Here is a 72,089-nt window from a genome sequence, read left to right on the forward strand (position 1 = left end):
ATGCAAGAGCTCTGGGAGAGCTGACCTTGTTTACTACCTCAGGTCACAGAGGCTTTGATTCTCATCGTTCCTCCAGCAGAACAAACCAGTAATTCTGACGAAACAGGAACTGTTTGCGTGTTTCTATAATCTCTGCTAAACACAACGAACATGCGCAGTTTCGCATTGAATGTCTTCAATTATGTTACCTAACTTGCCACGAAAATAATATCTGTCTATGAGCTCACATTATTACTAATCACCAAAGTTTCCCTGGACTTCCGAAAATCATGGATGCAGTGAATGTTCTCTTGCAGTAACAAAAATAAAACCGATTTACTCTGCTTTGATTTATAAGAGCTGAGAAGCAGTATAAATGAATTCTAAAACAAATTTTGACTGTTGCACAGAAAAGGCAAGCATTTAATATTGGTAACGTGAATAATCTGACTGCAAGAATTTTGGGCAGTATAAACTGACTGAATAATGAACTTTGACATAAAACCTACGATAATTAGTTTTGCCAAACTGATTACAAATCCCAGAACTGAAACTGATACACAACACAGAAAAATCTAACTGTCTCCGAATGACATAAGTTTGCCCTGGTTGAGTTAAAAAAGAAAAGAAAAAAAACCAAATTATTTAGTCCTTACCTCTGTCTTGCGCGCCGCTATGCTGAAGCTGCCAATTACTATATCTACTCATGAGGTGCTATGAGTTCTCTGTTAATTGAAAATCGACGTATTTTCAGAACACACCTGGTTCCTTTACCACTTTTAGAAAAACCATTATCAATTAAAAATTGTAAGAGAAGGGTAGGTGAAAAATGGCGCTGCAATAATAAAAGAATGACTTCATAAAAATTACCCTTATAGTTCCTCTTCACCTAAATACAAGATTCCATTACACTTCCTCCTTCTCAGATAAATTACCGTTACATAATAATCTTAATTAAACTCACCCATCAATTGAAACTTTACATTTGAAAAATAACATTACGACTGCTTCCTCACTTTAACACAGCTAACCACTGTCTGCGACTGCGCGTAGCGCAACCTAAAGATGATAACCTAACCCTGCGATGCAACTTACAACATCGTTGCTCGCTCACATGTAACAGCTCGAGAGCAAAGATATGACATTATTGTACAATCGAATAAACCGTAGTAAATATGACAGCTAGTTATCAGTTTTCTGCAGATGGTATCGTCATTCCTGTGTAGTCTACATGACTTGCCGTACTTCACTATACCTTATATGCGTCGTTTCTACTCCTCGAACGTGATACTAGACGTTGGTGTCATTCTAAATTTCGAAAAGTCTGTGTTCATCTCGGATAAAGGAAACCAATTATAAACTGCGGTGTGACGCACCATGAAAGACGGACAAGTCATTACACACCAGATAGTGTAATGAAAATTGTTCGCAAGAGAAATGCCGAGATGATATGTTGGCATCGTCCCATAAGCTATATCAAAATATACAGCGTCTACACTCCGTAAGCCACCTTATGGTGTGTGCTGGAGGCGGCTTTGTGGATCACTACCACCTCCCCCTTTCCTATTCCAGTCACTAATGGTCCGTGGGATACTGATAAAACTCCTTGGTAAACCGAATCTCTCTGATTTTATCTTTATGGTCCTTTCGCCAGATATATGTAGAAAGGAGCAGTCTACTGGTTCACTCTTCTAATAACGTTCGCTCTCGGAGTTTTGCCAGTAAGCCAAATCGTAATGCAGAACGCCGTCTCTCTTGTAGCTTCTTCCACTTCAACTGGCTGAGCATTCCGACGCTTATGTCGTATCCTTTCGGGGGAAAAAAGACCTTATTGTTCAAGAAATACCGTGGGCGAAAAACCCTCTAACCACTGTGAAATGCACGGCAACAGATACTTGGCGTCGCAACACGTAATAACTTTTCGTGTCGTTATATCCACGTATGGACCGCTGGAGAAATAACAGCGTAAATGCTTCGCCAAGCGCGATAATCAGTATAATCTTGTATTCGCAGTTCCTAATGGAACGTTACGTAGAAGGATATTGTACTTTCCTATAGGACTCACTGAAAGCTGATCCTTCAAACTCTGTAAGTAGGCTTTCGTGTAATAACTAGCGTCTATCATAAAGTCTCTTCCAGTCCAGGTACTTCAACAAATCCGCATTTCACGAAAACCTGTAACCATTCGTTCCATCTTTTTTGTCCATGTTGAATATCCCCCGTTAGTCCTGTCTGATATCGGTCCAACACACTTAAGCAATATTATGGGACGGATCGCATAAATGTCTTGAAAGCAATCTAAATTGGAGACTCATTGCATAAAATTTCGCGCCCTGTTATCAGCATGAGTCGACTGTTCTTGGTGTGTCACTGATATTGTAATGATACATTACTGCGTTTATTCCGTTTTCTGAAGTACAAAATTTTGCTTTTCTGGACATTTAAAGTAAGTTTAAATCTTTTCACTACTTTTAAATCTTATCAACGTCTAACTGAATAAATCTACAACTTTTAATTAAAGGCAGTACTTCATTATGGACAACTGTGTCACCTGCAAAAGTCAGAGGTTACTATTAATAACGGTTTACAAGTTTGAGGTTGAAGTCGAGTTTTCATTTTATCTTTACAAGATACTTTGACGACTTCGCTAGTTGACTTTTGTCAGAAGTCGAGAGCGGATTTCATTCCTCGCTGTTTGACTCCTGTCAAACGGTAACCACTACACACTGCACGCAGCCATAGCGATTGTTTTCGAGCACCTTCAACCGCTGGAACACTCAGCGATGTGTTCCGTTAGAAGTTTGACAGGATTCCAAACAGACAATATCCACGCTCGACGAAGGCTTACTACGAAAGTTGCCGAAATACCGTGTAAAGATAAAATGACAGTTCGACAGCAAACCTAAAAACTTGTAACCGTCAATATCGCCGAGAGAGAATAAAGGGTCAGACTGATAACAGTGTCTCTCATGTTATTAACATACGTAAACGACAAGGGTCCTAACACAGTTCCCTGGCGTACGCCTGAAATTATTTTTACGAGGGGCATTTAAAAAGTCCGTGCAAAGTTCACGCTTGACCAAAATCGGCATCGTGTGAAGTGTTGCAAGGATGGTTTGCAGCTGTTGAGAAAAAATCTGCAGGACTTTAAGCATCATTTCGTCATTGTGGATGAAACATGGATACCTTACTACACTCCTGAGACCAAACAACAATCTAAACACTGGGTTACCAAGGGAGAATATGCACCAAAAAGGCGAAGACCATTCCTTCCGCCGGAAAGGTTATGACGACTGTCTTTTGGAATTCGCAAGAGGTAATCCTCATCGACTATCTGGAACAGGGTAAAACTATTTCAGGTGCATATTATTCATCGTTATTGGACCGTCTGCAAACCTAGCTGCAAGAAAAAGTCCTTTTACATCACGACAATGTACCAGCACACACCTCAGCAGTTGTGGTCGCAAAAATTAACGGAAATAGGATTCCAACTCATTTCACATACCCCTATTCTCCAACCCTGGCTCCCTCGGACTACTAATTGTTACTTAATTTGAAGAAATGGCTGACAGGAAAAATATTTATTCAAACAAGGACGTAATTGCAGCAACTAATAGCTATTTTGTAGACTTGGACAATTCCTATTATTCGGAAGGGATCAACAAATTAGAACAGCGTTGAACGAAGTGTATAAGTCTAAAAGGAGGCTAACTCGAAAAATAAAAAAAAGGTTTACCCCAAATACGTAAGTAGTTTTTATTTTTGCATGGACTTTTCAAATGCCCCTCGTATATCAGTCAACTACTCTCCAAGCAAGATGATATGTTTCATCCTTCCTACATTTATGTGATACCTTATATGACCGCTCTTTCGTTAATAGGCGCTGATGTAGCATCGAGACAAATTCTTTTCTTAAGAACAAGAAATACTGTACTTTTATTTTGCTAGGAGGTTATATGACACACGCGACTTTCTACATGCTCCCTCAAGCAGAAAAGCGGAAAACAAATAGAGTCAGATCTCAGCTGCCACGGAACGACGGACGTACTTGTTCACGAACAAGATTTGCAAAGAGATCAGGGGCTCATGCTGGAACCACGGATATCGACGAAGATCATGTCATCTGAAGTTCTTTAGGTTTCCTGCCTCGCCACTTAAGAAAGTAAGCTTTGTGGTATAATTGGACTGATCTGCCAGTTAATTTCAGTCTCGCTTTTGGTATTGGCCAGAGGAAGTCCATATGACGATGTGTAATTATATACAATACTGAACATTATAAATAATCAGAATATTTGGCTATGCGATAATACTCTCGTTTAAATTAATTTCAAAGCCACCCATTGTAGTTATATATTTTAAAATTATGTTGCTCAACCTAACAATACACAAATTGTGTATTTTGCACCTCAAAAAAGAAACGTGTGGCAGCGTGGCTAACGTAAAATGTAGATGTAATTATTATGATGATGTGCTAGTAAATTTTGTAGACTAATATCTGGGTTATCAAGTTATCTGTATATTAAAATTGGACGTTTGCCGTTACAACATCGGTTACAATATCGGATTTTATTTGATTTAAATGACTATTTAGGAAAACATAGTTGATTTGTCAGGTTACCTTCCATTCAGAAGGTTGTTGCACACAGCGACTGTTATATTGACTTGTAAATAACAGATTTCTGCTATCAGCCGTCCTTTTTAAATTTTATTGGCAGATCTAGATTTCAGCTACAAACAAGCCATTGTCAACGCACTATCATTTTTGATCAATGCATGTAATGCCTGTTGGTCGGGCTTCAGCTACAGTTCAATGAACTATGGATGAAGCCTGACCAACAGGCATTACATGCATTGATCTAAAATGATTGTGCATCGAGAATGGCTAGTTTCTAGCTGAAATCTAGATCTGCCAATAAAATTTAAAAAGGACGGCTGATAGCAGAAATCTGTTATTTGCGTTGCTGATTTGTGTATTTGTGAATAAATAGTAATAATTGGTGTAATTTATACTATTAAATTTTCTGTATATTAAAATTGGACATTATTAGCGGGCCAGATATCTTCGTTATCATATCGGCTTTTATTTTATGTAAATGACTGTTTTCGACAAAACATACTCTTATACTTTCTAACAGAACTGTAATAATTTACACTACTAAATTTTCCTACTTTATGTTTTACTATTCAATCTAATTTGTCACATTCTCAAGCGAGAACACTAGACAAATCGCCTATTGCAAATTTTTTCTGGTATTATAGACTTTACTTTTAATACCTGTTACTAAACACTGAGCAAGTATTTTAACCATCTCTTATGGCATTATGTAGACTTTTTGTAACACAAACAATGTAACAGAAGCTAAATTTCTTAACGTATTACGTTGTGCTACCCCTGTATTTTAGATCAAGTAGTTGCCAGTGTGCAGCCATTTGCGAGTCAATTACAGTCAAGACAGTCGTAATATAATTGGTATGAACATTCCATGACTAAATTGGTGACGGTAACTCTGTAGACATTACTGCTTGTCGTAAACATAAGTAAATAAAAAAGCACTGTATCACGCAGACAATTTTCTTTTTTGCGGTCACATCTTTATTTAAATTTCTGTTTCAGACTATTTGCTTTTTCAGCAATGGAAATGACGACCTCCAGATATGAACCTCAACATACACTTAAGAAAGTCAACAGTAAAGAAAATACCATTTTTTTAACGGAAAAAAATGTGCAATACAGTAAAAGAATTACATTTTTTAGTTTATCTGGTAATAAAACGCGTATGTCTAGAGGATATATTTAGTACAATTAGTTCGCGGTTGAAGCAAGCTTATGCACTCAGGTACCAGTTGTTGTATTGTACTGTATTCAGCTGGCGACGTAGAAACGACGGAGAGGCTTCGTCCTCGCCGTAGCCTCAGTGGTACACAACCCCACAACAGGCCACAGCAGTCCACTCACCCCACCGCCGCCCCACATCAAACCCAGGATTACCTTGCGGTTCGGCCCCCATTGGATCCCCCTAGGAACGTCTCTCACCAGACGAGTGTAACCCCAATGTTTGCGTGGTAGAGTAATGGTGCCGAATGCGTTCATGGAGACAGTGTTTGCACATACTGTAAATGAGGCTGAATAAGGGGAACCAGCCCGCATTCGCAGAGGCAGATGGAAAACCGCCTTAAAAACCATCCACAGGCTGGCCGACACACCGGGCCTCGACACTAATCCGCCGGGTGGATCGGAAAGCATGCGTTAGACCGCGCGGTTAAGAGGACGGGATAGGTACCAACCACTATAGAACAACTCTGTATCAGTTTTATGAGTTGTGCAGAGGATAGGAAGCTACAGGCTTCGTGTCGCCTACCTTACAATGTTAGTAACTACGTAAATAATAAACAGATATATCACGTTGTATAAATAAACGTTCGAAAGATCTCGTATTAAACTGATAAAGTTGTACCAGAATACGTCTTACTTCCTCCCTTCGACTCAGTTGTTTACAGACCAGGGTCCTCAGCTGGAACATCTGCTCGTCTCCAACGCTTTGTAAAGTTTCTATCACCATTAAGAAAAGAGCCAGCATGAGTGCTAACACAACGTGACGGAATACAATAACACATGTTTTATGTTACAGTGAAATTGCTTCCCATTTGTTTCCCTACAGCTAGATTTAAGGAGTCATTCTGTGCTACACTGTTCCTACAATATTTTCATATTTACTCTATAGGTCTAATGTATCGTAATAACTAATCAAATTGCACTGGGTCTTTTCCTGTACCCGCATGTACTACATTTTCTTAAGTTAAGGGTCAAATGCCTGATTTCGCACAAGCGTTAAATATTAAATACCCAACAATTTTCTAGCGACTTCAGTTTTATGTACCCAAGACCATCATCTGCAAAAAGTTTTACCGTCTAGGTGATTTGCAATACCTTGACTAAGAACGACCGTAGCACCTATATTTGAGGTAAATACCGCTTCTTGCTACGTTGTCCCCAATAAGAACGAGTTTCAGTGTTCTGTTTGATAGGATGTCTTCGTTTCTTGTCCATAACTGCAGACTACTTTCGTACAGTTATACATTGATACGAGTGATAAATCAGCTAGGTATTATAGCAGTCAGTCTGATGTATAGCCGCTCGGGATTAGCCAAGGGGTCTGAGGCGCGGCAGTCATGGACTGTGCGGCTGGTCCCGGCGGAGGATCGAGTCCTCCCTCGGGCATGGGTGTGTGTGTTTGTCCTTAGGATAATTTAGGTTAAGTAGTGTGCAAGCCTAGGGACTGATGACCTTAGTAGTTGGGTCCCATAAGATTTCACACGCATTTGAACATGTTTTTAGACTGATGTATATGTATTAGATAGGTGATTGGTACGTAGTATCTACTTGAGCGTGTTGTGGCGTTTTGAGGTGTATTGGTGGTAATGTTACGATCTGGAACTCCAATCCCGGTTCGAGATGAGAAAAATATTACAGCCGCTTTCGAAGCGCAGGTAAGTGATTTATCATTTGTACATCCTCAGACAACAGCAAGCTACCTTTACTGTTCCAATGGATTCGTACTGAATATTTTCTTTATTACTGTGATGACGTTAGTTAACAAAGTGAGAACCATTACATAAAAAAATTAAAACTCCTATTTATATAGTGGTAAGTGATTATAACACTTACACTGTTTTTCAAGAAGTAACGACTCAACAGAACGTTCGGCTCTGCTTCTTCTTTCTCTCTCTCTCTGTGTGTGTGTGTGTGTGTGTGTGTGTGTGTGTGTGTCTGTGTATGTTTGGTTCAGTGTCCACCACTGCAAGCGACAAGTTCATTCAGCACTTCGCTTTTTTTTTCATTGCTACCATAGTCGAAGACCTATATTTATCCCTGTAATTTGTGGTAATTTGTGGTATTCTGAAGAGGTCTTCCAACAGTGATAATCACCGACCTTTCTCTAAAATAATAATAGTTTCATAAAAATCTATTTATTGTGTGCCGTCTTTTCTAGATTCAGGAAATTGTGCTTTCCTTGGAATCACACTACCTGAGAATATTCCTTTAGTCACAGAAGCTGGTCTCGGAACCCTAATATTCACTTGCCAATTTTCCAAATCAGAGAAATAGATGCTATTGAAATTTGTCACTGATGGCTAGTGATAAGTGTTACCACTGGATGGACAGCAAAAGAAGTAAACAGGAGTACAAATCACAATTCATTGCTAGTGGCAAACTAAATAATTTTCAAAATCAAGTTTTCATTGTTCTTGAAACTAAATGCCCACAAAAGTTCGTATTAGAGTTTTTACTCAGGACAGTGAGACATGGCCTTTTAACACGAAGACATTTCATAATCTGAGTGTGACTCTCAGCGACCAGCGGAAAGATGTACGTAGTAAATTACTGGAAGACACAGCAATGCAAATAAATGGTTTAGAGAATAGGTTAGAATGGGAGCTGTGAGTATGCAAGGGTTGAGAAAAAGTGCAGGTGGGCTGGACAGTAGTCGAGCAGACGTATGTAGATTGCCAAGGGAAGTTACAGAAGTAACATAATACTGGTTAGCAAACTAATGGAAAGTAGTCAGATCACAGTAATTAGGAGCAACAGAAATTCGTATCGCTGAAGGTCACAGAGTCTGAAGACATGCAGAGGAGGTTTTTATCCAGTGGCATGTGTTAAAAAATTAACCATGACTATCTATTGTATAGTGAGTCTTCCGTAATAGCTATAATAGAGATTATTTTAAAACGTAATTTAGGAGGTCACTAAATCATCACTGAATCAATTTTGTTTCTACCCTTCCGAAATGTTCTTTTTATCCACAAGTTGGGAAACACTGAGTAAGAATGTGAGATATGTACGAAGCAATTTGCTCGATCATCTGACTGCGCTTGTCACCACGTTCCAGGGAGAATGGGACGAAGTACACCTCTCTGCATCAGAAACTCACTGCATCATCTTTTTTCAACGACTAAGCAGTGGAATAAGAGCCTTTATCTGCATTACTAAGAGATTAACACGGAACCCATTACCTGTTGCAGATTTCTTATCTAACAGCTTGCTGGGGCAACAAAAATTCGATTTTCAATATTTCGCGTGTATATTGACCGAATTTAAAAGTTTAAGATGTTGCCATAATATGCACATTAAGAGCTACAACACTATAAGTATTACAGTTAGAAACCGTGTTTTTGTCTTGAGACAATGTGACTGACAGCTCACAAATACCCAGACTTCATTCAACTGGTAACCGAGAATGAGAGCACTTTGCAAATTTCAAGAAATTTTATACATACTTTCAAGCCCTTGGGAAACTTTTTCTTGCTGATACCTCACCCCTTTCACCAAACAAAAGTTTGAAAGAAAGCAGGTTATCGCTTTCTGCATTTTCTCTGTTCACGCAGTAGAACTTCAGCATCAGAACTGACGTTTAAACTTACTGCTTCCGTCCCACAGACTATTTGCAACCACAGTTCCCATACAGTATCCATATTTGCCACTAAATGTACCTGCAAAATTACGCTATGTATCCGGACACCCCTCAAAACATACGTTTTTCATATTAGGTGCATTTTGTTGCCACCTACGGCCATGTGTTTCATATCAGCGACCTCAGTAGTTATTAGACATCGTAAGAGAGCTGAATAGGGACTTCCAACGTGGTCTGGTGATTGGGTGTCACTTTCGTCATCCGTCTACCTGTCTATGGCGTCCCTCTTTCCAGATAATAAGTTGAGAAGACGCCGATTTCACTTACCTCCAGCGAGGGCACTGCTTACTATTACACAAGTTCTTACTATACCGAGAGAACTCACCTACTCCAAAGTGAACACTCTGCCTTTTCTGTTTCACCTGAAAGACAGGATAAAACGACACGGTAGAGGGTAGCACACGGTGAGTGTCACAAATCATATTGTAAGATGATACATCAGCTCCATATCCCTGAAAGTGGTGATTATAAATTCTGTGTCAAAACTGTTACAAAGAAGATTTTGCTGGAAGCTCATTACAACTAGATCTAATGGATAAAGAACGTAAGTATTCTGATGAAGAATTATACTGATTTCTAAAGAGAAATGACTAGTTGTACACTTAATTTCAATTTTTGAATGTAACTGTAGCTACTTTGTGCTTTAATTTAATTACAGATATGTGATAGTGCACAAGAAGCCTAAAACAAATGCAAAAAACATTTTACGTTACAAATATAAACTATTTACATACTTCAAACATTTTAGTGACCGCTAATCGCCGTGGCATCTGTCACCAATAACTGAAATTCACGACAATGATTAAGTAATAATATAACTCTCATTAAACTTCCAACAAAGCAACATAATATCAAGTTAAATGATTGTCATAGACGTAAATATAACTATCGAGTTACTGAAATAAAAGGATCTTTAATCTAAATGTAGTTTTTTGGCTTCATCCTTCAAAAGAAAAAAAAAATCCTTAAGCAGCCAATCACTATACCCGTTTAGCCTGAATGAAATAAAGACTGACACAATTTCCAAATTTGAGGACAAATCATGGAAACAGCTGTAATCTTGCACTTTCTTGTCATCTGAGTCTGATGTCAAAAAATGTTTTGTCATGGACATTTCAGCAAAACGTTCGTCAGATTTGGGTCCGACAGATTACATTTAACAACAAAGTTTATCAACAAGAAGGTAGTCTCGCAATTGGTAGTTGGTTGGAATTCTTGCAGATATTTATTTCAATTCAGACTGTTTATCAAATAGATAAAGCAATTAATTATCTCGATCTCACCTTTTCTAATCCAAATAAATATTTATTTTAGAATTATCACAAACAGCAACAAGTACTGTTGTTATAAATAACATGTCTTGTCTCCCAAGCCACTTACTTTACAGTATGCATGAAATCTACACAGTCCTCTTGATAATAGAATAAAATTAATATTATCAAAGAAACAGCACAGGAATATGAGTAAACCCACATATAACTGATAAACTTCACAACAGTCTTAAAAAGAAACCATTCAGTCCTGCTAATATAGGCTGACACCAACAAACAAACACATTTACTTGCATTTTTCTTACAGTAAAAATTTCATAACATGTTGCTAATCTTTTTCATAACACTGGTATCTAAATCCACTTCAGCATTAACAATTAGTAAAAATCACAGCATAAGTAGTCAATGTCACCAGAAATCAGGTATTTTCAAGCTCTTAAGTGCCATAGTTCTACACAGGCAATACAGGAAAGAGGTTCACTACTCGACAGCAGCAACACTCGTGTGCCTTTCAGCTAAAAATTTTTTGTAAATTAATTTTTGTAACACATTTGTAGGAAAATGGACACTCAGCAAGAGACACTAAAGACAACCTTCAAACATATGCTACGAACTGATAACAAACGAAAAAAATTAATCTCCTTGAAGGACTTGCAAATTGACATAGTAGACAGTTAATTTCTATAAATATTCCATGAAGTTTTTAGAAACAAACTGTAACTTATTATCATCTCACAAGCACAGATCATAACATTCTTCTATAATTAAAGTTATTAGCATCTTATCTAATTGACTTCTACTTATAAATCCTCTGGAAGTTCACTTAGTAAATAATGACTACTTTGCACTCATTGTCCCATTTATGTACAAATTTCTAATTTGCTATATGTAACAGTCCCCTTTGAAACATAAATTGTAATCGCGTCTCTTCACAACCACCAAAAATTAGAGGAAATGTGATGATACAAGAAAATCACATGTTACATTTTGGAAGTGACTATGTTATGCATTATAATTTTACAGTGGTGCATATTATAATCTGACTATGTTGCATATCATAATTCGGTTTGTTGATTGGTTTAATGGAGGAGGGGACAAAACAGCGAGGTCATCGGTTCCATCAGATTAGGGAAGTCGGTCATGCCCTTTCGACGGAACCAACCCGGCATTTTCCTGAAGTGATTTAGGGAAATCACGGAAAACCTAAATCAGAATGGCACGACGCGGATTTGAAGCGTCGTCCTCCTGAATGAGAGTGCAGTGTGCTAAAACTGCGCTACCTCGCTCGGTTTGTCATAATTTGATGGTGACTGTGTTCTATAATTTGACTGCGTATTTCTACAGTCATCTTCTATGGCTCCATGTGTGTACATGTCTGTGCCTTTTAGATGATCTGTTTTATCTACAAGCATTACTATTTGTGTGTGTGTGTGTGTTTTTCAGTAATTTATTTATCAGATAAAATTCTGAGACCTATTCTATTGGCTATTCTTTCCAGCTTCTTTCAGACTTTCTGAGACTATTGATAAGTCTGCAAAAGGCAGGCAGTTTAATTTCATTCGATTTCTTTCCTAGAACTCTTAGTTCCTTTTTGCGGTTTTAAGCTCCAAATTCCACATCCTTACAACTTTTCACAAGACACAAGTATGCAATAAAAATAATAAGTCGTCCATTTTCGTTTCAAGTGACTGAGAGATTTCTCAAATAAATTTCACTTTAGATATGGTAGGTGTTTGGATTACGCGAATTTTGTTACTTCTGCCTTTACACCAGATTCTGTAACGATAAGCTACATAAGGCGACTGCTGCTCGCGTGGTGCGCTACGCTGGGGCTCCAGGAGCATCCTAAGCAGCGTCACCCCAGCCATTACTGTGGTGAAGGCCGCTGCCCGGATCACGCGCTGCACTCTGCATGCGGCAGGGCGCTCCGCCGAGGCCTTGACTCTGGTGCCAGCGGTGTTTCCAGAGACGCTGATGCCGGGGCGACACGTGGCCGGCCGTTACGCTCTGCTGGAACTCCCCCACAGAGAAGCCACCCTGCCTCTACCTATAAAGCCACGCACTGAACGCGGGTACAGCGTACAGTTTCTCAGCTCTCATCAACACGCTGCGTCACTCTCATCTGGACATCATGAAGGCTATCGTGAGTATAGGAGCTGTTTTTTGGAGACAAAAAATTGGCTCTGAGCACTATGGGGCTTAACATCTGAGGCCATCAGTCCCCTAGAACTTTGAACTACTTAAACCTAGCTAACCTAAGGACATCACACACATCCATGCCCGAGGCAGGAATCGAACCTGGGACCGTAGCGGTCGCGCGGTTCCACACTGAAGCACCTAGAACGGCTCGGCCACACCGGCCGGCTTTTGGAGACACAAGAGACTGTGTTGGCAGTAACGATCACAAACGTAAAACCGTCGTCACACAGACCGTGCATTCGAGCGTCATCGTTGAGTGTGGCGTGATTCTGGAGTCATAGCGTGGAAAAGGCGTGCCAGCGGGTTTTCTAGATGGTGTAGAGCAGTATAAAGCTTGACAGATGTCCTAAACGTGCCTTTCAACGTAGACCAAAGAACTGTAAGAACGTCACCCACATCACATGCTTACCATCTCTGGTCAGTACAGAGACGGAGACGCCATATTCGCTTTTAATTGAAGCCTGTGGTGGGTTATGTATTATGTCGTAACTCCGTCATTTGTACCTGCACAGCGAGTACATTAATGTGTGCAGACTTAGCTTACCACTTAGCGCGTAAATGGACAAAACATCTGAACCATCTTCTCAAGCACAGGGTGTCAAGCAGACATTCTAAATAAATATGACCCTGGCCCTGTAAGGCAGCTAATATCAGGTGCGGATCGTAACAAAAATCATTTGAAATGCCGCTGTCACCTAGAATACATAAATTAATAAAAGTGAAAGTTTGGGGTCTATTCGAGAAAGACAACAGAGCTATTCCCTTTTTTTCCACATATAATTTATCAACTGGAACTTTCAGGGGTCAAGTGATAAATAACAATCTTTATCAACTACTTTTGACACTCAGTAACAAGATATTTAATCCTTGGACATATTGAAATGACGATTATTAAAATCGTTATCTCTGCACAAGAAAATTTTTTATCACAGGAAAGAATCATTATTAAAAATTCTCGTCAGCACATTTAAATCTACCTTGTCGAAGCTGTTCAATACACTGAGTTGGTAGAGAATAACTTTACTTTTTGAAACAATCAAAAATTTCTCATGTACTCAATGTGAGGGCAGGTTAGTATCCTTGCTTTTCACATTCAATGGTAAAAGCATACGCAATTAGGAGTGAGCAAAATCTAAAAATTTTATGACTACCGCTCGTGTTCACTTACTCATCTGCATTTCTTTGTGAGACCAAACTGACTGTCACCAATATCGCTTCACTATAGACGTTTCTTCAGAACTCTGGTGGCGGCAATCGATAGAAGAAATAACAGTGCTGATGACTCAGACTTCTGGCTTTCACTTAGTCGTACTGGTGGCACCAATGTCAAAATATCAGTCGGATACGAAGCGATCAACCAGTCTTCTGTAATAACAAAGAATCAAGAGGACAGCATGCGGCACCTATTTATGTCAACACTGCTGCCAAAATCTATTGCTGTAGAAGTGAAGAGGGGAGGGACATTGTGTAGGCCGCTGTGGCCGAGCGGTTCTACGCGCTTCAATCTGTAACCGCTCTGCTACTACGACCGCAGGTTCGAATCCTGCCTCGGATTTGGATGTGTCTAGGCGCTGCAGTCTGGAACCGCGAGACCGCTACGGTCGCAGGTTCGAATCCTGCCTCGGGCATGGATGTGTGTGATGTCCTTAGGTCAGTTAGGTTTAACTATTTCTAAGTTCTAGGGGACTAATAACCTCAGAAGTTGAGTCCCATAGTGCTCAGAGCCATTTGAACCATTTGAATCATGGATGTGCCTGATGTCCTTGGGTTAGTTAGGTTTAAGTAGTTCTAAGTCTAGGGGACTGATGACCTCGGATGTTAAGTCCCACAGTGCCTAGAGCCATTTGAACCTTTTGAACGGGACATTGTGGCTTTTGCACGCAGTGTACGGAAACTATCGTGACAATTTAAAATTGTGCTATATGGGGACGCCATCCGCGATTGCCTGCTTGTCGCGAGTAGTCGCCTTAGCCTTTAAGCATTCGGGCACTCACCCAGGCCTGACTCATGCTCAGTCATGTTTGCATCTTTGATTTTTCCGAATACTTCTACCAAAGATCCTCTCATGCTGTTTGTGGGAACTGCAACACTGAGCTGCAAGGTGTGTTAATGTAGCCTAACGTTAAGGCGACCGTTCACGATAAGCAGTAAACCGGGGGGCTCCAAACCCAGCACGACACAAATTTTCATTTGTTACGCCACATTAATTGCATGGCAAAAGCAGCATGTCTGAACGGTATACGGTAATATCATTTCGTGTTACTGCATCTTCAAGTAGGCCATCCGCATCGATCCATTTATTCCATTTCAGTGCTTGCGCAGCTCGACGAACAAGTGCACGCAGATTTCACAGCGGGTGGTTTACGCGGAAACGTTGTCTTGATTCAGGTCTTTGTAGTTCCAGTACTGATAAAATATAGCATCCCGTTAGAGCGAATGGGAGAAAACGTATGGCTGGATGCACGGTTAGAACGTTCAGCGTTTAAAAATCTGGACTCTGCCTCGTGGTTAATGTGCAGTCTCGTCTACGACGTCCCATGTTAAAAAAGAGCGAGGAATCGGGTAGGGCCTGGAAACTCCCTAAATGTGGTTTCTAGGATGGGACATCTACAGTGGCAGATTGAAGGCCGTGATGAATGAGTTGCCCGCTAACCATACTCCACGTACACTCCTGGAAATGGAAAAAAGAACACGTTGACACCGGTGTGTCAGACCCACCATACTTGCTCCGGACACTGCGAGAGGGCTGTACAAGCAATGATCACACGCACGGCACAGCGGACACACCAGGAACCGCGGTGTTGGCCGTCGAATGGCGCTAGCTGCGCAGCATTTGTGCACCGCCGCCGTCAGTGTCAGCCAGTTTGCCGTGGTATACGGAGCTCCATCGCAGTCTTTAACACTGGTAGCATGCCGCGACAGCGTGGACGTGAACCGTATGTGCAGTTGACGGACTTTGAGCGAGGGCGTATAGTGGGCATGCGGGAGGCCGGGTGGACGTACCGCCGAATTGCTCAACACGTGGGGCGTGAGGTCTCCACAGTACATCGATGTTGTCGCCAGTGGTCGGCGGAAGGTGCACGTGCCCGTCGACCTGGGACCGGACCGCAGCGACGCACGGATGCACGCCAAGACCGTAGGATTCTACGCAGTGCCGTTGGGGACCGCACCGCCACTTCCCAGCAAATTAGGGACACTGTTGCTCCTGGGGTATCGGCGAGGACCATTCGCAACCGTCTCCATGAAGCTGGGCTACGGTTCCGCACACCGTTAGGCCGTCTTCCGCTCACGCCCCAACATCGTGCAGCCCGCCTCCAGTGGTGTCGCGACAGGCGTGAATGGAGGGACGAATGGAGACGTGTCGTCTTCAGCGATGAGAGTCGCTTCTGCCAACCTTGGTGCCAATGATGGTCGTATGCGTGTTTGGCGCCGTGCAGGTGAGCGCCACAATCAGGACTGCATACGACCGAGGCACACAGGGCCAACACCCGGCATCATGGTGTGGGGAGCGATCTCCTACACTGGCCGTACACCTCTGGTGATCGTCGAGGGGACACTGAATAGTGCACGGTACATTCAAACCGTCATCGAACCCATCGTTCTACCATTCCTAGATCGGCAAGGGAACTTGCTGTTCCAACAGGACAATGCACGTACGCATGTATCCCGTGCCATCGAACGTGCTCTAGAAGGTGTAAGTCAACTACCCTGGCCAGCAAGATCTCCGGATTTGTCGCCCATTGAGCATGTTTGGGACTGGATGAAGCGTCGTCTCACGCGGTGTGCACGTCCAGCACGAACGCTGGTCCAACTGAGGCGCCAGGTGGAAATGGCATGGCAAGCCGTTCCACAGAACTACATCCAGCATCTCTACGATCGTCTCCATGGGAGAATAGCAGCCTGCATTGCTGCGAAAGGTGGATATACACTGTACTAGTGCCGAAATTGTGCATGCTCTGTTGCCTGTGTCTATGTGCCTGTGGTTCTGTCAGTGTGATCATGTGATGTATCTGACCCCAGGAATGTGTCAATAAAGTTTCGCTTCCTGGGACAATGAATTCACGGTGTTCTTATTTCAATTTCCAGGAGTGTATTTCCGATAGAATAGGCAAGCTAACATGCTGCTATTGAAAGCCGTGGTACCATTATTTGATAATGCAAGCTCATTTTTTTGCCATAAATGGCATAGACGAGAGAAGCGAGATCTCCTACTAATTCTAGTAGTGCTGCAAACGATTTTCAGCTATGCCGATCAACAATACGGATTCATAGACTGTAGGTCGGGATTAAGAGAGATACCCCCGAAAGTGATAGAAAATGCACCATTGAAGGCGTTCACTTTGGCCACTGCAGCCAGACGCGGCGTGTCATGCGTGCCAAGAGTCCAGGCGGCAGCCGAGGACATCGAACCGTCGATGCTAATACGGCCACAGTCGTGGCGGCCTTCCAGCGCCGAGCCAGAGTTGTAGAACCATTTGTATGGGCCGTGATCTGGTGACCACATACGGCCGTGAGGGTCATCTCGTACAGTGCTCTCGTCTTCTGGTCCATTAGCTACGTCCGACCCTCCTTTATCAGATTGGTCTACATATGCCTCACTGTCACATCAGAATGACACCTGCGAAATGTCAGGACATGACAAAACGGATGTCCGAATACCATTTGACGCTCTGTGGCACGTAAGCACCTTCCTTTCACGTTTCCACTTCGTTTCACGGCTGTGCATTTGGTGACTTTTGACGTTACACCTAAAACAATCTTCTCATAATTTTAATCACACGTTGTTAGTATACTGTTCTAATCATCCTCCGAACCAAGGCAAAATGAGTGTAAGGAGAGCGTTGCTAGATGCGTTGAAGTAACTTAAAATTCGGATTTTGCCAACCGACCTGAGGAATCCTAATATTTTCGTTTTGCGTCTAGTCAGTAGCTGGATCAAAATCGTCCATACAACCGCTGGGTAATCATTCTATCACTGCTCGAAAAATGACGTAGAAAAAGCCGAAATAATTAATTCTGTTTCCCAGAACCATTTGCAGAGAAGATCGTAATACTGTTCCTGCTTTCAGTCATCATACCAACACCGAAATACCAGATATTGAGATAAGTTGATCGGGAAACAAAAAAATCAAATAATACTGCTCATCGGAAGAAATAAAACCAAACCTGTTGCCATTCTATATTATATATGCGAATATACTTGCTACCTTCAAGCAACAGTTCATCGTAGACCGTAAAAGCAGCAGGCTAAGCGTTAGCTTGTGTGGCAAATGAAGATTGACTGAGCACAAGTAGCCGTATTACAGCCGGCCCTGCTGGCCGCGTGGTCTAACGCGCTGCTCCCCAATCGGGAAGCCGTGCCCGTCCCCTGCGTTAATCCGCCCGGCGGATTAGTGTCGGGGTCCGGTGTGCCGGCCAGTCTGTGGATGGTTTTCGATCTACATCGGCGAATGCCGGCTGGTTCCCCTTATTCCGCCTCAGTTACACTATGTCGGTGATTGCTGCGCAAACACTGTCTCCACGTACGCGTGCACCATAATTACTCTACCACGCAAACATCTGGGGTTACACTCGTCTGGTATCAGACGTTACCGGGGGAGGGGGGGGGGGGGTGTGGACGGGGGGGGGGGGTGGGAGGTGAGAGGGGGAGGGGGGAACGGGAGGGAAGGAAGGGGCGAAACCACACAATCACTCTGGGTTCGGTGTGGGGCGGCGGTGGGGTTGATGGACTGCTGTGGCCTGTTGTGGAGTTGTGAACCACTGAGGGCTACGGCGGAATCGTATCATGGCTACAAACGAGATGGCCACCGACTACACGACAGTCAGATAGCAGTTGACAACAACCTAGTAGCACACGATTGAAAGCTCGTGCATTTACAACTACAAGACGCGACTGGAAGCCTGAGACGACTTTATTCAGTGAAGTACTGTTCACCACATTAGATACCCCGTAATGTATGAGTTTCCACTTTTCTGTGGAATGTAGACTACACGAAACTTCCTGGCAGACTAAAACCTTGTAACGCTCCGGTACTCGAACCCGGGACCATTGCTTTCTGAGCTATCCTGTTACGAATCACTGTTCATCCTCACTGCTTCTGTTCCATCAGTAACTTATCTCCTACCTTGCAAACAGTAAACCTATGAGGGCGGCTTGTGAGCTGTTATTGGATAGTTCAATCGAAAGGACACGTGTTCGCGAAAGGCAAATGTCCGGCAAATAGTTTCAATTTCCAGAGAATTTCACTCCGTAAGGACCATACATATTGGAAAATAGAAGTGGAATGCTGGAGCTTATTGGAGCTTAGGTCTGAGAGTCGCACTTGACCGTCAACATAAGTACATGTAACGTATCATACATAAATAACATAAGACCCATCATTCGTCTGTTACACAATTGACAATAAATCACTGGCAAATGTAACAACTATTAAAAGGTGTAGAATCAATCGTACGGTTTGACAAAGGAACGACTACGTAAAAACAGGTTGTCGAAAAAGCAGATTGAGTCATTGTAAAAATGCTAAGGAAAAGTGAGTCACCTACAAAATACTTTAGCGAGATGATTCGTCGGATTATTGAGCGTTACTTGTATGGTACGGTTAATGGAGAAGATCACAGCAGCCCCTGCTTTTCTCGCCAGCTCGTTTAGTAGGCGCAGGAGCGTCACGGAAATGGTCATCAAACTATAGTGGCAGATGTTACAAGAGAGGTATTGTGTATCACTGGATGTGTTATTGTCAAAATTCTCGCAGTTTATGTTCCAAGAAGAGTCTTTCAACATACCACTTTCTCCGAAATTCTTTTCTTGAAAACAGTGGATTTGCGTCTAGTTGGCCAATGGTTGAAATCTCCATTTGGCCGTGGAAATTTATGCTTTTCCGATCTTTCCCTAAATCGCTTAAGGAAAATGCTTGAGTGGTTCCCAGAACGATTTTTTTTATCATCCTTCTAGCAGCTGAGCCAGTGGTCCAGCACTAATAACCTATTCATTTCCATCCATTTAACAGCTCGCAAAATGACGATAATTGAATAGTGACATGTATCCAGAATGAGATTTTCACTCTGCAGCGGAGTGTGCGCTGATATGGACACTTCCTGGCAGATTAAAACTGTGTGCTGGAGCGAGAATCGAACTCGGGACCTTTGCCTTTTGCGGGCAAGTGCTCTACCAACTGAGCTATCGAAGCACGACTCCCGCCCCGTCCTCACAGCTTTACTTCTGCCAGTACCTCGTCTCCTAACTTCCAGACTTTACAGAAGCTCGCCTGCGAACCTTGCAGAACTAGCACTCCTGAAAGAAAGGAGAGCTTCTGTAAAATCCCGATGGTAGGAGACGAGGTACTGGTAGAACTAAAGTTGTGAGTACGGGACGGGAGTCGTCCTTGGGTAGCTCAGTTGGTAGAGCACTTGCCCGCAAAAGTCATACGTATGCTTACCTACAGCTGTACCGCCGAGACGCGTTATTGCCAAATGGGAGAGGGAACGGAAGTAGTGATAGTGATGCCGGAAGTACCGTCCGCTACAAACTAAAAGATTTTGAATTTAGGCCATTCTCTCTGACTGTCACAATGATATTAATCTTACTATTATTTGAACTCTAGCATGTTCAGACATACGCATCTGCCGTAGTGATTCGCCGTTACTTTCCGATATGACAGTTCACGGTAACACTGCAGTGCCGCCGGAAGTCACACACAACCAGAGGACAGAGGCGCCCACCGGCGGACGTCACACGACGTGACGGGGAGCACGCCGGCCCCACAGACAGGCAGCGCATCAAGTAGCGTGTTCCGGGCTGCTGGCAGCCACAGCACTGCACTCTGGAACTCCCGTGCAGTCGTCCAAAAATTGAACCCACAGCGGTTTGGTCTCCCTCTGCCCCTCTAACACACCGCTCGGTATCTGATCGATAAGAAACGCCTGGAATTTGGCAGAAACAAAGAGGACGCGTCGATGGGTCGTATCTCCAATAGGGTAGACAATGAAAGCTAATTTTAAGAGATTTGTGTAGGGTCAGACTTACACAGATCACAGTGGATCTAAAGTTTTGTTAACTGTCATCAACTTACAGCTCGTAAAACTTAAGCTTGTAGCAACCGTTCAAAGCTGCAACCGTCGATCGTCAATCGTAAATAATCGTCTGTGGCGGCAGTGGGAGAATGTTCTGGCTGTCACTATCCGCCTGTCAGACCGGAAGTTACACTCAGCTGCTGATCTACTGTCCTGGGGCCGTGGAGGTGTCTGGATCCCACTCTTTGCAGATGTTTCGTTGCCTCTTTAATAGTTTAGTTAATGAAAAAGAGACAGTGGGAAAGATACAGGTCAATTATTACCAGTTAACGTGAATAGCTGGATATATTGCAAAAAAAAAAAAAAAAATGAGACAGTCCTGTCACAGTGCTTTGTAGCTTGTACTGTCAGACGTGACATACAGATTTGAGATCTAGTTATTGTTTTTTAAATTGACATAAAAATTAGCTCCCGCTAATAACATATATTCTAAAATACACAGTTCCCTTACATATACTTATTGTTTAGTCGTATTTTTGCGGACCCACAGCTTCATATGAATGTTAGAGGTCGTCGTTTCCTTTTAGCTTTATAAGTAACAAACAAAGCCTCCGAATTATTTTTTTCTATTGTTTTTCTGTTCATAAACAAAAAGAAGTCGATGAACTGAACGACTAAAGTATGGTAACGCCACTTTCACCCTAGGTAAAAGCTATGCAGCGGCATCTTGAAATCACAGACACATCTGGCGTCTGCTAAACGTTTGTAGTGACCCTCACCGCAACAACCGTTCACGCAAGTGCTACCCTAAAAAAACGCTGTGACGCTGCCACATTCATTCTCGTGGCTAGTGACGTCATTCCCATAGCAATAGATAAGCCCTACGCCATAAGTACGACGTGTGTTGCGATTCTAATTAAGTACTGTATAAATTTATTAGTACAAAGAGTTCGGTGCACCCAAGTGACAGTGGAAATCCCTCATAAACTACCGATTCTGGTTGCATGTAAAGTGTTTCCAACGAAACTTCCAGGCACATTAAAACTGTGTGGCGGCCCGAGACTCTAGCTCGGAGTTCCTAGATAACAGAACGCAGCGTGTCATCCTCAATGAAGAGAAGTCTTCCGAAGTAAGAGTGATTTCAGGTGTGCCGCAGGGGAGTGTCGTAGGACCGTTGCTATTCACAGTATACATAAATGACCTGGTGGATGACATCGGACGTTCACTGTGGCTTTTTGCAGATGATGCTGTGGTGTATCGAGAGGTTGTAGCAATGGAAAATTGTACTGAAATGCAGGAGGATCTGCAGCGAATTGACACATGGTGCAGGGAATGGCAATTGAATCTCAATGTAGACAAGTGTAATGTGTTGCGAATACACAGTATGATAGATCCCTTATCATTTAGCTACAAAGTAGCAGGTCAACAACTGGAAGCAGTTAATTCCATAAATTATCTGGGAGTACGCGTTAGGAGTGATTTAAAATGGAATGACCATATGAAGTTGATCGTCGGTAAAGCAGATGCCAGACTGAGATTCATTGGAAGAATCCTAAGGAAATGCAATCCGAAAACAAAGGAAGTAGGTTACAGTACACTTGTTCGGCCACTGCTCAAATACTGCTCAGTAGTGTGGGATCCGTACCAGATAGGGTTGATAGAAGAGATAGAGAAGATCCAACGGAAAGCAGCGCGCTTCGTTACAGGATCATTTAGCAATCGCGAAAGCGTTACGGAGATAATAGATAAACTCCAGTGGAAGACTCTGCAGGAGAGACGCTCAGTAGCTCGGTACGGGCTTTTGTTAAAGTTTAGAGAACATACCTTCACCGAAGAGTCAAGCAGTATATTGCTCCCTCCTACGTATATCTCGCGAAGAGACGATGAGGATAAAATCAGAGAGATTAGAGCCCACACAGAAGCATACCGACAATCCTTCTTTCCACGAACAATACGAGACTGGAATAGAAGGGAGAACCGATAGAGGTACTCAGGGTAGCCCCCGCCACACACCGTCAGGTGGCTTGAGGAGTATGGATCTAGATGTAGATGTAGATGTAGAAGTAGAGCTTGGGACCTTTGCATTTTTCGGGCATGTGCTCTGACAACTTAGCTACCGAAGTACGGCCCACTGCCCCTCGTGTGAGAGCATATCTCCCGTAAGTATTCACGGTGGTAAGTTTCTCCGACTTACGATGATGCTTGCTGCTACACTTTTCTCTGCACTTTCATTGGTCTACCTTGAGGATACATATGACTGTACCAGACAGGTACTCAGATGCCTTTCTCTTCGTATCTGACGCATGTGGTAATTATTTTTGACCGTTTCTTCGAAATCCGAGCTGAGCTGTACGTCGGCTATATCTGGCCAAATAAGTCATTTCAAATATCGAGGGAAGGTGGAATAGGAGAATGCGTGGTGTTCCGGCCTAACACGAAGATGAAGAACGCTAAAGATGGGAGGGGTGTGAGATGATGTCAGACAATAGCTCGCTCAGTAGGACCACACCACGACAGGAGCGGCCTCTATAAGAAGAGAAAATAAGCACTGCTCATGCCAGCCTGGGCCTGACGTTACTAGGGGACAGTAGAAGGCGGACGCTGGTAGAAACCAAGCCTTAGAAAAGAGCGCTACGATAGTCGTTATTAGTGATCCACAAACTTGCATGAACATCGTAGACAGTGAAGGTCACTGACTTTTTGGATGTCGCCCATCGCTTGCGACAACGTTATAAATCCAAAATTAAGTATTGTCAATATTCTTTATTGTAATAAAAACTATTAATATGATTTTCTTGGATTGTTGAATAGCTATCCGAGAAAACAGCACCCCTTGGGCAGCCTATAAGAGACGAGTGAGCAGGATCCCACGCCTGGTAAAACGCTTGCGACGGTTGTGGCGCCTTCTGGTTGAGGACTTTTTCCGTTATCCTTTACCTGCGAAATATAAATGATGTATTCCTCATCTGTCTCTACACACTAAGACTCACACAGACGGCAAAGCAATGCCATTGTCTCAATTTAATAATAAGTATATGAAATTATATGAGAACCTGTTTTTGTATCTGATCCAACATGCTCCAGAAATAGTGTCTAAGAATTCTTAAAAATTCAATATCTCATTTTTTATATGTTAACACGTTCAATAAACCGAAGGTGCTGGCGTAAGTAAACATAATGTCCGCATTAAATTTATATAATGCTGGTCTCGTTATGCTAAGGAAAAAAATTCTCAGACTAAAACAGCGAGGACGCTGATGTTAATGAAATTTTACTTTTCTTACGTTGGAACATGGTGCATGTTGATGTAAGTCGGGTGTCAATTAGATCTGTATGGTTTTCTAAAAATTATCTGGAAGATTTTCTATCTATAGAAATTCTCTCGCAGTTTGGAATGGGTTTGTAAGCATTTTCCTCCTTCATTTAAAACACGAAATAAAATAACGTGGCCGCCCGGGGTGGCCAAGCGGTTCTAGGCGCTTCAGTCCGAAACCGCGTCACTTCTACGGTCGTAGGTTCGAATCCTGCCTCGGGCATGGATGTGTGTGTTATCCTTAGTTATGTTTAAGTAGTTCTAAGTCCTATGGGACTGATGACCTCAGATGTTAAGACCCATAGTGCTCAGAGCCATTTGAACCATTTTTTTAATAATGTGAAAGAAATGAACATCGGAATACAAATGTGTCTGTAATTCTGTTAATGATCATTCACGTGAAGAGCGTCGGCTGCCGTGAAAAGGATAATAGCACCTTGGTCCCGTTTGGACACATTTGGTTATAACGTCGCCATAGTTCACGTTTCCGCATTTACCTCTGGCACTTTGGAAAGACACGAATGCCACACTAATTCCTTGGCTATATGCCAGTGCTTCTTTACTCGCATCGGAGAGTCGCACTACGTTGTCATATGCTGTCCTCAAACAGAAACTTTTTGATTCACCCTTATAGATGTTCAGAAACATGAAATAAAAAAATTAAAAGACAGGACAGTACACCTTTACGTAAAAATGGATTGGCAGGAAGCAAACGGCCGGATTGAGTACGAGTTTTAGATACATGTAGCTTGTTCAGCACATTTGGCACCGTCGGATCACGAGTTAGCCCCACACATAAAAATGCTTGTAAAACACACGCAAATTATTACTATCTTGTCATGAGAGACTGGGTACAACTTGGTTAGGGTAGTGTATTTTTCAAAGAAATCGTCCTGGTTATAATAAAGCAGGTAGGGCACCCGTAGAGGAATGTTAACCAAGCCATTTAGAGACTCAGTCCACTTACTGAATAAAGGTTACAGAAAGTGTATCGATCTGAAGTGCGGCCACGTAGAAAATAAACACAACGAGTGACGGGTCCAAACTTTGCTCTTTATCCTAGCATCAATGTATATCTAAGGCCAAAATCTCCAGTAAAAATCTTGACGTTTTTCTTATTTCGACAGTCTTTCAGTTGGTTTGATGCTGTTCTCGATCTGTGCCTATTGTCTTCAGATCTTTTCATCTCTACATAACGCCTATATCCGCTACCATCTGTTTGCCAAATTTTAATAATTTTGTCCATGTGATGATCCACAAATAGCAAGCATTTCAACAAAGTCCTAATTAAAAATAACCAAGAGCTGTTGACTTTTCACCACCACTTAGAATCAAGCGATCGTCATCTGGTGTTGTAAAATTATTTACTCAGCCTCGGCAATTTCTTCATTACTGTGAAGCAAAAATATACAATAAAAACTATTCCTGTATCGCTGTAAGTGGTGTAAATAGCAAAATGCATTTAGTTGCTGTGATGCAGTAAGAATGCTATCATACGGGCTATGTCAACACCCGTTGATGAACAGCTGATCGAAACTAGAAGTGAATAGAGGTTTATGGCATCAAAAGCCAACGCTTCTTGGATGTTGCAGCCGTTGCCCCACTAACATTCCCCGGCTTTTGTTAAAGGATTGTCAGAGACATATTTTCTCTCCCTTTTTAATGTCTCTTCACCTCATACACAGCCGGAAGGAAAAAGTAGTACACCGGGAAAGATGACGTCGATTTTGATCCGATGACGGCATACGCCACCTGGGGGTAGCAGGTGTACTGATAATGGGTTCAACGTCGTCCGCCAAGCGTCAGCCGTGTCTGTCCGTTAATGGGGAATGCTCAAAGCCAGAAGCCTCAGTGTGGCGCAGACATGTGAAGCAAGCAGGCAGTCTTAACACTGAAATGCACTCGTACTTCCTACAAACAACTGAGCGAGTTTCAGGAGGTACAAAATTGAGGCTTTCCGAATGGCGGGAATGTCCTCTCGGGCAACTGCTACACAGGCTGTGCGAATTCATGCAACACAGACGCCCGCCTGTATCGGCGTGCTGTAAGCTCAGCAGTGACAGACTGTAGACTTATCACAGCGCAGATAAGAGGACTTGGAATCCCAGGCGTGTCAACACGAACTGTTAATCGGATGTTAGCTGTGGGACTTGGGGTATCGACACATAATAGACCTGCACGTCTCGATTGGTGCCCTCAGTTTGGAAGATGGAATGACGAGCCGTGGTCTTCAGCGATGAAAACAGATTCTGCCTGCACGCAATTGACAGCCGTTTGCTCGTACTACGTAGGCCTGGTAAGAGCTATCTCGTAGAGTGTGGTGGTGGTGGTGGTTAGTGTTTAACGTGCCGTCGATAGCGAGGTCATTAGAGACGGAGCGCAAGCTCGGGTTAGGGAAGGATTGGGAAGGAAATCGGCGGTGCCCTTTCAAAGGAACCATCCCGACATTTGCCTGAAACGATTTAGGGAAATCACGGAAAACCAAAATCAGGATGGCTGGAGACGGGATTGAACCGTCGTCCTCCCGAATGCGAGCCCAGTGTTGTCGTAGAGTGTATTCCTCCAAGACACACTGGTCCCACCCCGAGCCTTATGCTGTGGGGTGCGATAAACTACAACTCTCGTTCACGTTTGATGTTTCTGGAGGGAATAACAACCAGCGTTCGGCACGTGGAGATTGTTGTTACATGCATTCTTTTGCTGTTCTTGCAACAGGAAGGTGATGATTTGTTCGAACAGTATAATGCTCCCGCGCACACTGTGCTCTGCGACACGTGCAGGAACTTCCGTGGCGAGCACGATCTCTTGTCTCCAACACAGCACTCGTACGACTCGTCAACCGATAATACTTACAGAACTACGTGAAGAGCTTGAGCAGGCGTGGCATAACATATTCCAGGGCAGTATTCGCCATCTGTACGATAGACTGAATACCAGAGTCAGCACTTGTATTGCTGCCCTTGGAGGCTACACCACGTGCTAATATGAGTGTTTCAGCACAGCTCGATACCTGGTATCTCAGAATCACTTACGCTTTTGGCTGCAAATTTGATAATTTCATGGACTCCATATGCACTGTTGCAACAAATTTTTTTCCTGCAATGCATTGTATCTGTTCCTTTAATTTCGAAACTGGAAGGTACCGCCTTCCCAGAGTGGGACGTCGGTCTGTGACGCGGTCCTTGCCCGCAGGTGCTGTCGCTGCTGCTGCTGCTGGGCGTGGTGGCGCTGTCGGCGGCGGGCCCCGCCCCCGTGGCCCGCGCCCAGCCGCTGCCGCTGCCGCAGCCGCTGCCCCTGAGGCAGGCGGCGCCCGCCGCCGCCCCCGGGCCCGCCAGCCGCGAGTCGCTGACGCCCAGCGAGCAGTTCTACTACGGCTACTACTACCCCGCCTACTCCTACTACCTGCTAGGCTAGACGGCCTCCTGCTCACTGCACCGCACCACCACCACCGGACCAACGACCCTGTAACGCCAACGCTGTTTTATCGAACCAATAAAGTATTGTGAACCGGCAGATCTTCTTCTCATGTCCATAACCTGATCCCACAGTGCAATAGCCCTCGAATAAAGATACTGCGTATCTTTCCTACATACATATTTCCTTTTTCACTTATATGGAGACCACAAGAAAATTCATTTTTTTTTACCTTTTTTATGCAGGGTGTTACAAAAAGGTACGGCCAAACTTTCAGGACACATTCGTCACACACAAATAAAGAAAAGATGTTATGTGGACATGTGAACGGAAACGCTTAATTTCGATGTTAGAGCTCATTTTAGTTTCGTCAGTATCTACTGTACTTCCTCGATTCACCGCAAGTTGGCCCCATTGAAGGAAGGTAAATCAGCAAGCAGTAAAGGAAACAAAAGAAAAATTCGGAGTAGGAATTAAAATCCATGGAGAAGAAATAAAAACTTTGAGGTTCGCCGATGACATCGTAATTCTGTCAGACACAGCAAAGGACTTGGAAGAGCAGTTGAACGGAATGGATAGTGTCTTGAAAGGAGGATATAAGATGAACATCAACAAAAGCAAAACGGGGATAATGGAATGTAGTCGAGTTAACTGGGGTGATGCTGAGGGAATTAGATTAGGAAATGAGACACTTTTAGTAGTAAAGGAGTTTTGCTATTTGGGGAGCAAAATAATTGATGATGGTCGAATTAGAGAGGATATAAAATGTAGACTTGCAATGGCAAGGAAAGCATTTCTGAAGAAGCGAAATTTGTTAACATCGAGTATAGGTTTAAGTGTCAGGAAGTCGTTTCTGAAAGTATTTGTATGGAGTGCAGCCATGTATGGAAATCAAACATGGACGATAAATAGTTTGGACAAGAAGAGAATAGAAGTTTTCGAAATGTGGTGCTACAGAAGAATGCTGAAGATTAGATGGGTAGATCACATAACTAATGAGGAAGTATTGAATAGAATTGGGGAGAAGAGGAGTTTGTGGCACAACTTGACAAGAAGAAGGGACCGGTTAGTAGGACATGTTCTGAGACATCAAGGGATCACAAATTTAGCATTGGAGGGCAGCGTGGAGGGTAAAAATCGCAGAGGGATACCAAGACATGAATACACTAAGCAGATTCAGAAGGACGTGGGTTGCAGTAAGTACTGGGAGGTGAAGAAGCTTGCACAGGACAGGGTAGCATCGAGACATGCATCAAACCATTTTCACGACTGAAGACCACAGCAACTACAACAATGTTGACTTCGGTGCTTCTGTTGACATGCGACTCATTGTTCTACAGTACTAGCATCAAGCCCATCAGTACGTAGCATCAGCAGGTTAGTGTTCATCACGAACGTGGTTTTGCAGTCAGTGCAATGTTTACAAATGCGGAGATGGCAGATGCCCATTTGATGTATTGATTAGGACGGGACAGTAGCCGTGGCGCGGTACGTTTGTATCGAGACAGATTTCCAGAACGAAGGTGTACCGGCAGAAAGACGTTCGAAGCAATTGATCGGCGTCTTAGGGAGCACGGAACATTCCAGCCTATGACTCGCGACTGGGGAAGACCTAGAACGACGAGGACACCTGCAATGGACGAGGCAATTCTTCGTGCAGTTGACGATAACCCTAATATCAGCGTCAGAGAAGTTGCAGCTGTACAAGATAACGTTGACCACGTCACTGTATGGAAAGTTCTACGGGAGAACCAGCTGTTTCCGTACCATGTACAGCGTGAACAGGCACTATCAGCAGCTGATTGGCCTCCACGGGTACACTTCTGTGAATGGTTCATCCAACAACGTGATCGCATCTAAGAACGTAGTTGGAGGATCTCTGGAACTAGAGGATAATCGGCGAATGGATTGACCTGCCTATTCACCTGACTTAAACCCCCTTGAGCACGTATGGGATTCAATGGGGAAACATATTGTAACACGTCCACACGTATCGACAACCATTCAACATTTGTCAACCTCCCTACTGGACAGATGGAACAGCGTGCTACAGGAACTCGTTACCAACCGTGTGGCCTGCAAGGAAGCAGAGAATCCATTGCCGTTCATGGTGATCACATATCCTATAAAAAACTATTTGTAATGTCCAGGGGAACCTCGTAAATGGCGTGGCTAGAGTGTATTAAATGTCTTTAATTAGAAGCGTCGTTCCTTCTCGTCTTATTTTCTACATATTTCAGTTAGCTTGGGTGCTGTATTAAATGTATGGTCCTAATCTCTTTAGTCATTAAATTTTGTACACCAATGTATTAAGAGAAACTATAAAACAAAAAATATTAAAAATGCAATGACCACTCGAAAACTTCAGAGGGACACGAACACCAATAATGTAGTGACAATAGGTATTAAAAATGGTTCAAATGGCTCTGAGCACTATGGAACTTAACATCTATGGTCATCAGTCCCCTAGAACTTAGAACTACTTAAACCTAACTAATCTAAGGACATCACACAACACCCAGCCATCACGAGGCAGAGAAAAACCCTGACCCCGCCGGTAATCGAACCCGGGAACCCCGGCGTGGGAAGCGAGAACGCTACCACACGACCACGAGATGCGAGCCACAGGTATTAATATAGGTATAGTTATAGTTACTCGACGAATCATGGGCTCACCAGAGGCAGTTAGTAAGATATATAGCAATCTGAGCACCAAGCTATTCTCTTAGAATTTTAATTAAATTCCTTTTCTTTTGTGTTGTTCATTTAGTTAGATATCCAATATTTTGTTTTATTTCTGCATTATAAATTTACAATATCTGCTGGTAACTTACTTCATCACTATACAGGATGCTCTTAATTCCCCCATGCAGACCTCTAGCACTTGAAGTAGCTGATATTTCGAATTGGAACCCATGTCCGGAACCGCACCGTTTTCACATTGCAACCATTTGAAAACATATTCGATCGAGACCATTTTTGCAAGTAATTTATTAGACGTTACACAATAAATCACTTGTTTAACAATTCCACTCACTAAGAACGAAAAAGAGGAGGAAAGTTAATCAGCTTTCAAAACACTGTTGTTTATAGTTAAACGTTTTTGTCCTTTTCGAAGGAGGGTTAGCATTCTGATCCGCTGGAAGTAATGTTCGACGTGGCTAAACACAACCCACACCATTATTGAGCCACCACCAGCTTGCATACTCCTTTGTTGAGAACTTTGGTCCATGGCTTCTAAGGTCTGCGCCACACTCGGACCCTACCATCAGCTCTTACCAACTGAAATCTGGACTCATCTGACCAGGACACGGTTTTCCAGTCGTCTACGTTCCAACCGATACGGTCAGAAGCCCAGGGAAGGCGCTGCAGGCGATGTCGTGCTGTTAACAAAGTCACTTGCGTCAGTCGTATACTGCTATAGCCCATTATCGCCGAATTTCGCCGTAATATCCCAACGGATACATTTGTCGTACGTCTCGCATTGATTTCTGCCATTATTTCATGCAGTGTTGTTTGTCTGTTACCACTGACAAGTCTAAGCAAAAACGTTTGCTCTCGGTCGTTAAGTGAAGGCCGTCGGCCACTGCGTTGTCCGTGGTGAAAGGTTATTCCTGAAATCTGATATTCTCGGCACACTCGAAAATGTGGATCTCGCAATACGAGGTGCATTCAAGTTCTGAGGCCTACGATTTTTTTTTCTCCGGACTGGAAAGAGATAGAACCATGCGCATTGTATTATAATGAGACCGCGTTCATTGTCAGTAGGTCAAAGAGGTGGCAGCACCGTACGGCAGATGGAATTTTACCGCCAGCGGCGAGAATGAGAACTGTTTTAAATACTTAAAATGGCTACGTTTTCCTTACTTGAACAGCGTGCAATCATTCGTTTTCTGAATTTGCGTGGTGTGAAACCAATTGAAATTCATGACAGTTGAAATGGCAAATGGTTCAAATGGCTCTGAGCACTATGGGACGTACAATCTGTGGTCATCAGTCCCCTAGAACTTAGAACTACTTAAACCTAACTAACCTAAGGACATCACACACATCCATGCCCGAGGCAGGATTCGAACCTGCGACCGTAGTGGTCACGCGGTTCCAGAGACCACCGCGCCCGGCTCGACAGTTGAAGGAGACATGTGGTGATGGAGTTATGCATGTGTCGAAAGTGCGATCGTGGGTGCGACAGTTTAATGAAGGCAGAACATCGTGTGACAACAAACCGAAACAACGTCGGGCCGCACAAGGCGGTCTGACGACATGATCGAGAAAGTGGAGAGAATTGATTTGGGGGATCGCCGAATGACTGTTGAACAGATCGCCTCCAGAGTTGGCGTTTCTGTGGGTTCTGTGCACACAATCCTGCATGACAACCTGAAAATGCGAAAAATGTCATCCAGGTGGGTGCCATGAATGCTGACGGACGACCACATGGCTGCCCGTGTGGCATGTTGCCAAGCAATGTTGACACGCAACGACAGCATGAATGGGACTTTTTTTTCGTCGGTTGTGACAATGGATGAGACGTGGATGCCATTTTTCAATCCAGAAACAAAGCGCCAGTCAGCTCAATGGAAGCACACAGATTCACCGCCACCAAAAAGATTTCGGGTAACCGCCAGTGCTGAAAAAATGATGGTGTCCATGTTCTGGGACAGCGAGCGCGTAATCCTAACCCATTGCGTTCCAAAGGGCACTACGGTAACAGGTGCATCCTACGAAAATATTTTGAAGAACAAATTCCTTCCTACACTGCAACAAAAACGTCCGGAAAGGGCTGCACGTGTGCTGTTTCTCCAAGACAACGCACCCGCACATCGAGCTAACGTAATGCAACAGTTTCTTCGTAATAACAACTATGAAATGATTCTTCATGCTCCCAATTCACCTGACCTGGCTCCTAGTGACTTTTGGCTTTTTCCAGCAATGAAAGACACTCTCCGTGGCCGCACATTCACCAGCCGTGCTGCTATTGCCTCAGCGATTTTCCAGTGGTCGAAACAGACTCCTAAAGAAGCCTTCGCCGCTGCCATGGAATCATGGCATCAGCGTTGTGAAAAATGTGTACGTCTGCAGGGCGATTACGTCGAGAAGTAACTCCAGTTTCATCAATTTCGGGTGAGTAGTGAATTAGAAACAAAAATCGGAGGCCTTAGAACTTGAATGCACCTCGTATAAATCTCCTAACGATTTCCGCAGTGGAATGTCCCAGACGTCCATCTCCAACTACCATCCTGCGTACAAAGTCTGTTAATTCCCCCGTGCGACCATAGTCACGTCTGCAACCGTTTCACATCAATCTCCTGAGTAAAAACGACAGATCCTCCAATGCACTGCCCTTTTATACCTTGTGTACGTCATAATAACGCCATCTATATGTGTGCACACTGCTATCCCACGACTTTTGTCACCTCAGTGTGTGGTTACTTGGTGGTCATCTACGGCTCGAACAGTGCTACTCTGGGCGGCAAGCTGAGGACAACAGCTGGGGTAAGTTAGATTGCGCCAGTCCCCTGGATTACATTACAAATTTCGGCGCAGTGAACCAAGTAGTATTGGGATCCATCCATCGGATGTGACACCAAACTCAGCAAATCTATTTCTTGCAGTTCGAGAAGAATAGGAAACGTGCCGTCACTCAGTTTGCCCCACTTCCTTCTATCTCTCTCCTCCTCCTCCTATCTCTCACTCTTTTCTTCTCTCTCTCTCTTGTGTGGTGTCAGGCAAATACAACACCTTCCATGAAAACCCTCACATGATAAGCAAATCCAGTAGTATGTCACATAGCTCTGAATAAATCGTGACATTAAATTAACCAAAGTAATACGAGTAACGAGTGAGCAAATGGAATACCACAGACTATCACAAGAATGCCTAAATGCATGTCATACCATCCCACCGTGAGGCAGACGCAGTTCCGAGGGGAGAAACGAGAACAGAAGCCGAGAGCAGAACCGTGTTAAGCTAGAAGGCCCTACGATAAGGGACGGACTGGACACCCACGTCGCCAGCTAACCACTAGGGCCACACAACCTGTACGTTTTACCGTGAGACTGTTTCGCGTCTCTGTTACGCAAAGGACCACCCCCCAGCCCATGTTAAAAGCTAGAGCCCTCCAGAAAAAACAGTATAGATCTTATGATAACACAAAAAGGGCCTCTACCACCCGCAAGTTTTGGCGTGAGACTTTTTCGCGTCTCTGTTACGTTGCTAACTTTAAAAACATTGCCCCTCCACGAAAAGTATAACGTTTCTCATTGGATAGACAGAATTTTTGTAGGGAGAGCTTAAGGTTAACATTGAGACCCTGATTGGTCAGATGAAAACATATCCAGATAGTTTTTTATAAACATACTTCGGTAAATTGTAGTAAGGAGAAGTTACGAGAGTAGAGTTGCTTCCGAGATGGCGAGGTGAGTGGAGCTGCGCCGGCCGCTGCCCCCTGAAGCTGCCTAACCAACAACAAGGTAATGAACGTACACGATGCTGCATAACAGCGCTTCACTCAGAACTGCAGAAGTCGCATCTGTTACACCCCCTTTTTGCGTAATACCAGTGTCGATCGTAAATTAAAGCTCATGGTGTTCACATTTGCCACTTGAAGTAAAAATCTGAAACGCTATGATTTCTGTGTTATATAATCATTGAGAAGCCACATCAGCCACTGTAATTTGCGACAAGTTAGATAAGTAATTAAAGATAATTGAGGGTCACTGCAGACCATTTTGATAGTTTTCTCTCTTGTGAAACTTAATTGAAACCTAGATTATAGATGTGATATCCTTCGATCCATCGTAGAACTTGGAAACCCATTCAGGGAATATTCGTTCACATTTTTGTTGAACGCAGTTGGTTTTTACCATCCTGTATTAAAACATTTCCTTTTATCAACAGTGCAATCTATAAACAATGTTTTGTAAGTAGAATAAAATTCGCAATGGTAAACTTAACTGCTTTTTCGACGTTATTTTACCAGCTAACTAAAAATAGGAAAGCCTTGAATCCCTTCCACTAAATTTAGTTAGCATTAAGATTCTTTTACAGTGAGTGCAGTGGAGCTGACTCTGAAATCATTAAGAATTCTGACAGAGACAATAGCAGAATTAAGTTATGAGTTTTAATATTGTTAGAATTAAGTTTTCCCTCCAATGCAAGCGCACAGGTGGCGGATACATCGTTGACAAGTTGGTTCTGACCCAACAAGTAAGTGAATGTTTTGTCAAGTCGTGTGAACAAAAAGTTTATATGAAACGCGTGAGTTCGTATGAGCGCATGTTGACTCGAAGTAGGGTGCGTGAATTGCTTTTAAAACATAAGGGATTCGGAAAGATTAGCAATGGCAGATCGAGACCTTGACCGAATTTAGGTAGAGACCCAGCATGAAAATGGACAGAGAATAGAGGACAGTACGACAGACGATGCAGTATCGCGAGAAATAGGACATATAACCCACCATAACGAGGATAATGTACGTCAAGGCATAGAAAACTTAAGTCAGCGTACGACAGAGGAGCAGGAAAGTAGAGAGACAGTCGATGAGGATTCTAACTTGCGTCTTGAATAGGTAGAACCCATAGTACAAGTAATCAGAGATCCCTCACCACAGAGTACAAGGAATGCGAGCAGAAACGTGTCACAGCAGAGGTCAATGCAATCGGTTGCGAACCAACACTTGGGCGAAAACACAGAGAGTAGGACGTCGGAAGAAAACGCAATAGGACCCACCAATCTGGCAGAATTATTACAACAAATTACGCAAACCATGACAAGGCAAAATAAAGAAACTGCGAACCAAATTAAAATTCAGAATGCAGAAACCGCGAGACAAATGCGTGAGATTAAAAAACAAAACAAAAAAATTCAGTTACACCTAAGTCATATTGAAGAATCTCGAGAAGCGATAGGAAACTTAATAACAGGTTACAATCAATTGAGAACAGACGTTGACAAGGTACAAGTGGACGTACAAACATTGCGTAATGACACTCAGGACGAGATCAAAACATTACGTAACAACACCCACGGAGAAGTCAAGAAACTAAAGAAACAGATAAACGAAATTACTAGACAAGCAGCAGGTACAGAGCGTGAAATTGTTGAAAACAGTGTGTTACACAAACGTATCACAAAAGTAGCGCTGAAAAGATATGATAACCGTATAGTCAAAATAGAAGCGCAAACGAAGCGACAATTTCTGAAATTGCGAACAGAGTTGTTGCAAACCATTGAAGAGCGTAGTGAACAGGATCGAACAAGCACAGAGTCTGCAACCATATCCGTATCTGTAACAGCACCGGAAAAACAAGCAATTAACGAAGATATTACGCATTTGCGATTCCAATCACAGGCGGAAAGTAGCATACGTGAAATCAGACAGCCGGCACAGCAACAAACACGTTTCGAAATTCTTGATGAACAAACGTCACACATGCGGAACCACAAATTTATGTTTCAAGACAGTTTATATCGTGAAATGAAGCAGTAAGGTTAGCCAGACAAGATACCCAACCAATACGTGACAATGGAAAGCCAGGTCGCGAAGAATACAGTGCAATGCATTCAGCTACCCGTTCACAAACGATGGAAGAAAATTATAGCGTACCACTCCAAAGATACTGATACTACGCAAGGGTAGGCTAAAGTTACAATGGACAATATCCAATGGATCTACCACAACCGGAAAGAACGACGGGAGTAATGATCAGAAACAAAAGTAGCGAAGAATCGTGAATTTCATATGTAACTATGACGAAGTACAACGATCATTTCCTCACAGTCAGAAAATTTCAACACTTTCGAGAAGGAAACTCATTACATCCAGAACATTTATTGATCAATTCAGAGTAGGATTACCAGAACGCTGGACGCTAGCACACAAATTAGACTTTATATGTGCACACATGTCAGGAACAGTTGCAGAAATCATGCAAAATGTTGCAGCGACATGCCGATCGTAAGAAGATATCAGAGAGAAGTTTCTCTCACGATATTGGTCCAGCGAAGCACAGAACAGAGTGAAGTACGAATTATAACAGAACCCATATTTTGAAAATTCAGGAGAGAAGAGTCCCGTGAAATTTTTCGAACTAATAGCAAAGAAAAATCAATGTTTAGATGTACCATACAGTGACGGAGAGTTGATTAAATTATACGTGATGAAGCTACCATTGAAATACCAGCAACCATTAGTAGGTCGCGGAGGCAATGACGTCGAAGCATTTAAAGGTATTCTAAGGGAACTAGAGTTCATATTTTCGGAAGATGACGCAAGAAAAAGACGAAGCGCACGTAAAAACGAAAGCAAAAAGCAGTGGAATCACAAAAGACACAGTACTAAGAAACAATAATTACGAACCACGTGATAACGTCGCACCAAGAAACGACAATAGATTTCAACAAAGAACCGGTTAGGTATTTAGAAGAGAATATGGTAATAACTATAATTCACCCAGGAACGGCAACAACTATTACAGAGGGAATAACGACATCCGGAACGGGTACTGGAGAACCAATAGACCGACAAATTATCAACAAAGAAACCACTATCAACAAGCTGAACAAAAAAAGCGAATACAGATAGAAGAGGTTGAGGTAAAACCACCAAACCCCGATAAACGTTCGAATTGACAGCTAAGTGCCCATGCCAAAGAGAATGACGCACCGACCCAGGACAATTGCACCACCTTGAACAGAGAAGTAAAACTCTTATCACGAGAAGAGGAGATGGAAGAAACAAATCCGCAGGGACCAGAAGAAAACAAAGACAAGAAAATAACAATATCGAGTTTGAACGAAATTAATTGGGAGAATACTGACGAGGAAGATGAATTACCAGAGGTATGCACAACGAATGTAGGAGGAAAGGACGAAGTAATGAGTATTGCAGAGCTATTTGAGATGGAAACCAGGGAAAGCGAATTCAATGAGGATAATGCGCAGTCGACAGAAGTTGAAAAATGAGTTACAAGTGGGCACACAACCCAACGTATATAATGAAGGAAGTTATGAAGCGATAGTTAGTGCATTTAGATGCGATTATGTGGAAGTAGCGACGAAGAAGGAGAAGATAGACGAGGATGAGGAAAAAGTAGAGGATGTTGAAGAAAGCGTAAATGAAGGAAGAAATAGAGAAAAGGAAATAAAAGAGAGAGAAGTAGCAGTCGAAGCTTATCCTACAGAAAGTCCGAATTCACAAGGGAAATTCCTAAAAAGACTCATGTATGATTCAGTGGAGGATTCGTTGATGCAAGAAGAAGAAGAACAGAACCAACCCTTTCAAATTCAACCAATTGTGAAGGCCATGGTAAAGCATATCCCAGTCAATATTGTAATTGATAGCGGAAGTGAACTGACTGTGATCTCAGAAAATTTATTCATGCAGTGTAATGCCAATGAGGAGTTGCCAGTTCTGAAAACTCGTAAGATTAAAGTAAGAGGTCCTATTAGAAACAATGCTGCGGAAGTTACAAGACAAACAAGGTTAAGTCTTTCGTGCCAAGGTCAAAAGATCGAAGCCAACTTCGTGATTATACCTAAACTAACTGTAGATTTGATTATAGGTGCAGATTTTTTAAATGAGAAACAAGCGAAAATAGATATGGGGAAAGGTAGCATAACATTCGGGAATGTCACACTTCTCTTTGAGTAAAAGCTAAAATTAGAAGAAATGCCAGTTATAAACAAACAATTAAGAATGACACGAGATAAAGAGGATCAAGACTTAGAATGATAAGCACAAAAGAAGGAATCGTCTCAGCTCGTGTTAGAAGTCCATAAAGAAATCGACGAAAAATTGCAAGAAGTTCAAGGTATTTCGGAACACAGTAAAAGAGAATTAAAGAGTATTTTACGAGATAAAGCAGAGGAATTTTTACCTAAGACTGGCAGTATTAAACACTTTCAGTACAAGTTTGAAGATTAATTTTATTACTGGTAAATAATCAGCACAGTATTTCAAGATTATGTTGCAGATAAGATCGTCAGGAGAAAGAAGAATGAAGAGAGAGGAAGGTGTGAAAAAGAAAGTAGTTTCAATAATAACACAAATAGTACCATAGATTAAGGTGAAGGGATCAAGTGTAGATAGTCTAACAGCATGAAATACTAAAATGCTATACACCACGACACTACACAAAAATAAAAAACCAATTTGAGGATTCTTGAGTAGATGTTAAAACTCAAAATATCTTAGAATTGTAACATGGAAAGGGCGCCGAAATTTGTAAAGCTTTTTAAAAAAAGGTGCAAAACAATGTAGGTACTAGATATATGTTAGATGATTATAAGTAAAATTTTTTGTAAGAACCATTGTAAAAACTCCAGCAAGGAAGAGATGCAACGACCCACAAGCTGCAACGCGAGAAATATCAAGAAAGAAAAGGACGTAATTGGCAAGACACAAGGACAGCGAGACCAACAGAATGCCCTTGTAGCTGAAATAGGCTGCTGTATATCTGCCAAGTGGAAACATAGAGTGCCTGATCCCTGTAGCCACGGGACGCCAAACGTCAGTATGGACAGACAATAAGACACCCCACTTTCGCCGCTCATAAACCCCGGGGCGCCCCCTCACTAAGCAGAGCGAAGAAAAAACGGCCCGACGAGAAGACCGCTTGGGCAAGCCACCACTGAGAAAAAAATTTCTGTAAAAGTCACACTACTGCTATTAAACAGCACACTGATGCACTAAACTGAAGAAAAACTTCCACAAAGTAAAAATGACATGCCCAAACAATTTATCAAACTGTTACTAGGAGGAGAACTTCAAAGCAACTAGTTATCAATAAATATTTCCGTATCCTGCCCAGAGAAGAACCAAGAAGCAAGTAAGAAGCAGAGAAAAAGCAGGAAGAGCAGAAGTTGAAGATTCGGAAGATAGAGACCAAGAAAGAAGATGGGTGAAGAATAGACGACATACCTTCCCAAATCCCTATCCTTTTGTAATACTAGTCGTCTGCGAAGTATTACAACGAAAAACGACCGCTTTCAGCGACACATAACGATGACTTTCACGCATACAAAGGCAGTAAACCACGAGATTCTGCACTTACAGCTCCATTCCATTATGGGACCTCCACAACAGCAACACACACTTGCAAAGCCAACAAGGCACGACGAACGAAGCTGTACATCAAATATTTGCCCACATCCCTCTCGCTCAAGTCCATCACCTTCGTGCAAAAACATTCGCCAACCTCATGCTTAAACATTCTTAGGATTGTGTGAATGTGTGAAATCAAATTATGTGTGCAAAATAAACGTGTGAAAAAACTAAATAAGTTAAGCATACCACACAGCTAAATAAACTACAAAATAAGTCATTGACTATGGACTTAAGTAAAAAATAGACTATCTATAAAAACAAGTCATTAGTTCTGAAATGGGCAGCATATAAAGAAACAATATGCCACTTATTTTCTCCTCATAAAAATAAAAGAATAACTATATTTTACTTATTGTCTCGTTATAAAAACAAGGAATAAAAAATTATCTTATTGGATGTTTTCTCTTTTTTTAACATTTGTACAATTTATTAGGATGAAATCTCAATACTTGTGTATGTATATTTCTTTGTCAAAGCAATGCTTGGAAATAATTCTTATTTGTTAGTGTAACAATGTTGAAATAAGTGTCTAGAAACAAAAACATTTTACTTGTACATGATATTTAGAAAATGTGTTAAGAATAGATACTTAATTACTACATTTATAAAAACAATATTTCTAAGAAAATCGATGTGAAAGACTCCTCACTTTCGAAAACAAACTTCTTAAAAAACAAACTTCACACTTAAATATAGAAAGACAATAATTAAAAATTAATAATAGCATAAAAATATTTTCTCTTTTCGTTTTCAAATATAATGTGGAAGAATATAAAAATATAAATTAATAATACAAACTAGCATAGAACAGAATAACGTGGCTGAACAGTAGCCAACAAAATTTAGACACAGGAATAATTTTTGACTGACTTAGACAACGATTCAACCATTGCCTAAATTCAGTGCAAAAATTAAGTTCGAAGGGTGGTGATATGTAAGGTGTCAGGCAAATCCAACACTTTCCATGAAAACCCTCACATGATAAGCAAATCCAGTAGTATGTCACATAGCTCCGAATAAATCGTGACATTAAATTAACCAAAGTAATACGAGTAACGAGTGAGCAAATGGAATACCACAGACTAACACAAGAATGCCTAAATGCATGTCGTACCTTCCCACCGTGAGACCGACGCAGTTCCGAGGGGAGAAACGAGAACAGAAGCCGAGAGCAGAACCGTGTTAAGCCCTACGATAAGAGACAGACTGGACACCCACGTCGCCAGCTAACCACTAGGGCCACACAACCCGTACGTTTTACCGTGAGACTGTTTCGCGTCTCTGTTACGCAAAGGACCACCCCCCAGCCCATGTTAAAAGCTAGAGCCCTCCAGAAAAAACAGTATAGATCTTATGATAACACAAAAAGGGCCTCTACCACCCGCAAGTTTTGGCGTGAGACTTTTCCGCGTCTCTGTTACGTTGCTAACTTTAAAAACATTGCCAGACCACGAAAAGCATAACGTTTCTCATTGGATAGACAGAAATTTTGTAGGCAGAGCTTAAGGTTAACATTGAGACCATGATTGGTCAGATGAAAACATAGCCAGATAGTTTTTTATAAACATACTTCGGTAAATTGTAGTAAGGAGAAGTTACGAGAGTAGAGTTGCTTCCGAGATGGCGAGGTGAGTGGAGCTGCGCCGGCCGCTGCCCCCTGAAGCTGCCTAACCAACAACAAGGTAATGAACGTACACGATGCTGCATAACAGCGCTTCACTCAGAACTGCAGAAGTCGCATCTGTTACACCCCCTTTTTGCGTAATACCAGTGTCGATCGTAAATTAAAGCTCATGGTGTTCACATTTGCCACTTGAAGTAAAAATCTGAAACGCTATGATTTCTGTGTTATATAATCATTGAGAAGCCACATCAGCCACTGTAATTTGCGACAAGTTAGATAAGTAATTAAAGATAATTGAGGGTCACTGCAGACCATTTTGATAGTTTTCTCTCTTGTGAAACTTAATTGAAACCTAGATTATAGATGTGATATCCTTCGATCCATCGTAGAACTTGGAAACCCATTCAGGGAATATTCGTTCACATTTTTGTTGAACGCAGTTGGTTTTTACCATCCTGTATTAAAACATTTCCTTTTATCAACAGTGCAATCTATAAACAATGTTTTGTAAGTAGAATAAAATTCGCAATGGTAAACTTAACTGCTTTTTCGACGTTATTTTACCAGCTAACTAAAAATAGGAAAGCCTAGAACCCTTTCCACTAAATTTAGTTAGCATTAGGATCCTTTTACAGTGATTGCAGTGGAGCTGACGCTGAGATCATTTAGTATTTTTTTATATCATCGCTAGTGTCACTGAACTCTTTTGAATTCTACATGTCATGTGTGGTCTGGCGTCTCTTTACCAGTAACAGGTCCCACGTTCAAACAAGTCAATTCCCTAAAAAACACTCTCAGAGCGTCGTTGTGCGAAAGTGGTAGGGGGACACGTTATAGAACAAACAGTCACCACCATGAATGTTTAGACTCTCTCTCTCTCTCTCTCTCTCTCTCTCTCTCTCTCTCTCTCCCGCTCTCTAATCTGTGTTTCTCTTACCTTCAACACCATACACACAGCACAATACGGTTTACACCACTCATCACAGGCATCGCAACATGTACAGTTTCTACTCAACACCCAAACTTAGCGAAAGGAAACGTATCAACGTGTGAAAATAAAGAAAACTTTTCAGTGAGGTTGTTGAACCTAACGTTTTTGGTCTCCTAGCTACCAGCATCATACACCTTTATCTGACCAGCAATCCTGGTATAATTCAGTAGGTGTCTGATCTGCCATGATGGTGGGTAAGAGTTTAAATTCCCATCGACATCCTCGTTGAAGAATGGCATTTACCTCTTCAAAAGAACTGTTCCATAATTTCCTTGAAATTACTTGAGGAAACCACAGTAAACAGATGCAGATTTGAAACCTGTTTCCCTCAATAAAACCTTCGAATTTGGCGAAGAGAAATAGCATAATGCAGAGAAAAAGAAAACATATTCAATTTGGCTGCTACCACAGCACCATAACTTTACGATAATTACGTCTGTGGACAGTTAGTAAAAAGTACAAATAAAACTTCAAACGAAACAGAAGCAGATTAGGTAAAAGAAAGAAAACAGGAGAACATCATATTTTATTGTCCATCTATACAACAAATATTTTTGACATTACGTCTAACTTTGTAGTCTGCATTGTTCTGTGGCGTAGTAGTTGACGGGTTCCTCTTGTACCCGGGGTAGTACTGAAAATGATTCGATGGAACTAAAAGCTGTCATAGCATTACGACTATATGCGATCTACGAGCATAACAAAAGATTTTGTACACAAATGCATATACATTTTCTACAAAACCAGACAACATGTCAATTTTTGGATAATTAGAAATGGTTCCCTTGTTTTTAGCCATACTCTTAGCTTATCGCACTACTTATAGTATATCTCTTTAGCCTCAGTCGAAGGAGAAGCGTAGGGAGCATAAAATTCAAGAAGAGAACTTTCGTGTTGTCCGACCGTTGTTATCAATGAACGACGACCTTGATCGTTATTTGTTTGGTAGGCACTAACCAGGAACACAGCGACGTATTGCTCTAAGATTGCGGTTGTGCAAAACTGGATCTAAGCGGCTGTATTGCTTGAGCTATTGACCATTCAATTCGTATTATGATTTGTTAGCGTTTCTGTTTCAGCATTGGTAATGTATTATATAAATTTTACAGTTGTCTGATGGTCCTTCCAAAGTATGACACTTCCACTGTCACTCAGCCCATCAGTGGCCTTCTTATATGGCAGGATAGGCAAACCCGCGAAACACAACCCGCTCTGCAGATTTCCCGTCCAGTTGTAAACCCCTTTATTTCCTTGAAAGCAGACGTCTTAGTCTCCCTATTTCATAAACAAAACATAATTAAGTATGCTATTTTGAAAATATTTGCAAATTTTCACTAACTGCCAGCATACGAATAATGTACTGCACAAAATTTCAATAAATGGCACAAAAACTGGATGGTAGCAAATTGTTTGTGGAAACGATTTAATGCACTAAGGAGAGGATATAATTTGCGAATAGTTCTATTCTAAAAGATTTCCTATAAGTGTATTATAGTGAAGAAAACGTAGATAATGATACTGCAAAATGACATATTTCTGTTTATTTTTGCTTCAACTTTTGGCTCCTAGGATTAATTTTAAAAATTCTTAATGCCGAAACATCTTTCTCGTATACAGTTTTTAGTCCAGTTGTACGTCCAGTGACGTAGAACTCATGGATCAAACAGTTTTTGGCAATTAAGTGATACTGACGTGCATTATAGTTTCGATGAGCGTCTGGTAACAAATTAAGGGCTTTTATTTTCTCTTTTCATAGTGACTCTACATAAAATCATTTTTCTCTCTGTCTAGTATTTTCAATCCACAATTGTTCTTCCTCCTCTGACAACATACAGGGTGATTCCGTGACGATGTTACAAATTTTCTGGGATGACAGATAAGAATAAATGTATCAATTTAAGTTAGCGAACCCTGGCCTGGAAACGACTGTGTCAAATGTTATAAGCGAAAATCGCCCCGAACCTCTGACATTGGTCTACATGTGACGACACTGTTGTCTCTAAGTCTGTACGTTAGACTAGTTCATTCATAGTCATATGAACGAAAATAAGAGAAATAGTCAAGTAAACACGGGATCTAAAATGTATACCTTAAGAGCTATGAACGCTTGTTCAGTAGAAGACATCAGTACAACATTAAACTTTTTTTCTTCTTTGGGCCATACTACCACCTCTTAAAGCTGCCTATTGTACAATGCGGCAACAACAGCACATGTGTTCCACTGTCAGAGATATCACAACGATATTCGCCTATAAATTTCAACTAGATCAATTCTGGATGCGAGTTACTTACCTCAAACTGATACATTTACCTTTCTCCATCGTCACTGGAATCCTGTAGCATCGTCACGAAATCAGCCTTTATTAGTAACCACTGCTCACCGTCAATATTAGTAATTTTATAATACTCTCCATGATCACAAATACAACTATGCGTCCTCCAAAAATTATAACCTTTTACAAAGAATATTATGATGGAGATTAAATTGACGTAAATAAATACTGTCCAATTACGCGGTAAGAATCATTCTACAATCTCGCTTTACAGCAAGCACCATCAACAGTTCTAAAATTTCAGTACCTTTCAGTGTGCGAACAATGACTGCTCTACCATATGAATGTAGATGCTTTGTCTATGCCTGTAGAGGAAACTGAACCCAAAAGTTTTATTTCTTATTTTGATCTAAACGTATAACATTTCAAATCAATATTGCAGTGCGTAAGTAACTGAAATTTTATCTCAACTAAGATCTGCTGTTAATGGAAATAAACTCTGCTTCCGTCTTCAGTTAAATGATCTACATTTTTCTTTGCCATTATCGATTTCGAAGCCTCCAGCCTCATCATCAGGTAGAAATAGAAACATTCTGAAAAGCTTGTAAGAGTGTTGCAGGGTAGGTTGTGGTTAGAAATAATTGTTACAAAAAAATTAGACACGTTGCGCCGTTTCCGAATTAATTTGCACTGTGTAATGTAGTAAAATAATTTTTTTATTATTTTGTGACTAGTAGTGTAATGTAATAAAATAGAAATTGAGCGGTGACTTATATAAAAAAGAAACGCACATTAATGCAATGGCTCAGCATAAAAGAGAAATAACTAATGTAGGAATATTATTAACAGTTTATATGTTCTTTCATTTAGCCCGACGTGTATAAGCACTCAGTAACGTGCTCAGTTCTCAGGGTATTTACGTAATCGTCGATAGTTAATTGTCCTTTTCTTATTTCCCAACACTAAGGGTATTATTCCATGTTCGTGAGAAGTCATGTGGTTTTTGCACCAGAGAATATTTGCCAAGTCTGTTCGATGTACACTACTGTAATACGTAACTTATCGTGGTTTCGTCTCGATTCTCCAATATAAGATAACAAAAGTAGCATCCACAAATGAAATCCTATCAGGGAACCGGAATCCTGTGGCACAAGAACGTCCTCCTAGGTCCGAATCCGAGCAGATAAGATAAGCGAATGACAAAGGAAAGATAGTTAATGCATAGAAGAGCAAGAGTCCATGGAATAACATGTCCATTGTAGTTCTATCTCTTCTTCTTTGGCATACTTATCAATTATTTATAAAATTTATAGTAATATTTAGTTTACATTTTTTTTAAAAAAACCCACATCCACCTAGGAGAAACAGTGCAACTGAAGTTAGCTAATCAGGCCGTTGTGTGGGAAAATTCAAACGGCGCGCCTGAGATGGTATCGCCAAACTTGTTCTTCGTTTAGTTTCCTAAAATTGAGAGCAACACAAAAATTAAGTATGGACCGTAATAGTAATCGAACCCGAGCCAAAGGCTGAGCAGTCCCGTGCACTAACATCTACACTATAAAAATATCTGTCGGGCCAATTGAATTTAGGCGCACAACGGCCTGAGTGGCTAACGTCAATTCTAATTAGATTGGAAACAGAACAATGTATCGATTTTTTCCTCGGTACAACCTTTCCTGCAACATCCTTAAAAACTTTTATACCATTTCTGCCCACCCTGTATATGAAATACGGCTGATGACCGGACTGGAAGCCTCGACATCGAGAGAGGCAAAATAAAATGAATATCATTACTCGTACCCGAGGCAAAGTTCCTTTCCCTAATTATCCAAAATACTAGGTTCTCTATAGTCCCATCAACATTGGAAAGCTCTTTTTGAAGATGGGCTGCTTCCCAAAGTTACAGATGTACTTAGAAAAAATTTGTATTCAGTGACTGAATGACAGATTAACATTCTATTACTAACATAGGCTGCAAACCAATACATTGTAGAACATCGCTTGTGATACGTAAACATCGTGGTTCTAGTTTAGGATCAGAACAGAGTACTGTTTCCAAAACGTCATAAAGCAACGGCCTCGTTCAAAACCTTGCCTACAACCTTTACATTTCCACCAACGTGATTGTTGTTTAATTCATTCTTGAGTGTCTTTTTCCACATGTTTGTAACAATGAGTGGACACTAGTAATGAAACTTGAGTTAATGAGGGAAGCAGTGGGGAATTATCTTATTTTTACCTTACAGATTTTGCTTTATCTAGTTGCAATGAAGGTAATTTCAGAACGTTAATATTAAGGTAACCTAAGTCGAATGTTGGGTTTATTAGGTTGTGCGTAATTTAAACTCACAGTGTGCCGCATTGAGTATCTTTGTTTCTGAAAATAACATTTATAAAAAGAGGTAGGGAACAATGAGAACTGAAGTGTGAAATTATGAAGTTCATAACATATAATGAGCTAAAGTTTCATTTCAGTCATGGAACTAAAGTCTTTTTTTTTAATAAATCTTTATTTCATAAGATAATAATTATACAAAATGACCCACCACCTTAATGATTAGTGGGTCCTATGTTTCTAGTTTTATATTTGCAGCTTCTGCATTCTACTAGACTACAGACAGTGCTATATTTATTACTAGGCAGACTACTTCTAATTTAATTAGCGTTGGTATTATTTCTAGCTTCTATGAAAGGTTAGTATTTGCTGCCTGCAGCGTTACAGTTGTGCCAGTGTTAATAATATAAACCTACTTGGGTGCCTTGCTCATAGAGCTAATCCCTATGAGCATGCCCCTGGCACAGGGCAGGCTAAAAGTTATTTATCGCTGCAGGTTCATAACTTACTATCCTATTTTAATTGACTAAAATCTACTTCCTATTCTACCTCATAATCGGTGCGTTGTCTCATTTCAGGATCACCCCAGTCCCTCTGGTCCTGCACGTGGCGGATTCCAACTGTAAAGTCGACCTATCCACGAACAGGCGGTACGGGATTGGGGCAGTGGTCGCAATAGGTGATTTTTATTTATCTAGTCATGAAGGTCTCTCAAAAAGGTTTTTAATACTGAAATGTCCCCTTAGAAAAATTATACATGACTGTGCTTAAACTGACACACAATATTTTTTTGCGCAACGCAATCTGACTTTCAGTAATCCCTACAAGAGAATGGCCCTGACTAACATTAATCTATATGTTTCACAAATCACTTACCTCACAAAAATCTTCGTTACTCGAACTACTGCAATACAGCGAGCGCCACTACTGCCAGCTAACTAAAAGATTCAAACTACGGAAGTCACTAACTACTGATAGGCACAGTTAGCAAATGAAAGATTTTAATAGAGAACAAACAATGTATTTACCTTAATAGTCATAATATATATAGCAGTTCATGACACCAATTCTTACAAATTTCAAAACTCCGCCATCTCTCTACCCACGTCCACCACCGCTGGTGGCTCACCTCCAACTGCGCAACGCTACGCGCTGTTAGCATCCAGCTGCCGCTGCCCAACACTACAATGGCAGAAAACAATGCAAACCAGCCACAGACTGCACGCGGCAAAGCCAGTGATTTTCATACAGAGCGCTACGTGGCGACGGCGTTACCAATAAAAAAACCTAAACAGCCTACTTACAATACTTTTTGTGATACCTCGTTGGCTAGCGTGTTCAGTCTCTGAAAGTTCTCTTCTTGTCTTAGAAGGTCATAGGTGTTTGTACTTGGTAATTGTCGTCTCAGTGTCTCGGCACTCGTAAGCCACATGGTCAGGAGTACCCTCCGGTGCCCCACAGTCGCACGCAGGCTTCGCCCTTTCCCCAAACCGACATAGATAAGTCGGATGGGGGCCGTGACCTGTGAGAATGTGGAACAATCCCCGAGTTGGCTCAAAGTATTTCATTTTTAGTCTTTCCTTAACATCTGGTAGTAGCTGAAAGGTTCTTCTACCAGTTTCACCTGACTCCCACCGTTACATTTATTCTTTGTTTGTAATACTGATTTTCGTTTTGAATCTGATTGCTTCAGGTAAGCATTTTCTATGTCATAATAATAAGTCGAGAATTAAATTTCGTTGTTCACTACTTTTTCAATCCTTTTTCAGGTTTTTGTGCAATTTACTGCTTATGAGAGAAGTATTTTCTGTATACATTTTTTACTTGCTATTTGTAAATTCTGATTTTAGATGATAAAAAGACCTGTTACTCCAATAACACCTAAAATGAAGAATGTTAAAATGCGGTCGGCGTCTTAACTTGGTGCAACTTTCTGAACAGTATTTCCATTATAGCTGCAATTATAATATTTATAATTCCTTTTTGTAACTAGTAGATGATTTCCATTTCTGCCAATATGACTGCCTAAACTGCAATACACAACAAAATTAAAGGGCCACTTCATTGAAAAACTGTCATTTTCTCCCGTTGCAAAGCCGAAGTTCCAAATTTGCTCTAAGGAGTCTACAGCCTTTTTCTGTAACGGTGCAAAAGCGCTGTGCCCCAATGCCGGTATTTACGTGTCACACCTTGAGAAAGCTGTCACACCTCCTCTAACCCACATCTTACCCCTTCTCTAGACGCCTTAGTAACGAGGAACAGCTCCGCGACACGCAGCGTTAAAATCACACAGTTTTCTCGAGAGTGACTCTCAAAGTATTTTGGACATAACGCATGACGCTGCTGAGAATCAACACGAAATAGTCTCATAAAGTGTTACAAAGGGCTTCAAAGACACCACTCTGTCCTCAGAGCGTTCTTTTTCACACATTCTGCGGTTGAAAACCACATTAGGCAGTGGGATGCGCTACAGAACGACTTTCTTGGCAAACTTTGACGCAGCTGACAACAACTCCCCCCCCTCCCCCCAGACGATACAGCCCTTCTCTGAGGACATCACTTTTATACAGTTCCACTGAGCATGATCTAACCTCTTTGGAATGTAGTGCAACCATAGTTTTTGCACTGGTATAAAGGATGGAACTCGCAGGGACAGTTTAAAAACATTCAGCGAAATCAGAACGTTATCCAAAGCAGAAATGTTTGTTTCTGCTTTTCCACCCCTCCTCTTTCGCGCAGTAGTGTGGCCCGTTCACGGGATTCGGGGGGGGGGGGGGGGGGGAGGGGGAGAAGGGAGGGGGCATGCACATTAATAAAATGGCAAAGGATAGCTCTAAGACACCCTCCCCCACCCCAGTTCGACCACACTCCTGGTGCCACCTGCTCACCTTTTTTGGGCACTTTAAGGAGCCTTGTTGTATGTGAATAACTGTCAAAAAATCGATTTGTTGTTTGTAAAAATCCTTTGTAGTTTTCTAAACTAGAAAAAGTTTACTGCCACCAAACTGAACCGCAGGGAGTACCAAAATTAGAGGGCTATAAAAGTGGCTGCATGCCCCACGAAGTCCCCATCGTATACAGCCTTCTCTGTTAAAAATATAGTTTTCCTTTCATTTGTTTCGTTTTTATGACTTTTTAATCCCTTAAGTTGGCTACCTTGTGAAAGCTTTAAGTTGGGTATCTTTTTCTGTTTTTTGTACAGAGAGTTCAGTCATTGTTTGTTGTTGTTTTGGCGCTAATATTTTGTTTACAGCGAATAATTGTGTGATTGAGTTTCTTATTATGTACATGAGTTTCTTATTCACTTGAAAGCAATGGGAAGAATTAAGGATTTCGGTGTTAAAGAACGTAAATTTTATGGGAACAGTTTCACCAATTGGATTAACTCTGCTAATACTGAAATACCATGTGATATAACACATTAATCATCTTCAACTACTCCAAGTGCTTCGAAGTAAAACTGAAATATTTGGACAATGGGCTTGACAGTATTAATGCTGATTGAGACGCCAAATATTTATTCAGGTTGTGTTATTGTTAAATTGTCTGCTCCATCTGAACTATGCAATGTAAGGAACGTGGCAATAGTGATGTGAAGGTAGTTGAGAAGATATGTGCTAGAAGAGGTTTTGCCTCAAAATTAAGAATTGTTTGTAATTATTGTAATTTAAGCGAATGTGTCTATATTTATGGCTTACCTAAACAGAGACTTTATAACACAAATATTTAACTTGCTTGTGCTATGAAGTGTATAGGCAAAGGATACAGAAGTGCGCAAAGTTTCTGTGCTCTTATAGGCTAACCCCCCCCCCCCTCCCCCCTCTTTACGAGATTTTACAGGTACAATAAAATTATTCTTCGGACTTTAGAAGAAGTAGCAAATGCTAGTATGCTGTTCATGAAAGTGTAGACATGAATGACAGCAATACGTGGTATGTCTGCAGCCCTCGAAGCATCCTGGCAACAAAAAGGCTACAGTTCGCTAAATGATGTAGTGGCAGCTATCTCCTTGGGCAATGGTAAATTGATTGATGTGGAATTTTTCACCAAGTACTGTCATGGGTGTACTAGTGAAAATGAAAATCATAAATGTTTGGTTAATTTAGTGCTTATAGTGGAGGGATGGAATCTGGAGGTGAAGATATTTCACAGGTCAGTGCAGAAATATGGTGTGATGTACACATCTTACCTAGGAGATGGAGACTCAAAAGGATACCAAAAAGTTTGTGAATACAAACCTTATGCTGACAAAAAATTGAAAAAATGTAATGTTCTGGACTTGTCCAGAAAACGTAAGGTTCAAGATTGAGGAACTTGAAGAGGAATTTTAAGGGAAAGAAATTAGCTGATGGTAAGTGCATTAGTGGATGTGGTCAGCTTACAGATGAAGAAATAGCCAGGTTGAAGTACTCTTATGGAAAAGCCATAAGACAAAATAAAAATGACCTTGAAGAAATGAAAAAGGTAGTGTGGGCTATCTTCTTTCGTAATTCCTCCACAGATGACAACCCATGTGATGCACTCACCCCACTTGGCAGTGATTCATAATGCAGGTACCAGAGGGCTGTTACTCAAGGTGACAACCATAAAAACTATAAATATTGTTTGCCATTTGCTATAACGGACGTTATAAAACCTATTCATAGGGATCTTAGTGACACAGGATTATTAGAGTAATGTTTACAGGGTAACACTCAAAAACCAAATGAAAGTTTCAACAGTTGTATATGGGAATGGATATTAAAAACTGTTCCAGTAAGACGAAATACTTTAAAAATAGGTGTGCTAGATGTTGTTCTATGTTTCAACGACGGTGCAGCGTTAAGGCGTAATATTATGGAATTAATGGGAGTGCCTGCTGGACTAAATATGCATAGTGCTCTAATAGCCATTGATCGAAGGAGACTCTTTGAAGCAGATTTGGAAACCACTAAATAACCAAGAATAAGAAGAAGTGTGAAAAGGGAAGGGAGGAAGAACAACACAGGAAACAAGATGAATATGGACCTGGGATGCATTAGTACTATGCAAGCTTAGTAGAAAAACCAAATTTTAACTTTAACTTGAATTTCCCGAAAGTTAAATTATTTCATGTTCTGGTACACTTTGGCTGAAAACTATTGAAGACAGAGATCTGAAAAGTTGTATGCTGTCTCAAAACGTGGTTAACTAAAAAGTAGACTACTCTTGTGACTTAAATTTGAAAATAAAATGCTTTTTTGAAGAAAAACCCTGAATTCATTTCCAAATGTTTTTATAATCATATACAAAACTTTTTGGACCACAATTTATGACAGTACCATGTTTTAAATAGTCTGCTTTAAATATAATAGTGTAAAAAAGATACAGGAGAAAAATTAACCTTTTACTTTGTTCATATTTTGAGTAATGTGTACCTATTATTTACATAAATAATTAGTATGGTATTTTTCACTTGCAATAAAAAAATACAATTTTAAAAAAGCGTGAGAGTTAAAGTTGTGGTTCATACATAAAAATGTTCCCAAAATATGTCTTAAAAGATGGTAGGCATTGTATGGACTTACTAATCTTATTCTTTGAGTTACACTGTTTAGATTACTGAGAGTTTTTTCAAGGTTCGCACTGGTATTGACGGACCAGTCCTCTTACAAATCGTTCTTCCACAAACGCACCCATCTGCTGATACCTACCCGGGGGCGGGAAGGGCAACCCATTCGACGCTCTTCAGATTTTGCATGCGAATACGGAAAAGTCCCTAGCAAAGGTGCGCAGGTGGTACCAAAGATGTTGCTTGGACGACAAATCAAGCCACTGAAACAATAAAACCTTTCATAGCAATTATTTCCGATTCCTTTACTTTCAGAATATTATAGTGTAACAGGAAATGGTGCATAATGGTTCAAGCCTTATATCTAGCAGGCATGTGTTAAGCTATCAGATATCATGCAACTGGGAACTAATTACATGTGGAGTCCCACAAGGTTCCATCTCAGGACCCTCACTTTTTCTTGTGTACATCAATGACCCTTCATCAGTAATATTACCAAATGCGAAGTTTGTTTTGTTTGCTGATGATGTAAACATTGCAATAAACAGAAAATCAAGTGTAGTCTTAGAAAGATCGGCTAATAAAATATTTGTGGACATTAATCACTGGTTCTTAGCCAATTCTATGTCACTAAACTCTGAAAAAACATACTACATGCAGTTCAGAAGTTGTAAGGGGTGTCCCACGAGTATATGCCTAACATATGATTACAAGCAGATAGAATAACTGGACAGTGTTAAATTCTTGGGACTTCAGCTTGATCATAAATTCAACTTTGAAGAGCACACCACAGAACTTCTGAAGCATCTAAACAAATTCCTATTTTCAATGTGAATTCCGTTAGACATAGGGTATATAAAAATGAAAAAGCTGGCACACTAAGCCAGCTTTCACTCCATAATGAAATATGGGATTATTTTTCTGGTTATACACCAAACCAACCTAAAGTTTTCTGGCCACAAAAAAATGCAGTAACAGTGACATGTGGTGTGAATTCCATAACATCCTGCAGAGGTCTGTTTACGAAACTAGGGAGACGAACTACCACTTCCCAATATATTTATTCCCTAATGAAATTTGTCGTTAAAAATGTATCACTTTTTCAAACCAACAGCTTAGTTCATGGAATCAATACCAAAAATGAGAATAATCTTCACAAGGACTCAAAGCCACTTACTTTTCAACATATATATATATATATATATATATATATATATATATATATATATATATATATATATAAAGTACAATCTAACTTCTTAACTTCTGCACCATTTCAGTGCAGTGATGTGTTCATTGTAATTAAGTATTGTAGTGGTTCTATTATATGTTTATTACCTTGTAAATAAAAACCTTTTCATCAAATTTTAAATTCAGTGCATAAATGAGCTCTTAGAAAATGAGTGTCGGAAAATGATCCTTTCATAAGATGTTTATTAAAAAATGAATAAAATGACGACCATTTCACATGGACCTGTGGAAAGTACATTAGCTTTTTTGTTCTTGTTGTAAATATTTGCCATGTATTATTGTTTTTGTGACATGTTCTACATCCTGGACGATCTCACTAAGAGCCAGTTGGAATGAAAGTAAATCTAATCTAATGGATATGAATGGATGCAGGTCATCATACAGGATGCTTTCGTACATGTCACCTGTCAAAGTCGTACCTAAACGTATCAGGGGACCCATATCACTCCAACTGCACACGCCCCATACCATTACAGAGGCTCCACCAGCTTGAACAGCCCCCTGCTGACATGCAGGATCCATCGATTCGAAGTTATCTCCATCCATACAAGTCTATCTGCTGGATAAATTTTAAAACTAGACTCGTCCGACGATGCAGCATGTTTCCAGTCACTAAAAGTTCAATGTCGCTGCTGACTGGCCCAGGCGAGGCGTAAAGCTCTTTGTCGTGCAGTCATCAGCAGTGCAGGAGTGGGCCTTTGGCTCCGAAAGTCCATATCTATGACATTTCGTTGAATGGTTCGCAAGCTGACACTTCTGTCACGTTGAACGTTTCTCTTCACTCGTTGTTGGTTCCGTTCTTGCAGGATTTTTTTTCCGGCTGCAGCGATTTCAGAGATTTGATGTTTTATCGGATTCCTGATATTCATGGTACACTTGTGAAATGGTCATATGGGAAAATTCCCACTTCATCGCTACCTCAGAGATGCTGTGCCCCATGGCTCGCGCGCCCAGTATAACACTTCGTTCAAACTCACTTAAATCTTGATAACCTGCAATTGGGGAAACAGTAAGCGATCTAACAACTGTGCCAGACATTTGCTGTTATACATAGGCGTTGCCGACCGTAGTGCCGTCTTCTGCCTGTTTACATATCTCTGCATTTCAATACACATGCTTATACAGGTTTCTTTGGGCTTAAGTGTAATATTGGCCGTTGTCCTTGTGATGGAATCGCACACTCAGTCTCACTTACGTCTTCTTATACCTCCTCAGAATTTGTTCGTAAACACTCGTCCTAATTGTAACACTTTCACCTTTCTTTTCAATTTTCTTGTGTCCTCGTTGTTTTCGTATAGGTAACAGGTAAGTCTGTTCTTATACTGAAGCTTACTTTGCTTTTTATGTCCACCCCAATAGCTGAGAGGCAAAAAATTACGCAGTGATTTGGTTAATGGGCAAATATACAAGTTACGTGTATAACAATACTGGGAGCGATGAACATATTGAATACAAGATGTATATGGAAAATGAATTCGAGAAAACTCTTAAGTATCAGAATCACAATAAGAAATGTGGTAACATGCTCTGAATTGTCTTCAACAGAATGAATATAGGTTAGAAACTGGATTCCTCATAGACAGAGGATGGGCTGGGTCACGTTCCCGACCCTACCCTAACCTCACCTTCAAGTCACACATGAAAAATAAATCAGTAGTACACCAGATACAAGAATATGACAGCAAACATCTGGTGTATATTATAAAGAAAGATCTTGAACTCCCTAAGGATGCGTTTAGAAAGCTGGAACTGACAAAAATAACAAGACAGTGAATTATTTTGTGATGTCGCTGTTTGGGACTGCTCTTCTGTCCACGTAATTTACCCTGGAAGAAACACACATCAAGGATTCACTGAATGATTAATTTGGGTGTGGGAAATGATGATGATGAACCTCAGGCTACAGAAGAAGAAAATGTGCATGCTGGACTGCCAGTTGAAGGTGACAGTGAAGGTGCTAAATATGTGCTACTGGTAAAGACTGAATATGATTCCTCATTCTTTGAATGCTGTAATTTATGACTGCAAGTATCTGTCACCTTATTTACGTAATTTCATTGTAAGCTAGCCATTTTTGTTACTGTTTTTGTGGAATAAAAAAAGCATTCCGTAAAAAAAATTGGCGGATTGCTGTCCTACTGCCCCGGGTTCGATTCCCGGCTTGGTCGGAGATTTTCTCCGCTCGGGGACTGGATGTTGTGTTGTCTTTATCATCATTTTATCCCCATCTTGCGCGCAGGTCGCCCAATGTGACGTCGAATGTAATAAGGTCTGCACCAAGTCGGCCCGACCTGCCCCACAAGGGGCCTCCTGGCCCATGACACCAAACGCTCATTTCCATTTTCCATTTCTTTTTATCTGTACATATGTGTTGATTTCCTTCATATGTTCAAGTTATAATAAGATTGTATCGTGCATTAAATACATTCAAAATTTTCGATTATTTACTCTGGATATAACGCGTGACTGCTCGACTAGTACTAAAACACATTATTTGATATGTTGAAGAAACGGATCACTGTTTTGTGGGCGGGGAGAAGTGCAAACGAATGTCCTGAGTGTCGCTAAACTCGCTAAAGTCGTAAGCAACAGAACACAATGACAATTAAATTCAACAACGTCTACAGAAGAATTCACTATGAAATCTCCTCCTAAATTTTTGTTCAATAGTAGATAGATAAGACTAAATCAACATAAAATAAATACATAGATTACTTCTAGAAAAAGGACTTGCTAAAGTGCTATGGAAATGTCCCATTGTAGACAAAAGTTAAAGTTCCATACTGAATTTCACCTTAACACGTAATTGCTATTCCTACTATGTACAAGATTATGTACATGTGGCTCCAATAGCGAGACAATGGTAACTCATATGGCTGGAATGAAAAAAAAAGTTTTTTCCACTACTGGTATTGTTTGTTCCGCTCAACTTCAATATTTCCTGTGACTGATTGATCAATTCATACCGTATAACAAGTGTTTAATACAGGTGTTAAAACTATTAAAATGAATGAAAGGTGCAATAGTCCAGAGTAGCTGTATTTACTGTAGTTGATTAAAGATTCACACAACCTGTTATTAATACTCTGATAATGGGGAAATGATTCTCTGAAAGATATCTTAAAGTATGAGTAAATAGTCTTAATCAAGTAAGACAAAGTTATGCATCTAGATAGAAAACTTTGTATGAGTCACGTACACCCTACAAAGAATGGACCTATTCGTATATAATAAATAAGATTTGCAGTTGCATACCAAAAGATGGTTACTTACAATGTTATTTAATGTGGTATAGGGAGCTATTACAGAAAACCGCAGACTAACTGCTGGTGTGGCTAGGCAATGTTCTCAGAATTCTTCAACTGGTAAAACCATCATCAGGGATGAATGTCCAATCTACAAAAGCGAAGGAATGGAACTAGGAATCAGAAACTGATCCTTGACTAAAAACAGTGAAGCACTAACAAAAATGAAAAAAGAGATGGAGACAGTCTACTCTTTCTGAAATGAGGAAAATGAGAAATTCGCTCAAAAATAAAAGCTCGCATGGAATTAATGGCATTTTCAACAAAGTACTAAAAGCTTGTTCCCAACAGATAAGCAGGATTCTCAGTCACATTCATAGGAGCTCACTGAAATGGGGCGATTTCCAGATAGACTGAATTATGCTATTCTTGAACCATTGAAAAAATGAGGAAAGGTCTGAGATAATAATTACCGCCAATCTCACTTCTGACAGCGTTATCAATATTCTTGGAGAAATAACGTATTCAAGAGTAGCTTCACAAATTTGTAGAAATGAAGTATTAACAAAATGTCAGTTTCGTTTTCAGAAAGGCTTTTCAACATAAAATGCTAAATAGGCTTTCATTGATCAAATAGTACATGCTCTGAATAACTAAACATCACCCACTGGGACTTTCTGTGATCGTTCAAAGGCTTTTGACTGTGTAAATCATGAAATTATTCTAGATAAGCTGAAATATTGTGGTATAACTGGGACAGTACACACATGATGTAATTCATATTTAAGATTGAAATTAACAGTACAGATAGCCTGCAAAAATGAGATGAATCCTCTAACAGGGGGAGCATCAAGAACAGTGTCCCACAAGGTTCAGTCTTAGGTCCCTTGTTGTTCTTAATATGTATTAATGACTTGCTACTCTAGATTCATGACGATTCAAGGCTAGTTCTTTTTATTGATGATAAAAGTACAGTAATCACACAAAACTAACAAGAATTAGCTGAGGAAATCGTAAATAACAACTTTTAGAAAATTACGAAGTGGTCCTCTCCAAATGGACTGACATTAAATTTTGAAAAAACCCAGTATATACAGTTCTGTACAGTAAATGGCATACGACCATTGATAAATGAGCCACTGAGTAGAAGTCTGTTACTAAGGCAGAATATTAAAAATTTCTGGGTGTGTGCATTGATGAGAAATTGAACTAGAAATAACACATTGGTGATCTGCTGAAACATTTGAGTTCAGCTATTTGTGCTATTAGAGGTACTGCAAGTTTTGTTGATAAGCATATCAGTAAACTACTCTAAAATGCCTGTTTTCATTACTACTTTCATATGGCATCATATTTTGGGGTAATTAATCATTAAGAGGAAAAGTATTCGTACCACAAAACTGTGTACTCAGAATAATAACTGGAGCCCACCCAATATCGCCTTGTAGATATTTATTTAAGGAGCTTGGGATATTCAAAGAACCTCCACAATATATATATTCACTTATGAAATTTGTTATAAATAACCTAACCTAATTAAAAAATAATAGCAAAGTGAGTAGCTGGAGCGGTAGAAGAAAGGATTATCTTCGCCATTTTGGGTTAAGTCTGGCTTTGATGTAGAAATGGGTCAATTACGCTGCCATAAACTCTTTGGTCTTTAACCAAATAGAGTCAGCGTCTGACAAATAGCTAACCAGCATTTGAAAACATATTTTAAAAACTACTGAATAAGAACTCCATCTACTCAATAGATGAATTTTTAGTTATGAATAAGTAACTGTAAAAAAGAAAATTAATTATATCGTCTATAGAAACCTTATGTTAAACTTATAGATTATACGACATTACGAAATGTTGTGTTCACGATCTATGGAACAAGTATTAATGTAATGTAATGTAATGTAATGTGACCTGGAACATGTGCCAAAAACGGGACTGACCTGTGTTAAAATGACGAATTGTCTTCATTTTACCAATTAAAATATGTTCTTGTGGGCCTATGTCAAACAATGGACGATGCCCCTTGTAAATTTTATCAAGGAAAATTTTAGGTCCTGGAGTGACTGAAGAATAAAAATAAAAGTTAAAGATGAAAATTGATAAAAACACTGAAAAAATTATTTTTAACTTGTTTTTTATCCCACAGAATGTGTCAAATATAGATACACGGAACAGTTACGCAGCAGCCCATATGAGAACACCGGCGTTTATTCATTTTCCTGTGATGACTAGTAAAGGTTTCGAAATTCACTTTAAACAACATTTCAATGTGAGCAGTTCGAAATGCACACTGACATCTCACGCACGTGATAATCGGCATTCTACTTCAGATCTCCACAGTAACTAGGAGATATTACATAAAGAGAACAAGGGTTATGTTTTAAATTTGTTTGAGTGGATATATATAACAAAATCCATAACGCAGTCCCCTGATAAAACTGTCAACAACCAAACGGAATAATATAGACGCCGAGCTTTATTGGGCAGTTTTGAAGTAAGGGCTCTCAGCATTTAACTAGTGGTTAGCTTAGTACTGTTTTTTACGTTAATATCCATGTTTACTACTGCTGCCGGCCCATATGTAAGTCATCTGATCCATTGAAAGTGCATTTTTTTTAATGTTACAGAAATATATAGCAATTTTTAAAAAATTCGCCTTAATAACATTATCATATTTTGTATCGGTCATGTTCTATTCTTATGCAATACGAACAACTGAGCCTAATAGTTCCTCAGCAGGGCACTAGCAGCGCTCTTCTCTTGTCTTCCGTGTCGCCCGCGTTAGTTAGACTTACTTGTCTCAGTACCCGGACGGCAGCCAGCGCAAGCGCTCCGACAACACTCGACACCTCGTACCTTGTGTTATCAGCCGCTACGATTGCTGTTATACTGGTGACAAACACGCATAAGCCAGTAGGCCTTAGGTAAGTTTACATCCAGCATGATGTCCTTCCTTTCGGTCATTGGTGGCCCCCAAAACGTTAAAAAATTTATCAGTGTACCTTTATACAGTAATTTTATTAGTTTTCATCATTCACTTTTATTTGTGTACTTCAATCACTCCAGGACCCGATATCTTCCTGGATAACATTTCCGTTGCTTGACACAGGCACACATTTTAATCGGCAAAATGCTGACATTTCGTGATTTTAACACAAGGTCAGTCCCGTTTTTGGCAGTAGCTCCAGTTTACATGTGGACTGATCCGTCACCTTTTCATTTTAGTTACTGCTTCACTGTTTCTTAGTCAAGGATCAATTTATGATTTCTAATTCCATTCCTCCGCTTTTACAGACTGTGCATTCACCACTGATGGGGTTTTACCAATTGAAGAAGGCAGAGAACTTTGCTAACCGCTCTAGCTGTTACTCTACGGGTTCTGTAATAGCTCCCTATACCATGTGACATAGCACTGTAAGTAACAGTGTTTTGGAATGAAATAACAAATCCTACTTATTATATACGAATAGGCCCGTTTATTTTCGAGCGAATGTGACCCACACCTAGTTTCCTAACTAGGACAATATTCTCTTCCTTCCTTAAGTTTATTCACTCAGTACTTCGAGATATCTTAGACCTTAATACCGCATTATCAAACTATTAATTTATAAAATTCTGTACAGATACACACTAGAAGATGTAACTGAAAAACAGTTTGTGTGAGTCTCTGATCGACTTTAATAAATACAGTTACAGCAAACTTTTGGACTTTTCATTCAGTTTTATAATTAGTTCAGTTTCATAATTCCTTCAGCTGCAGCTGCCCTAGTTTTAAAATAATCCGTAAACATATTCAGTACGCTTCACTGTACGATCTATTCTATCTTTTTCATAGCGGCACTGATATTTGCTTACTTTCAAATTAATTTGCGATGTGTATGTAAAATGTGTATGTAAAATGAGTCGTTCCACATCATTACGATCTATCATGCAAAATGGGCCATTGAACATGTAACTGATTCTTGTAACTACGAATATTCGTCTCACTAGTTCTTCTTCTTTGTATCATCAGCAGTGATGCACTGATTTCAAATATGTGCAGCATGGAGCATTTTACTTAACATTTGGGTTGTAACAATACTTAAAAATTTAATTTTGCGTAAACGTTTCAGTCTTCTAGTGCTTACAACTGTTAAGCTTTTGTGAAATGTTTATGAATAAACCAATATGGGAGAAAGTCTACGTTAAATGTTTTTCTTATAGCTAAATGTGGAGCTAATGAGCGAAAGCGAAAGTTGTCAAACGTTGTGAAACTAAGTGCTTCAGTTGTTAACACGTAATTCACTGTAATACATCAGAAATAGTATGTTTTCTTACATTACGTTCGTGACTATTATTCCGCTCATAGTAATGAGCGTTCACACGTGTTTCACTACGTGACATATCATTCGTCATCACACATACTTACACATTTCTACATAGTTATGTTCTTCACCAGCGGGGTCCTCACGGTACCTATCATGTGTTCGTATACGTTGGGACGTGCACTTACATCATTCCCATACAACTAATAGTAAATAAGTTATTTAATTTCTCAGCTACCTGTAGTATAGTCAGCTCATCATCCATACATAAACGCAGCATTTGTAGAGTAGATCAAGAGCACACTATTCACCATTTTTATGAAAGTGAGTGCATTTAGACGCAATTCTGGCTAGTGAAGTTAAGTATTTGTCTTTCATGTGTTGGCAGCTTACCATTACAACATGTTGCATTTGCAGACAGTAAAAACTTACCTTCTAAGCATTTTACTTGTCGGAGATTATAAGGAGGAGGTCGTCTAAATTTCAATTCTTTACTTTTTGAAGATCGCACTCGTTTCTCCCCATTTTAGTTGTAGCATCTAGTCATATTACATTTTATTAATCGCAGTTACTTATTTCTAGTGGTTAGTGTAAATACTGTAAATAGCATACTTTTGGATAGCTACTACTGTAATATAGTTATTGTTTTGTACATTTTTTTCTTGCTTCTTTCTTTTTAGTTTATTTCCTTACCCTAGGCCTAAAAATTAATACTTATGTATGCAGAGATTTATTTTCCTTCTGTAGTTACTAATCATTACTTGAACCCACGAGTAGGATACCTTGTCCTACACTTGTTAGACTTACCGCAATAACTTCTTTGTCTTTATGTTGGTATAATCCTCGTATTTTTCATGAACTGGGTTGACCTAAAACATAACAGCCAGGGTGTGGGATAACTGTTGTTTATGTCCTGTATATAGTAGTTGCCACTTAAGATTTAGTTTCTTTAGTTTGGTGGATTTAGAGTGCGTGAGCAGGAGTACCGCCTCTCCCGCTTGAATAGTGTAAGTCCGCCCTAATGCGTGCGTTTTTCTCTTTACTGTCTATGCATCATGAGTTGTTAATACCAGCCTGACCTTTTTTCTAAGATTTCATTTTCGGGCATTAGCGTTAGTGGTTTGAACAACTAGTCAATTTCATTCTTTCCAGACATAAACTCGGTCGGTATGAATCCTTTGAGGCCTTGTGGAAGATTAGTTACTATTATCTGAAACTATGCCAAATATTCTATCCAGTTAGTGAGGAAAGTCTATCCTAATGAAGCCGATGAACCCCTTGACACTCTACGTGGCTTGTTTCTGGGTGGAAGCGTGAAACTAGAGTATGTAATCTGTTGTTCTTTCAAAAAATCTGTCCCCTTGTTACATGTGAAGTTGGAAGGATTATCAGTTAATATTACCACTGGCTTATCAATTCTCGCAAATCATTTATAATCCTTCTCAGAAAAGATGTGGAAGTCACTGTTTTAGTCGCATAATGCGAAGATACTTAGTAAAAACATCCTATACTGCTATTATATATTTCACCCCTACCCTAGCTTGTGATAGGGGCCCAGCTGCGTCTAGAAACACCAATTTCATAGTTTATCAGGAATAATTGGTTATTGTTCTGTTAAACTAGATCTTTTTGGATATTTCACCTTTTGACAAATGACACACATTTTCTTATGACTTCGTGTACCCTGTTCGGACACCAGGAAAATAAAACAACAAGACGATCTTGTCTGTGCACTGTGACACCTCGTAGTATCCCCAAGCATAGTGAGTGAATTTGATGAAGTCATCGATGTATGCATCAGGCAAATATACGTACCACCGGATGATTTCCAGTGTGCTCCTTGGTGGAGAGTGTACTGCTTACTCAGCTCTTCACTGTTATCTTCTTGAAGTCTCCGCTTTACATTCCGCCAGAGTGTATCTTTTTCTGTAATTTACTCATATTTGGACACATCCTAAGGTGACTAAAGTGATATGCTTGGTAGGTGCCATTGTTCATACGAAAAATGCGAAAATCCGAATTTTTTTTCTGTCATCTCGCTGTTCTCCTTTTATGTGTACTGCCTCAAAACTGAACCCTTTCAAGAAAAGACATCAGACGGAAATCAGCATGTGAAACAGTTTGCAGGTTAGTAGGAAGGACAGGGCATGACATTCCGAAAATATTTTGTGTGCTTACTGTTGCAGTAGGTACTGGGAGGTGAAGAATCGTGCACAGGATAGAGTAGCATGGAGAGCTGCATCAAACCAGTCTCTGGACTGAAGACCCAAACAAGTACTCCATAAATAGGTCTGAAACTTACTAAACGCTCAAATTACTGTCAAGGCTTCCAGTTCTTTTATCGAATAAGAGCTTTCAGGTTGTCAGTGTTATACTTGAGAAACTAATCACGCATACGGTAGACTTCACACTCATTTTTCTGATTCGAAATAGGCATGCGTTCAGTCCCTGGAATAATTCATCTGTGCTGAGGCAGAAGTCTTGGCACATATCAGGGTGATGGTACAAGTTAGCATTAAGTAGGGCCTCTTTAACTGCGTCAAAATCTTTCTGACATGGCGCTGCATAACCACATATTCTTTCTCAGTAGGTTAAACGGTGCATCACTGTTCAGCAGATAACTTGGCACGAACTTTATGAACTTTCTGCCTGGATAGGCAAATATATATTAGATACGTTACGTATGTAGATTGTGGACAGTTGCGAATGTGGGTCCACAGGGAAGCGTGGAAGGGATAAGTCCCTGCAGTCGCGCTATTCTGTTACTGCGACCGATCGGTGTTTTCCGTCTGCGTCTGTAGAGCAGTGTTACTGTTGCCAGCTACCTCGACTATACGGAATACTGTGCGTTCCTGCAGAAACCTTGGTCCACTTTCCTAGCCTGTCTGCTTTGCATTTGTCCAGTATTCACTGACCTGAACTGATTACGTGTTTCGTTATTTCGTCGCCTACTATCTATATTACCTTGCCACTGGCTGTAAGAATGTCTGTTATCGTGATTGGGTGAATGCCGGTGACTAGGGTTGCATCTACGGTCTCCTTTGCTGCAGCAATGACGATTTCCTTAATGGTCATTAATTCTATACCTATAGTCTTGTGGCGGAACGTGTGGATGTTAACTGTGGCCATTGTTATTGTTATTACTGTGGGATTGTGCATTTCCGTTACTTTGAAAAGTCAGTACAACACTCGAGTTACTTCTTTGGCCTCGATTGTCCTCGTAAATCAAACCACTAGAGACCAGTATGTAAAGAAAGTATTCCGAGTCTATTTCCGGCACAGTAACTAGCTTTTCCCCAACATGAAGTGGCAATCGACCTTTCATGATTGTCAGCACATCCACATGGAATATGGGTTTGTTCAAATATCTTGTTTTGTTACCATATTAAACAAAATATTTTCTTAATCCTCCGTGTTTGCCATTTAATGGTTTGGAGTCAAATATTTCACCCTGTAATCGTTCTTGAAAACCGTCGACGAAAATTTGTCCAAAAGGGCCTGCTCGAATTGGTCGTACATCCATCTGTCTGCTACATCTGCAGCACAGTTAAAGGCGTCACCTTGAGTAAACCCCTCCACGCAGCACATTCTTTTGTTGTAAAGACCACTACGGATCAGTACATTACGAAACGCTATTATGAATATGACTCGGTGTACCTTTTTCGACTCTGCACTAAGCACCTAAACTGCTGTTTCAAGAGGCTTTCATCAGCTAATATCGACAAAATATAAGATTCTGCTCCCGGTGTGTATACCAGTGACAAGTGTTATTGTGTGTGGTAATTTTATTCGTCATTAACGGTGTAAACTGCTTATATGTGAGGGAATTTCTCTAGTTAATGTCACGAATTTGCAAGGGTGAAGAGTTATCCTCTCGTCTGCCTAGCAAACACTCAGGTATGGTTCCTGGGTAATTGTCTTTATTCCGTTCGAACTGGTCGTATCAACGTTAAATTCCGAGCTAGTGTCTTGCACAGCGCTTTTGATATCGATGTCTAACTTACCAGCAATGTTCTTCTCTTTCTCGGACCTCAACATTGCCATCTGCTCGTCGTAAGTTCTGTGCTGTGTTGTCACTACCAAACACGCCTACTCCTGCAGATCGTTCAATTCCTTTCCATCGCAACTAACACGCTTTTCTGTAAGCTTTATAAATAGGACCTGCTCTGACAGTATTTGTAACTTGTCAGAAAAATCTTCTTAAACTGCTTGCAGTTCAGAAACTTCTGTCAGAACTCCCGTCACAGTTTTTGCTTATTCATCACGCGCAGTTTGCAAATTTTCTTGCTTCGCAGATTGCTCATTTAACCTAGTTCTAGTTTTCTTTCGTTCTTCTAATATTTGCGAATACTTTCAATCGAAATTTGTATTAAGATTTGTACATTATTGTGATGACTACCTGACGTTAACTGTATTGGAGGAGATCTCAGAATCTAAACACTGTTGTTCTTGTTACAGAATTTATTCTCACAAATCAAATAAAAATGCACAATGATTACCAGTTACAGCGAAATTAAGTCGCCATCTTCCTATCATTTGTATACAAAAAATGATCTGAAGGTGGCACTTTAATTTCGCTGAAATTAGTCATAACTGTGTATTGTTATGCGATCTGTGCCAATTTCTAATAAGAACAACCGTGTTTAGATTCTGGGCTTATAATCATTACAAAAATTTAAATCTGTAGACTATTTATGTACAAAAAATGATTTGAAGATGGCGCTTTAATTCGCCGAAACTAGTCGTCATTGTGTGTTTTTATGCGATCTGGTCGAATAAACTTCTGTAATAAGAAATATTTGTAAATTTGTAATCGAATTTTTCAAACATTTCCTTCAGAAAATGCATCGTCCCATTTGCGCTGTTCGTGTGATCTGAGGTAATGTTTCCTATGTTAATGATCCTGCTCCGCTCATAAACTTCCCTGTTCGCGCACGATATCAGACTATCTGAAATTTCCTATTGCTCCGCGATACCTCTTTCACAGGTGCTCTGTGAAAAAATACTTTCGGATGTTGACTGGTGCTAATTCGTCCATAACCTGCATTGAAATATTACCTCGAAAAATTCTGTCGTTTACACTTCGCGTTAAATCCATATCGCGACCGGTTTTAATTGTATCTTCATTATGACGTACCATATAGACTGTTCTCATAACCACATCCACATTTACTTCTTGAGTCCGTTTATTTGCAATATTTACACTATTTCCTTCAATTTTTCCTAGTTCCATTTTTAACAGCGAAACAGATGTTACGTCGTGAAAATATTGGTGAGAGTCGTAATTAGTGTTCACAAACGCGGTATTCTATACAACATGGCTGCTACTTTATACGAGAATGCTCTGTGCAGCACAGGGCTGCTAACACAGAATACTATGCTCTACGTAATGTTGCCACAAGAACTACTATGAAGAAAAAGCCTGTTCTTACCGTTGGCTACAATAGCACGTCGTTTGACTACAGGCGAAGAAATATCAAGCTTTCATCTTAGCTTAAATGATGGCACCTTATTCATTTGCCTTTTCACATATTACTTATCTTTTATTATAATTTTGTAAAAACCTTGTTTCCCCTCTCTTCTCTCCTTACTGATTTCTCCTTACTTATTTTATTCCACTGCCATTTTTACTATGTAACCGGAAAGAACATTTCCGACCATTACTACATTAATAATCGTTTTACTAATCAGTCTTTTTACAAACACGTATGTGACTACAGTTACACTTTGTGAGGTAGCCACGTATAATACAGTATATTAAGCTAATAACAAAAATACTCTTTTTTTACGCAAAATTACGAGGCGATGGGAAGTCATTTATCTTGAAAAGTATTATATTTGGTTCATTGACGCACTCACACAGTCCGGTATTCGTAACTATTATAATTTGGCGACTTTTCTCTTTTGGTTTCTTGCGTCTCTTTGTGCGGTTTATTATGTCGCCACCCCTTTCAACCTTTTTTCTCATATTAGCCGTAATGGACGCTAATGTTGTTAAGTCTTCTTGACTTAGAAGTGACTTGATGTTGTTGCTGTTGTGGTCTTAAGTCCGAAGACTGGTTTGATGCAGTTCTCCATGCTGCTCTATCCTCTGCAAGCCTCTTCATCTCCGAATAACTACTGCAACCTACATCCTTCTGAATTTGCTTAGCGTATTCATCCCTCTACGATTCCCCCCCACCACACACACACACACACACACACACACACACACACACACACACACACACACACTTCCCTCCAGTATTAAACTGGTGATCCCTTAATATCTTAGAATATGTCCTACCTTCTTCTAGTCGGGTTGTGCCACAAATGTCTTTATCTCCAATTTCTATTCACTACTTCCTCATTAGATACGTCATCTACCTATCTAATTTTCAGCATTCTTCTGCAGCACCACATTTCAAAAGTTTCTTTTCTCTTTCTATGTAAACCGTTTATCATCCATGTTTCACTTCAATACGTCACTCAATCCATACAAATTCTTTCAGAAAAGACTTCCTGATGCTTAGATTTAAACCTGATGTCAACAAATTTCTCTTTTTCAATAAACGCTTCTCCTGTAATTGTCAGTTTGCATCGTCTGTGCTTCAGCCATCATCAGTTATTTTGTAGCCCAAATAACAATATTCATCTGCTACTTTAAGTATCTCTTTTCCTAATCTAATTCCGTCAGCATCATCTGATCTAATTCGACTACATTCCATTATCCTTGTTTTGCTTTTGTTGATGTTCATCTTATATCCACCTTCCAGACACTGTCAATTTCGTTCAACTGCTCTTCCAAGTTCTTTACTGTCTCTGACAGAATTAAGACGTCTTCGGCAACCTCAAAGTTTTATATCTTCTCCCTGGACTTTAACTGATATTCCAATTTTTTCTTTTGTTTGCTGCACTGCTTCCTCAGTGTACAGATCGAATAACATCTGTTTCACTCCGTTCTCAACCACTGCTTCCCTTTCATGTTCCTCTGCATTTACATAACTGCTGTCTGGTTTCTGTAAATGTTGTAAATAGCGTTTCGCTCTCTGTATTTTACTCCTACTACTCTCATAATTTCAACGAGTATTCGAGCCAAGATTGTCAAAAGCTTTCTCTAAGTCTACAAATGCTATAAACGTAAGTTTGCCTTTCTTTAATCTACATTCTGTGAGACGTTGCAAGCTCAGTATTGCCTCGTGTGTTGCTACATTTCTCCGGAATCGAAACTGATCTTCCCACAGATCGACTTCTGTGAGTTTCTCCATTCTTCTGTAAAGAATGAGTTAGTATTTTGTAACCATGACTTACCTAATTAAAGGTTCGGTAATATTCACACATGTCTGCACCTGTTTTCTTTGGACTTTGAATTATTATATTCTTCTTGAAATCTAGCGGTATTTCGCCTGTTTCATACATCTCGCTCATCGTATGGAAGGGTTTTGTCTCTCCCAAGGCTATCAGTAGTTCTAATGGAATGTCGTCTACTCACGGGGCCTTGTTTCGAGTAGGTCTTTGAGTGATCTCTCAAATGTTTCTCGCAATACCATATTTCCCATCTCATTTATGTCCTACATTTCTATAATACTACCCTCATGTACACCTCCCTTGCATATACCTTCTATCTACTGCTTCCACCTTTCAGTTTTCCCTTCTTTGCTTAGGGCTGGTTTTCTGGCCGAGCTCTTGATATACATACGGCTTCTCCTCTTTTCTCCAAAGGTCTCTTTAATTCTCCTGTATGCTGTATCTATCTTTTCCCTCGCAATATATGCTTATAAATCCTCAAATTTGTCCTCTAGCCATTACTGCTTAGCCATTTTGCGCTTACTGTTAATCTCGTTTATTAGAAGTTATTCCCTTTAGTCTGCTTCATTTACTGCACTTTTTATATTTTTTTCCTTTCATCAATTAAATTCAATACATCTTGTTATCCTGGGATTTCTACTGGGCTTTCTGTTTTTACCTATTTGATCCTCTGTTGCCTTCACTATTTCATCTCTTAAAGCTACCCATTTTTATTCTGCTGTATTCCTTTCTCCTGTTCTAGTCAATCGTTCCCTAATGCTCCGTCTGATACTCAAAAGAACCTCTAGTTCTTTCAGCTGATCCAAGTCCCATCTCCTTAGTTTTCTTCAGTTTTAATCTACAGTTCATAATAAAATGTGATCAGACTCAACATCTGCCCCTGGAAATGGCTTACTTTAAAATTCGGTTCAGAAATCTGTCTTACAATTATACAATCAGTGTGGAATCTTCCACTGTCTGCAGGTCTCTTCCATGTATGCAACCTTCTTTTATGATTCTCAACTAAGTGTCAGGGCTTATTCAATTATACTCTGTGCAAAATTCTACCAGGCGGTTTCTTATTTTATTACTCATCCCCAGTCCATGTTCATCTACTTCTTATCCTTTTCTTCCTTTTCCTTCTATCGAAGTCCAGTCCCCCCATCACTATTACATTTTCGTCTCCCTTAAGTATATGGATAATTTTATCTCATCATACATCTCTTCAATCTCTTCCTCTGTAGAGCTAGGTGACATATAAACTTGTAATATTGTGGTGAGTGTGGGACGTCTATCAAGGCTACAATAATGCGTTCACTATATTGTTCCAGTAGCTTATCCGTATTTCTAGGTTGTTGTTTGCTATTAAACCTACACCTGCATTACTCTTGATTTTGTACTTATAACCCTGCATTCACATGACCAGAAGTTCTTTTCCTCCTGCCACGTAACTTAGCTAATTCCAACTATATGTAACTTTAACCTATTCATTAACCTTCTTAAATTTTCTAACCTACCTGCCCGATTAAGTGACCTAACATTCTACGTTCCGACCCGTAGAACGCCAGCTTTGTTTCTGCTCATGACATCCTACTGAGTAATACCTGCCCGGAGATCCGAATGGGGGACTATTTTACTTCCGGAATATTTTACCCAAGGAGACGCCATCATCGTTTAAGCATACAGTAGAGCCCCGGGGAAGAATTACGGCTGTAGTTTCGCCTTTCAAAATGGTTCAAATGGCTCTGAGCACTATGGGACTTAACATCTGAGGTCATCAGTCCCGTAAAACGTAGAACTACTTAAACCTAACTTACCTAAGGACGTCACACATCCATGCCCGAGGTAGGATTCGAACGTGCTGCCGCAGCAGCAGCGCTGTTCCGGACTGAAGCGCCTAGAATCGCTCGGCCACAGCAGCCAGCTTTGCCCTTTCTTGCAGCCGTTCACATTACCAGCACAGCAAGGCCGCTTCGGTTGTTGTTACAAGACCAGATCAATCATCCAGATTATTACCCCTGCAACTACTGAAAGGGCTGCTGCCCCTCTTCAAGAGCTACACGTTTGTCCTGCCTCTCAATAGATACCTCTCCGTTGTGCTTGCACCTACGGTACCCTATTTGTATTGTTGAGGCACACAAGCCGTGGTTCGTGAACTGATATTTTATTAGGTGATAAATAAATCCAGATACTTCTGTGTTTCATACCATATATTTGCGTGTGGATTACATTACATGCAGCTTAGTTTTCTGCTACAAATCAAGAGGATTGTACAGCTAGTACTTTTCGGGGAAAAAAAACAAGACTATCTCCAAAACAAGATCGTAAAACTTCGTTTACTTTCACGTCAATGATTCTCTGGAAACTTCAGTGAATAGACTGTTATTTTTACACAAGTCGCAGTCAGTTTCTCCAATTAACACAAACTTCCTTTACAAATTTTTAAAAATGATCTCGTCTTCTTTACAAGTTTTTTTATGGCCTACTAACAAGGGGAGGCCACAACGTTGGAGTCACGGGTTTACTTCAAACTTTCTAGGCCATTAAAACAACACGATGTGCAGATAGTAAGGTGCACTACTCTGGCAATTCCGAGAAAATCGCAAGAGAAATTTTATGCGTCCATTATGTGGCTCATGTATCTGAGAGTAGGCGTCAGACGTTAGTCCATGGTGGTCAAGTGATTAGCGTTCGAGCTTTGTAGGAAGAACCTACATGAGACAACAGTTAGATTCCCTCTGAGACTGTTACTGATCTACTTTTTTCATCACTGGCCATATTATGTAATTTATGATATTTGACACGTAATATTAGGAAAACAACGTGTATATTTGCATGAAGTTTCAGTTTATGTTTTCCATATCTGTCTGACAAATACCATCCTGCAACGTATTGTCGAGAGCATATCCGACGAGTAATTGTACATTACTCTTGTAACCTGGCACTTTGTGACTTACTACATCACTGACTACGAATAACGTCATTCGCGACGTTATTTGTCGAGGTTTGACTTGTGCTTTCCAAGTCTGTCCCTCATATGAGAAAATCTAATTACGTATAGTAAATAATCAAATAACACATGAAATTCACTACAACTTCTTGAAAATGAAGGTGGTTTTTGTTTCATTATAATACCTCTCAAATGTCACATCAATTACTGTGACCAGTGTTGAAAAATTCTAACCGTCACATCGAACAAGACATTTTGTAAAGCGCGAACGCAGACCACTTTTTTAATCTCATTTTGTTCGATATTGTTCGTGGCACTCGTTCGGGGCGGGCTTCCCCTGACACCCGTTCACTTTCATTGACGAGCCATTCACTAATTTTTAATTGCAGAGGGCAGCTGACCCTCTGACCGAACACGCTGAGCTACCGTGCCAGCACATGACCACAGTGCCTTCTTACTGCTGACAGCTTCGCACAGATAAATCACTTGAAAAATAGACGCGATTTTCTGGGAATTGCCAGAGTAATAGCATCTCACTACTTGCACATT

General features: G+C 40.6%; 1 protein-coding gene across 1 annotated transcript; it reads left to right on the top strand.

Moving 5' to 3' along the window:
• Window positions 1–12,761: 12,761 nt before the first annotated feature.
• On the top strand, window positions 12,762–27,761 carry LOC126354947 (neuropeptide-like 4). The gene is made up of 2 exons (XM_050005030.1): window positions 12,762–12,866; window positions 27,441–27,761. Exons 1-2 carry the CDS (start codon window positions 12,855–12,857, stop codon window positions 27,660–27,662), a joined length of 234 nt encoding a protein of 77 aa, XP_049860987.1. The 5' UTR covers window positions 12,762–12,854; the 3' UTR covers window positions 27,663–27,761.
• The last annotated feature ends 44,328 nt before the right edge of the window (window positions 27,762–72,089 follow it).

This window comes from Schistocerca gregaria, chromosome 3 (assembly GCF_023897955.1).
Source record: "Schistocerca gregaria isolate iqSchGreg1 chromosome 3, iqSchGreg1.2, whole genome shotgun sequence".
In the NCBI taxonomy this organism is placed as follows: domain Eukaryota; kingdom Metazoa; phylum Arthropoda; class Insecta; order Orthoptera; family Acrididae; genus Schistocerca; species Schistocerca gregaria.